The 55555-nt window shown below is 37.7% G+C and overlaps 3 protein-coding genes, 1 long non-coding RNA gene and 2 pseudogenes across 4 annotated transcripts; 4 read left to right on the forward strand and 2 right to left on the reverse strand.

The window, feature by feature from the left end:
- Positions 1–11863: 11863 nt before the first annotated feature.
- LOC125469384 lies at positions 11864–12549 on the forward strand. The gene is made up of 2 exons (XR_007251694.1): positions 11864–12225; positions 12295–12549. It is a non-coding gene; the product is annotated as an uncharacterized LOC125469384 (long non-coding RNA).
- A 4821-nt stretch (positions 12550–17370) lies between these two features.
- LOC125469383 lies at positions 17371–18374 on the forward strand. Its single transcript, XM_048566655.1, has one exon. The coding sequence runs from the start codon at positions 17420–17422 to the stop codon at positions 18140–18142; it is 723 nt and encodes a 240-aa protein (XP_048422612.1). The 5' UTR covers positions 17371–17419; the 3' UTR covers positions 18143–18374.
- Positions 18375–18439: 65 nt separating this feature from the next.
- Positions 18440–20035, reverse strand: LOC125469382 (annotated as a pseudogene).
- A 1243-nt stretch (positions 20036–21278) lies between these two features.
- On the forward strand, positions 21279–26890 carry LOC125469331 (annotated as a pseudogene).
- A 589-nt stretch (positions 26891–27479) lies between these two features.
- Positions 27480–28895, reverse strand: LOC125469330 (ethylene-responsive transcription factor ERF061-like). Its single transcript, XM_048566548.1, has one exon. It carries the CDS (start codon positions 28603–28605, stop codon positions 27640–27642), a length of 966 nt encoding a protein of 321 aa, XP_048422505.1. The 5' UTR covers positions 28606–28895; the 3' UTR covers positions 27480–27639.
- A 14573-nt stretch (positions 28896–43468) lies between these two features.
- Positions 43469–46679, forward strand: LOC125469399. The gene is made up of 6 exons (XM_048566713.1): positions 43469–43661; positions 43769–43938; positions 44052–44143; positions 44226–44688; positions 44991–45118; positions 45917–46679. The coding sequence occupies exons 2-6, from the start codon at positions 43908–43910 to the stop codon at positions 46379–46381; spliced, it is 1179 nt and encodes a 392-aa protein (XP_048422670.1). The 5' UTR covers positions 43469–43661; positions 43769–43907; the 3' UTR covers positions 46382–46679.
- The last annotated feature ends 8876 nt before the right edge of the window (positions 46680–55555 follow it).

Genomic DNA, 55555 nt, shown 5'->3' on the forward strand with positions numbered 1-55555 from the left:
CTTCCTTGCCTCTTCCTTATCTCTTCATTGACAACAAATTTGCTCTGCCAGGTTACTACTCATATCCCTTTGTTGACTCGCCAATTCTCGAGTCAAACTCGGTGACCTAGGAGAATCAATCAGTTCATCATTATTATCTTTTCCATCTTGATCTCCACCACCATCAAACTGCACTTGAGACACCATTCCAGAAGCCGTCATAACCCGGCCTCTTGTTCTCACGTCGTCTCATGCAATACTCATCGCATTCTTTTATCTCCTCAGACTATTACTTCCATCGTTCGACCCTACTACTCCACCGCCCTGAAATCCGGTTCTCAATGGATTTCCTCGAAGATCCATCACTGCATCCAATCCCCTAAACGATAGTTTATCTTCCCGATGCATAGAGTTCCTACCAACAACCCTATCATCAGTCGAACAATTCATACAGCTTCTCGTCGCATGTCCCATAAGACCACAGATTAGACAATATTTGGTTAGTGCCTCATATTTAAAATCTACCCAAAGCCTTCCATCATCAGGAAAATTCACAAACGTCTCTCGCATGAGAGGTTCACGTATGTTGAACCGAATCCTCACACGAAGGAATCTACCAATGCAATCACGACTTACCGATATATCCACCGTACACACAGTACCCATCAATCCCCAAATGGCTTCTGCAACCGCCGCAGTCATACTAAGCGACGGCACATTATGAATCTGCACCCAAAAGACATTGAGAGATAGTGTTGTCCATCGATTCAGGCCATTCCCAGTTCTGTCAGCGACCATCACCAAGTCGTCCTTGAACATCCACGGATGGTCCACGTCCACCACCCGTTGCAAGTCACGTTAGCCAACAAATCGTGCCAAGAACCTCCAACCTTCAATATCTCTAATGGAGACTCCATCTCTACCCCGCCAAAGCGACGTAAAACAATCAACAAATGCTTCTCCATGCACGTCCTTAGTAGTCAGAACTTCTGCAACCATAGTGTACTAAGACCCTAGCAAGACACCTTCGATCGCCTTCCATTCAATTGTAATCCCACTCCTCTCCTTATCCGACAACTGCAAATTGTCCCAAACCTGGAACCCAAATCCTCCACATCCAGTTGATCATGGTCTGCCACCATACCCGGAGCGAGAACTCCAATTCCAATAACACTCCTCGCCCCCACACTATCGACTTTCCAAATAGTGCTTTCCAGGAAAGAACAAGTCCTTGCGTTCAACGTAGCACCGTCTAATTACCCTTCGAATAATCCCTGACCCCAACCTGCACCGTCAAAACCCTTGCCACAAACCCTAACCCTAGCTTGCACCAAACTCCTCCTTTCGAGGAACCTCCCTAAAACAAAAAATAAAAATATAAAAATCACTCATGGCCCACTGCATTACCTCAAATTGTAAAGCACATAGGCCCCATGATTTCCATGCATTAGGACACCATGTCAAACCTAGGTACCATCTTTCCTTTAAGTTTTGTTTTATTAAGACTTGTATCTTTTGTGTTTATATTATCTTCTTAATTTCAGTTTTTTATTTAATAGCTAGTTGTTAGTCTTTTTATGAGTTTATTTTCATGTCTTTTGTTTATTTTTCCACACCTTGAGGATAATGTGTGTTTTAAGTTGGCGGTGGGAGATAAGAACTTTTAGGTTTTTAAATTTTTGAGTTAGTTTTAAAAAAAATTCATTCTTTTTAAGTTAGTATCCATAGATAATTTTAAACGTTAAAACAAATGGACATTGTAAAGGTTAATCCCATAATAAAGTCTTTTCTATTTATCGTTGCTTAGACATTAATTCATGAGTTATACTTTGACAATTTGAACATTCACATCAACATGGTTTGTGGGGAGTGAGATTGAAATACTTACTTTTAGTCTTAGTTCATTTTTAATTTTTGTTATAAATAAAGTAAAGTTTAGTTCTTGTTATAAATAAAGTAATAATTGTTCCACCCAAGACTTTGCTTAGTAATTGGACCAGTCCTACCTAATCAGCAGTGATTTTTGCGTCAAACGGTAGAGTTTTGGCATGGGGAAGGGTGGTTAGTTGGTTTTGTAGTCTTTTCAACTCGAGTTAGTAAGTCCTTAGGGGTGTTCTACACCTAGTGCCCTAAAGCCTTAGTAGTTTGGGAGTCATTGACTTAAAGCTTGATACATGGGTTGGATCAAAAGCTTAAGTGAACTAACATTGCACGACCACTACTATTACTAAAAAAAAATGAAAAAAGAAGAAAAAAAAAGGAGAAAAATAAAAAAAAAAAAAAAATAGTTACGTTTCAAGTTAGTATGTGTGAAGTATTGAATAAAAAGGACGAGAGGAAGGGTTTTAATCGAGCCTCCTTGGCTATGTTGGTTCACTTTACACCAAAGGACAAAGTTCATGAATTATTTTCTAATTGATTCTAAATGGCTTGGACTCTGTAGTGGGATTAGTTGGAACTTTTGAAAAGATGTTCTGATTTTTAACGTTTTCTATGGCTTGCAACTTAAGGTGAAAATTGTCTTAGTCAAGTTTTAGTTAAGTTTCTAGAAGTCAAAAAACGTGGCTTATTTGTGGCTTGACAGATTTCCCAAAGTTAGAATAGAAATGTATTTCCTAGTTATCATATTCTTTTATGTTTCTTCGTTTTTAGGAGACCGTTTCAAGTAAGGATTTTAATTATGTAGTAGTACAAATAAGGCTTTTTTGCCATTAGAGAGAAACTGGGGGAGAGAGGAGAAGAGTGCATAATATTTTGGAGAACTTTGCTAGGCTTTGATGATTTGTATTTCAAGATGTTTTCTATCCTTATTTTTAATAATATTTTTTTTATGATTGTTTGTAACTAATTTCCGCTTGCTAGGGCAAGGTCACGAGCCTTAGCAAAAATATGTAGTTTCCTTTCAATTTGCTTATGATATTATGCATGCAGGTTTTGAATTATTAATCAACGGTCTAAACTATCTAATTGCCTTAATGCTTAACTACCATTAGGATCTTTAGAAAAGTAATTTGATGCAATTTTGGTCAGAGGTCGGTCCCTGAAATTGATGAATGCTTCTTGTGGTTAATATGTGCAAGTTCACTTAGGATGAATACCACGTCTTAAGGGTTGTATTGTTTTTCAAAAGGTTTTGCAAAGCTTAATGAGTCATGCATGTTTAGATTTGATCTGAATACCATAGACGGGTTGCATGTTTGATATACACTCTATGTTGAGGGTCCAAGTAGGCATACTTTAGGAAAAATTAACCTTCAAAATATGCATGTGTAATTCATAAGTAATTGAAAGAACTACATAGGATTGTTAAGGTGACGGCGGAACCATATGCATGTGTACTCTTGCAAGTATTTAAAGTGTTTTTATCCCTCCTTTTGCATGTAGTAAAAATCCTATCATAAGCCTCGAGGAGCGACTGTGTGGATCCACGTCGCGATCTCCATCGGTTGGTCCATGTCCATAAACGTAGGGGTCCCGTTGGTTGTAGTTTCTGAATTTCCTACCATCGTAGTCGTGGATCTACAAACGAAGGAAGTTGAAAGCGAGAGTCTTCTTCAAATATTCGGATCAGAGCTCTTAATGAAAGCACTAATTTGTGGATGCAAATTTCCGTCTTCCTTTGATTGACGAATCTACACCTGAAAAATAATAACACCTAAGATTAAGGTCAAAAGCCTCAACCGTCCACGATGAATGGAGGTTTTGGCCGAAGAATCTCTGATGCCAAAATTAAAATTCTAAAAAGAATGTGTTTAAGTGTTTGTGGGTAGCAAAAAACCTCCTGAATTTTGGAGATAAAGGGTGTATTTATAGGAGAGGATGAGGAAGTGGGCTGACCCTTTAGGGTTTAGGGGTGGCCGACCCTATGTGGAATGTTTGGTGGGAATATTCCAAGATATTTGTGTAAATAAATATCTTGGAGTAATTTGGTAAATATCCTAAATAAATGGAATTATGATTACTTACTTGAAAGGGGTCTTCTCTTATTAGTAATGTATTTATGATAAGAATAAGGAATTATCCCATCATAAATACCTTTGACTTTTCTTACAAGTAAGGGTGCCTTGAGCAATTGTTGATCTCTACCTGCTCTACCTTAGCTGCGCGTAGTGAATGAGTTGCTTCCTGCTCATTTAATAGGGGCAGTCTTTGTCTTTCTTGGAAAATAATCCACGTGTCAGCTCCATGATTTTTAGGATTATTTTTAGCTGCATATACATAACTCATCACGTATGATTATGTCACAAAATTTATAAACTAAAGGGTGTAGATACTCAATAACATAATGGGTTCTCTCCCTTCTTTAAATTTGGAACTCTATATGACTAACCAAGACTGAACCTAATCCTATTCAACCTCAAACAAACTAGGGTTTTTTTTTTCCTATAAGACATTTAAGGTTCTTCTAGTAAAGTTTTACAAAAAGATTTTTGGATAACTCTTCCTTAAAACGAAAACGACAAAAAGAATTTTACATTTTTATGATTAAAGAATGTGTCTAGTAATTTATTCTATATTTTTTTACAAAGAGTAGAAAGTGTATCCGCTAACAATACCTAAAATGTCAAAAACATTAAGTTAGTGTTTGGTATTGTAAAAATAAATTTAAGATGGTAACATGGTAGTGAAGAAGGTGGTTGCAATGGGGGTGATACTAGTTGCAATGATGGTTGCATAGTAGTGGTAGTAGTGATGGTAGTGCCAGTGGTTACGAGATATGGGTGGTGGAAATAGCGTATCGGGCGGAGCAATGGTGGTGGGAGTTGTAGTGGCCCAAATTTTGATGGTAATAGTAAGTGGTTTAGAGGCAACGACGTTAATGGTGGAAGAGATGTTGGAGGTGGTGGTAAGGTGGTTGTAGTGGTAACAAGTTGTGGTGGTGGGGATGGCAGTGGTGGTAGCCTCAGTTATGATGACCATATAGGGTATGGTGGTGTACATGAATTTTTTTTTTTCTTTCTTAAAACTCTAATTTTGTTGTAGGCATATTTGATTGAACTATTCTAAGGGAATAGAGAGGGGAAGGTCGGCGGCAATAAGAGAGAAAAGAGAGAGATTTAATTTTGAGGTGTGTGTTGTATTACCCCATTGTGCCTTTATTTATAGTAGTATGATAGGTTAAATCCTTACCCTTTTAGGATTACAACTCTAATAGGATATTAACTACTAAAAGGAATATTCAAAGATATCCCTAGATACACTAGGATTTACACAATCACATTCCTATTTTAAATATGACTGCAACACTCCCCCTTGAGTGTGTAAATACTCAAACAAAACATTGCATTAGATCTTCAGTAGATAAGGAAGAACAGTTGATGAAGTCGGCAGCACAATGGGTGAATGCGAGTCTCAAATTTAAAAGAAAGTATGCATTGGTAGTAAAACTCACAAGGCCTCGTTATGGTAAAACCTAACACAGGTGAAAACCCATAGACTAAGAAGAAAAATGAGAAGTATGCATAATGTCTAAAACAAACGTCAAATAGGACGAAAGTAGTGAACTCAACGGAGTATGATCATCCCAAAATGGGTGCCTTATCAAAACCTCATTAGGTAGCAAAAACCCAGTGGGAAAAATGCTCCTAATTGTAGGGAAAATAGTACATTAAGATCAAGTGAGTATGCTTCAGGATACTTCCCCTGAGTTAGACATAACTTCCAAATTAGAGAACTACAAACAATTCAATTCAGATAATTTACGCATACCAATTCTTTGGACGAGCTTCTGAAAAGTAGACTTGGGCAATAACTTGGTAGAGAGATCGGCCAGGTTGTCTTGGGAACGGATTTGCTTGACTTCAATGTTCTGATGTTGTTGTTGTTGGTGAGAATAAAAGAACTTCGGCGCTATGTGCTTGGTGTTGTCTTCCTTGATGTATCCCTTCTTTAACCAATCAATACATGTTGCATTGTTTTCAAAGATTGTCTTAGGAAGGTCAACGACGGAAGTAAGACCACTAGTGCTTTGAATATATTCCATAGTTGCTCTCAATCAAAAGCACTTACACGATACTTTATGTAGGGCAAGGATCTCATCATGGTTGGAAAAAGTCGCAACTAGCGTTTGCTTGGTAGACCTCCAAGATATAGTGGTGTCTTCAGGGATAAAGATATAGCCCATTTAAGAACGTGCTCTATGTGGGTCAAACAGATATCTAGCATCTGTATAACCAACAAGGCGGGAATCAACTCAAGAATAGAGGGGGGCGGCAACTTCTCTCGAGGATTCGTGGGTGCAGAACAAGCTTAAATCCGATGTACCCTTGAGGTAGCGAAAAATGTTTTTAACACCATTCCAGTGTCTGCGTGTAAGCGCAATGCTGTATCTAGCCAAAAGATTAACAGCGAAGGAGATGTCAGGTCTAGTGCATTGAGCCAAGTACAATAAAGCCCTAATTGCACTTATGTATGGAACTTCAGGCTCTAAAATCTCTTCCTCATCCTCTTTTGGATGGAAGGGAACTCGTTTAGCATCTAAAGCCCGAACGACCATGGCAATACTCGAAGGCTTCGTTTTATCCTCATTAAAACATCGCAACACCTTTTGGGTGTAGTTTGATTGATGTACTAAGATTCCATCCAAACAATGCTTGATCTCTAAGCCAAGACAATATCGAGTTTTCCCAAAATCTTTCATCTCAAATTCCGATTTCAAGTGAACGGTAATTTCCTCAAGCTCTGCGGTAGTTCTGATGAGGTTCATGTCGTCGACATAAACCGCAACGATTGCAAATCCGAAATGTGACTTCTTTATGAACACGCATGGGCATAATTCATTGTTCACATAACCCTAACTTGTCAAATATTCACTCAGACGGTTATACCACATTCACCCTGAGTGATCTCCTCACTCTAATAGAGAGAGTGTTCCGTGGCCTAGAATTATTTGAACCAGTAAATGGAAGTCATTCTGGAACTTTCATATAAATTCCTGTATCTAGATCCCCATAGAGATACTCGGTTACCACGTCCATAAGCTGCATATTTAATTTTTCAGAAACTACCAAACTGATAAGGTATAAAACGTTATAATGTCCATTACGAGGGAATACGTCTCCTCGTAATCAATCACAGGGCGTTGAGATAAGCCTTGCACTACGAGGTGTGCTTTGTATCACAATATTTCATTTTTCTCATTACGCTTACTCACGAAAACCCACTTATAGCTCATAGGTTTCACATGTGGTGGAGTAGAAACTATAAGTCCAAACACCTTATGTTTTGTAAACGAATCGAGTTCGACCTGGATTGCTTGTTTCCAGCTTGACCAATCTATTCTACGTCGGCATTCATCAATGGAACGTGGTTCAATGTCATCGCTAAGCATGATGTCAGTAGCTACTGTGTATGCAAAGGCATTGTCAATGATCATCTCATTCCGATTCCAAACCTCATCCAATACTGTGTAATGGACTGAAATCTCACGATTCTCAAGAAGTCGGGTTGTCTCATCTAAGATATCACTGTAATCTAGAATAACCTTATGCGTTAAAACAGATAAGTGAACGATGGTCAGATTCAGACTAGGGTCACTAGTTTGTGTCGTTTTCCTCTTCCGGGGTTGTGAATCCTTTGAACCAATGGGTTTGCCATGCTTCAGGGTCGGAGTAGATGATTGGCTAGCCACCACTATATCGGACCGCATGCAAGATGCAACCTCCCCACCTTCGGGGACGATCCAGCCTTCCCAGTGATATTACGGCGTACTCGGGGTACGTCTATCCTTGCAGGTACGTTTGCAACAGGTATATGTGATCTTGTCACCTTTGCTAAATCAGTAAAAACATTCGGCATACTTTAAGTAATGGTCTGAAGATCTACAATTCGTCGCATCTCAGTTTCAAACTAGGTAGTACGGGGATCTAAATGAGACATAGTGGGAGAATACCACGACAATTCGTGGCGTTCTCCAAGAACGTTAGCATGCTTATCTCCCCCTAGCAACGGGAAGACTGTCTCATCAAAGTGATAATTCATAAAACATGCGATAAAGAGATCTTTTGTCAAGGGCTCTTAATAGCGAATAATTGATGGTAAATCATAACCGAAATAGCTTCCCATTTTTCTATGAGACCCACTTGGGTACATAGTGGTGGCGCTATTAGCATATAGACTGCGTACCCAAACACATGTAAATGTGAGACGTCAGGCTCGTATCCAGTAACCAACTGTAACGGTGAATGAGGTTGGGTAGCGGTGGGCCTCAGCTTAATAATTTGTGCTAGGAGTTCGCAAATTCAGTGTTGCGTGTGGACAATAAGCAAACATGTGACCATCGTGTCGATGCATCAACCAACACTATAAAGTATCTAAATAGTCTGCATGATGGTTGGATAGGTCCACAAATATCCCCTTGAATCCTCTGAAAAAACTTAGAAAAGCTGTGAATAATCTTTATAATTGAGGGTTGAGTATTAAACTTCCCCAAAGAACAAATTTTGCATGGCCAGAATCCATCGTAAGGAGGTCAATGACACTCATGTGATGATTTGAGGATACTGCGCATCATGGCACATCTAAAATGTCCCATACGGTCATGCTAAAGCAGCAAAGTGCTCTGGAACTCAGGCACAGGGCCGGCCACATGGTGGGTTTCTATGCCGCGAATGGTTGTGATGTACAACCCACTTAGGAGATATTCCAACTTCTCGTGAATACGCTTCTGGACATACTCGTAAGAAGTGATACAAAGAAATTTAGATCCATTATCTTCGGTGGTTTTAATATGATATTGATTATCTCGAATATCTCTAAAACTCAGGAATGTTCTTCCGGAACGTGGAGAATAGAGGGCCTCTTTAATGGTTAAGACAGTACCATTAAACAACATGATACGGGCTTTTCTGTATCCTTCAATCAGATTGGATGAGCCTGAGAGAGTTGTCAGAGATGTTTTCTTATGTACGAAGTTAGTAAAATAGTGTCACTCACGTAATATGGCTTGCGTGGTAGCACTATCAACCAGACAACTAACTTCCCCACTAGACATACCTAGAAATAAATTGATTGAATTGGTCACATACATAAATATAATTCCATTCATTCAATTAATCAATTTGAGAAATAATATCCATAAAATAATTATCCATAATTCAAAACAAACCAAAACCAAACAAATTATTCCAAATACTTAGAAAATTGTCCAAAAATTAAACCATAAACCTAGAAATCAGGGGGGGGGTCCAGCCACTCCTAGTAGGTTTGGCCACTAGAGGTAAAAACACCCTAAAAACATGTCTAGAAGAATAAAACTTATTCATCCTTAAAAGCTGATGCCTTCTGAAAATCGGAATCTCCATGGATGTAATAGCATCTTCAGGATGCTCCATATAGGCAAAGTTAAATTCACAATGAGAATAATACTTGGCAATAGCCTCAGGGTAGCTCTGCATATGTGTGACCAATGATCCTTTGATCCATAGCAGTAACACATGTCCATTTTAGTGGAAACCGATTAAACGATAAATTTTCCTTTGTTCTTAAAGTATGGGGCCTTAAGGGTAAGGGGTTGGCGCTTCTAGGTCAAATTTCCTCCCTTGGGTGGGCCTTGGCTCTTTTGACCTTGGGCCATGGTTAGGCTTGCCGCCTATTGCAAAGCCATGATGATTCTTTCATCGTTTGTAGCTGTTAGAATTGGTCGCATGCACTTCAGGCGCGACGTTCGAGCCAGTGGGTCGAGCTTGATGATTTTTCTTTAATAGCTGGTTCTACTTTTCAACGAGAAGTAAAACAGAGATCAAATCCAAGAATTTGGTGAACTTTTGTGCCCTATATTGTTGCTGCAGGACAATATTGGTGGCATGGAAGGTCGAATAGGTCTTCTTTAGGAGATTTGATTCAGTTAAGTCCAGTTTACAGAACTTAAGCAATGATCCGAATGAAGATCATTGCAGTAGCTTTCTGAGCTTTATCAACGGGTTTGTCGTTGGTAGTTGCCTTGATGGTGGCTCTAATACCTTTTGCTGTAAGATGGAACTTCACGTCTTGAACCTACTTCATGTAGTTTCTTCCAGAGACTTCCAGAGCGGTGAAATCGAGTTTGTTCAAGTTCAAGATGTCCCAAAAATGGAGGGTACAACAAAACATGGTTAGTCATATAGTAATCCATAGACATACATCGTAGAACATTCAGGTTCTATATATATATGTATTGGTTTAATTTAAGCATGAAAGCTACAGGTTTCATGTGCTAAGTTTTGAATGAAAACTTCGGGCTTCAAAGGAACTAAATATGAAACTATAAGTTTAATTTAGTTTTATGAACAATTAGTTCATAAAGGAGAGATTCCTATAAGAACATAGAATACAATATGTTGATTTAAGTATAGTGGATTTGAGTTGCTTTGAGAACTCAAGTGTGAGAGCTCTGGGATTACGAAAGGATGTCAACGGTTCAAAGTATAAAAAAAAATAATAATAATAATAATAATTATTGAATCGTTAATGTCTAAAAGTGATCTTCAGGTCAATAATTTTGGACTAATTATAAGATTAATGGACTGCAGGTCACTTTTAATTAATTCAACAGATCGGGACTAAACGAGGTCGATCGTGGAAGCAAAATAATGACAAACGAGTCATATTAGCTTTAGTTGGTGATAAACCAAGTGATAATTAAATTAGAATTAACTAGTATAAACCAAAGTACCCCAAAAAATTTTGGGCATGATTTATAATGCAGGGATGCCAAAAATTGGCATTAGGTCGAAAAATAACGTGGCCCAGCCAAAAGTGGGCTGGTAACAACGCTAGGATAAGCCATCCAGTTTGACTGTAGGCTATTGGGCCTCAGGGAGAGCTGTAAGCTTCAGGCCGTGTGGTCTGGGTGAGTCTAGCAGCAAAAGCTACTGGATGGGCCTAAAGACCATGCACGGGGCAAGCCCAGCCAAAGCTGGGTTTCGGGTCTTTAGTTTGGGGCACGTTAAGCCCAGCATCAAAAGTTGTGAACGAGTAGGCGGAAAGCTTGGTGCCTCTGTGCATGAGCAACAAAGTCCAAATGGTTGCTGTTGTGTGGCCTAAGGTGTCAAAACGACACCGTTCCATGATTCACTCCATACAGCTAGGCGGCAGGCCAGTGCAGCGGTTCAACGGTGGTGCCACAACGGTGCGGCTGCCATGCCACATAATCCCAGTTGTTTTTTCGATATCTTTAGGGTTTGAAAACCCCTAAATTGCTTCTAATTTATTTATATGCTCACAAATTACACATAGCAAAATAATTGCTTAATGCATGAAACATATATATATATATATATATATATTAACAAATATATGAATCATATACAATATATATATATATATATATATATATCGGAAGGAAAATATAAATATAGGGGGTTCATGCATCATGGGGAATGTTTTCATACTTCATGGTCATTTCAAATATCTTACTTTATTTTAAGTGTACTTAATTGGCAGAAAACAAATAAAAACCTTTCAATTTTGTAGAAAAGAGCCTCCTCTTACGATTCTTCAGTTCCTTAGTTTCTGGCAACAACATGCTGATAACGTGTTGTAGGCCTATTTGATTGAACTATTCTAAGGGAATAGAGAGGGGAAGGCTGACAGCAATAAAAGAGAAAAGAGAGATATTTAATTGTGAGGTGTGTGTTGTATCACCCTATTGTGCCTAGGGGTGGGTTCAAAAAATCAAAAATCAAAAATCAAAAATCGAACCGAAACCAAAAAAACCAAACCAAACAAAAAAACCGAACCGAACCACAGATTTGGTTCAGTTCGGTTTCTGGGGTTCAAAAACCGAACTGAACTGAAGTTTTGTTAAAACGACGTCGTTTTATATACATTACTAGAAACGACATGTCATTCAATATGAATGTTTGTATTCGTATTGGTCAACATCTTTCAGTTTGAAACCCTAAACATCCCAAACAGTCTCTCCCATTTTCCCAGTTCGTGCAGCAGCACAGCCTCTGAGCCTTCTCTCTCTCTCTCAGTCTTCAATCACACTCTCAAACTCTCTATCTCTCATTCCCATAGGCGACCTGCAACCCTTCTTAGTTCTCATTCTCAATCTCTCACACCTCGCCATCAATCTATCATCCTGTTCAACTGTAATTGTTATTTATTACTGCAAAATCCAGTTCAGCTGCAATTGACCATCACGCTCTACTAGACCACTACCCTTGATCGGCTGCGGCAGCAGTTCCAGCACCTAAAGTCGCTGAAGCTAAAAGGGAAGCCAAGGGCGGCGATGTTCAATCTGATTCCGGAAGACTGGAGAGGGTATGTGACACAGTGGGTGAGGAGATCGCCGACTCCTTTCACTGCTTGACATGTTTGCACTTTTGGCAGATGATTGTTAGTGATTCAGACTCGGAGTTGATGGCTGAAGCGCGCGGGCGCATGCTCCAGGTGCTTAAGCTCGACAAATGCTCAGGGTTTTCCACCGATGGGCTTTTCCACATCGACCACTCCTGCAGGTAGTAAAGTTCACAACTTTATGTGAAATTGTTTTACTTGCGGTGAATTTTGTTGTGGGTTCAATCAAAAACGTTTGATGCATTCATTATTTTGGTAAAAATTGAAGCACAAAGTTATATTGTTTCACTGCATAGTTTCACTACTTTTTTAGGTTTTCTTTTGAGTATTTCGAGTATCAGTTAAATAATTCTATGTTTGGTGGAGGGGCTTTTATTGCCTTGACTGCAGCAGTATGAATTACAATGCTGATTAAAAAATTTAGTTGCAGGGATTTTTTTGCTATTAAAGAAGAAGAAGAAGAAAACAAAAAAAAAAAAAACGAACCGGGTCGAAACCGAACCCAAAAAAAAAATGAACCGAACCAAACCGTTTCTAACCGAACCCAACCCTAATTGTGCCTTTATTTATAGTAGTAAGATAGGTTAAATCCTTACCCTTTTAGGATTACAGCTCTAATAGGATATTAACTACTAATGCACATATTCAAAGATATCCCTAGATACACTAGGGTTTATACAATCACATTCCTATTCTAAATATGACAAAAACAAATTTTGGTTTGTTACATATTTTGTGTTTTTTGTTTTATTTGCATTCTATTTATAAAAATAAAAAATAAATTAAAAAAAAAACACATGAAACATCATCAATTTGTTGTTTTATAAAACTTAGGCTTAATATTGTATTTTTTGTTTTTCAATTTTCAAGTTTGTTCTTTAGAAACAACATACGAAATGTATTTTATACTCGTTTTTATATAACAAAAAACTGTTTTGTATCAATAGGACCTTACAATTGCGAAAAAAAAAAAATTGGATGAATGGAAGTGAAATGAAAATGAAAGAAAAATACAATTTTGGTGTGTGAGAAATAAGACTACAAGTTTATCTAAACTACCTATTAATAGAACTCATTTTATTAACCAAAAGAAGGTAAAAAGACTATTTAGTCTTTTACCACACAAAAAAATGATGGACAGTAACGTAATTTCATAAAATCAAATTTTAATATTTTTTATTTGAGAATGAGGACAATATTCATTGAAGATTGAAATACGTACAACTTGAGGATAAGGTGCTTACAATGGACCTCAATAAAAATCTTGTCAAGGCTATCAACCCGATCGAAGGGAAAAAAAAGCATCCCACACCAAATAGAAATTACATCAGGAGGTTCTTCAAACCAAGAAACCGAGGTGATCAATAGTGAGACCAAACCTCGCAAGGCGATGAGCCACCTTATTCGTCTCTCTTCGACCAAAGGTGATTTTCCATTGCTTGAAGTCCTGCAAGAGCCCCCTAGTATCGTCGAACATATGTCCATAGTGACCACCATACGCTACACCTGCATTTTGAATTGCATAAATCACCAACAATGCATCCCCTTCCACCTGAACCTGCTCTGTGACCCATATGGCAAGAATAAAGCCGCTGCTCTAGCAGCAGCTGCCTCTGCCTAAAGTGCCAATCTCATATCTTCCTCCCTGCTCACTTGTGTTGCCAGAAACCCTTCATCCGAGTCTCTCATTACTAGCCCACAGCCTCTAATCGACCCATGCTCATCCCATGATGCATCAAATTACATTTTATCCAACTAAAAGTCGAAGACTGCCATTTATTTGTTCTTGTTGAGGAGTTATGTGGTGCCGCATCATTCCATTTTTTAAATTCAGCTAACCATGTTTGTGCTTTGATTTGGGTATCCAACGAAGAAACCTCAACACCATTCTAAATGAAATCATTACAACCTTCCAAATACTCCAAACAAGGACGAGTAGTAGCTCAAAGCTTTCCTTTGACACATTTTGTGCCATATACTCCAACTAACATCCAAATCTTTCCTCACTTAAATGAAATGAACGGATTCCCAACGGACTTCCAAACCATACCACTACCATTCTAGGACATATTAGTAGCACATGTTCTACTATCTCTACCTGTTTATCACAAAAGCCACAAGTATCCTCCATAATTGCCCGTATGTTCTTCAAGTTCACTTTGGAAGGCATTCATATACCCATGCCAGACACAAATTTTCACTTTCCCTAAGACCTTAGCTTGCCACAATGCTTTCCACAGGAATTTTGTGTCAACATTAATAACCGATCCCATAGGCTCATCACCACTCATTCCCAGATAGGATTGAGCCACAAAGTACACACTCTTAGTAGTAAACAAACCTTTAGGTTCCTTTGCCCAAATCAAAGAATCAGCGAGGTAAAATAAACTCAATGGTATGCTCAGAATCAAATCTGCTTCCTCCTCCAAGAACCAACTACGAACTACATTAAAGTTCCACCGAACCCCATCATCCTCCACCATCAATGATCTCACCGTAAGCTCTAGGTGCACCCTTACCAGTCTGGGGCTAAGAACTTTGTAGAAATTCTCCAGTGGCAGCCAGCTATCCCCCCAAATATGAATTCATAAACTATCCCCCACCTTCCATCGTACACCTCGACAAATAATAGACCTAGATGACACCACACTACGCCAACAGTAAGATGAATTAAGTTTAACTATAGCCTGTAAGAACTCAGAGGTAGGGTAATATCGGGCTTTAAAAATTCATGGATTAAAATTATTAAAATATAAATTATAATCTCCAATATATTGTGTGTGTATAGATATATATGTATGTATATAAACATGGGTACATTCATCAAAATTAACAAAAAAATTATTGTACCAAAATATGGGTACATTCTTCAAAACCACACAAAAAAATAATAGATATTAGGCTTAATAATATTAGTAAATTTCTTTGATTAGACTCGGCATGGATACATTCTCAAATCAAGAAAAAGAATGTACTCATATAAGTTTAAAAATGGATTAGAAAACAATTGAATATATTTTATATATAAAAAAATAAGGTACATTTTACATACAACAAATTGGTATATTTAAGAATTGGTACATTTTAAGATTAGAAAATTGAAAAATTACATAAATGGGTACATATAAGATTAAAAAACTTGGAAACCTTTTTATAAAAAATTAAGGGGTACAAACTTATTCTAATTTTTTTTTTTTAATTTTGGAAATGTTTTGAATTGAAGATTAATTAGGAGTTCAATAAAGGTGTGAGATTAAAATCCTAAATCAATTATTAATTTTTATTTTAAAAACTAAGTAACTCACATGTAAATTTAGTATTGCATTAATGCTAGGAACTTTGATCAAAATCTAAAAACTAATGAGGCTTCAGTCAATGAACATTAGTTTTCCTAGTTCTAATATTGACAATTAGAGATCTATATTCTTTTTTTTTTATTTTGAACAATCGATATTATCTACACTAAGGGGAGGGGGTAAGTTCAGCCTCACAATGGGTTAACAATAATGTGGTTCAAATTCGCCTTTTGCGAGAATCGAACCTAAAACCTCTCACTTTCTAGTGAAGAGGAATATCATTAGACCGTAGTACTAAATGGCTAGAGATCTATATTCTTATAATGCTTATTTTTAGCTACACTCATTGGAATTCGATTTTAATCATATTTTGCTCTTTGTAAGTCAAAAGTCGCCACTTTATTCCTTGATACTCAAAGTTCGCTCCACTTTGCTATTTGGAACTCGATTTTGATTTCTTTTGGCCCCCACAAACTCGAAAGTTGTCTCTATAAAACTCAAATTTCGCTCTACATTGACTTAGATTTGTTAATTTCTTATGTGAGTTTGATTTGGGTGCGCTAGGCTAATCAATTTTTTATTTTTATTTTTTCATCTCTGCAACTTCTTTTAAACTAAATATTCTCTGAGTATTGCATAATGAAGATTTATAGCCAAATTTATTGCACATGTTACATAATCTTATTGGGTGTTGAGTCCCACATGTTTTAGGAGGTGGCCCATAAGTTTTAGGAAGAAAAGAGAGTCCACAAGTCAAGGTGAGACGAATTTGGGTTTCATGAAATAAAATAGTATCTTTTGAGTTACATGTAGCAAATTCAAATCAAAATTGATAGCCTTCTATAATTTAGGGACCGTTTGATAACATTTCGTTTTCTGTTTTTTTTTTTTTCACTTTTTTTTTTCAAATCTGAAAACTAGAATCCTATATGGTAACCATTACTCTTTCCTGAGTTTTCACTGTTTTTGTTTTCATTTTTTTAAAGAATTACCAAAGAAGATTGTAGTTTTCAAAAATACAAGCTAAAAAAGCAAAAACTAAAAACTAAAAATTGAAAACAAAAACCAAAAGCATGCAAGCAATTCAAATTGTATTTAGGCGTTTCTTCTATAGTTTGGTGCTTGAAGTATTTTTCATTAACATAGCAAATGCCCACACATATTGTGTGTGAACAATTTTATTCCATTTTGGTTTTTATTATGTAGTGTGCTTAGTTTTTAAAATTCTAAAACAAATCAATTATGAAAGTTGGGACAGCGATGGCCAGTTTCTTTTAATGTGGGCATGTTCTTTATTTTTTTATCTTATTTTTATTTTAATTTTTAAATATGGCATGATATGCTCATTTGACTCTAGATTGGTGTAAAAAATAACAAATTTATATTCATGTAATATTACTAAATTGCCCATGTCTTTTATTTTTGTTCAGTTTTGATGAGGGAGTTAGAATGGTAATTTTATATAGTTTTAGTTAACAACTTGGAGTTTTTTTTTTTTTTTTTTTTTTTTGATAGAAACGATATGAACTTGGATTTTATTAGTAAAGTAGTTTAGGTTAATACCTAGAAGCCTCTTGTAAATTGTTGTACTAGGGGCGGGTGGAATTTGAACTGCGTCAGTCATGCTCGCATTTTCCAAGTCAACCGAGTCGAATCACCATCCCTCCACGCCAACGTAAACTTACCGGCAACCTCCTCCCTCCAATCACGTGACCCAATAGCCCGTTGCCCGACTTTCACTCCTTTCCCTGACTCAAATAGTCAACTTCCCACCTGCCCCATCTGCCCCAAATACTGCAACTTCCAAATATATGTACACCACCAACCGCTCGTTTTCCTCCATTCACACAACATCTTCGAAAATGGCCAAGCTCCTCCTCAGCCTCGCCGCTCTCTTCCTCCTCTTTTCCTTCTCCCACGCTCGCACCTCCTCCGATCTACCCGCCAACGAAATCAAAGCCCGCGATCCAGCCGACGCCAAGTTACCCGAATCCAATCCCAAGCCCAAAACCCCCACCACCGTCACCATCCGCTTGCCTAGCGAGAAACCCGACACCGAGTCCGCAACCGGCCCCACCATCTTAGCAAAGGAAGAGTCGACCATCGAGACCGTCCCGTTGACCGTCTTCAGCTTCCGCCCCGTCAACCGCCACTTCCCCAGGCGCCCCTTCCCGTTGTCTTTCCGTCACGGCCGCCCATGCCGCCACGGCCGCCGCCCCTGGACCCCGCGCTTTCACGGAGGTGAGCGCGAGCATCGCGAGGTTGAGTCTGTTTCGTACGGCAACGATATGATCATGGCGTCTGGGGACAACATGGGATTCGATCCGGCGTTTCACGGCGGAGAGCGACAGATCCCCTCTAGGTGGGTCAATTTCCATCACGGTGGGCCTAGGTTCCCGTTCAGGCATGAGGAAGAAATGGAATTGGAGAGGCCGCATCACCATCACCACCACCGCCACCACCATGACCACGACCAAGACCGCCGCGAAGGATTCGAAGGAATGGAGAAGCCGTTTAGAGAGCACAAGCATGAGCATGAGGGCGGTTTGATGAGGAAGTTCCGCAAGTTCTTGAACCACTTTTGAGCTTTGAAGCCATTGATTGATCCCACATATCAATCTAATCTATCTTTTTATGCTTGCTTCTAGTTTATGTAAAGAACTTCGCATCCATGAGAGATGTAGAATCGTATTTATGTTCGTATACTCATAATCGTATGTTTATATGTATGTGTTTGTATTTGTATTGAGTATGAGTAGATTGTGTTTATGTATTTCTACTTGATGAATTTGAATTTTGTTTGAGATTATTGGTTCACTAAGTATGTCGGAAAATTGGTTCAAACGATCGTCTTGCAAATTCAAAATCAAATCCTGATGACATAACGACTGAATACTGAAAAGTGATCATTTTAGCGAGCCCAAATATAAGAAATAGAATTGTCCTTTCTCTATATAGTTGGATATCGAAAAAGAAAGAAAATTACGGAGCTGAGTTCTTGTAGCTTTAGGAGTAGTTGGAACATGAAGCTGTTTTCTGGGCACCGCTCAATTCCGAGCATTGCAAAGGGCTTACCAGATGTGCAGCCCCGCTAACCATAAGGCATTTCTTGATCCCGTCACACCGTGGAGGTTGATCTTGCAGAGGCAGATTCCGGTAAAAGGGGAGTTCTTCTGGCCCAGGAGTAAACCGGCCAGCTGAACCTGCACGCACCAGATGTCCTTCAACGTGATGCCCTTCACGATTGGGAGAGCGTTTTGGTTGCATTTGTCATCCCGACGGTCTCCAACATCTCCTGCTAGTGCTATCTTTACTCCCTTTCCTACTTTTTCTATGTACGTGTCTGACACGGTGATGCTTCTTATAAACCCTCCACTACCGAAGTTTGTTTTTATATTGATGCCAACTCCCATGTTGTAACGGTTTATGTGTTCCGCCAGGACATTCTCCACTCCACCAGAGGTTTTACTTCCGACTGCAATTCCAGCAAACTGGGATGATCCTCTAATCCGGCTGATGATAATGTCAAAACTTGGGCGACCGTAAGCGATCCCATACTCATCCCATCCACTCTTTACAGCCACGAGATCCTCTCCAGTGGATATCTAGGAGTCCTCTATGCAGACATTAGAGCTTGAATCTGCACAAACGAATACTAACATATATATCATGAACACAAAGGCTTCCCACTTTAAATAGAGGAAGATAGACCGTTTGTGATTTCCACAACTAATCCTGTCATGACATTATCTACAGAATTTATAGATAATTCGAATAGAGAAGTAATGACGCATGCCAATTCATGCAAGTTAATATACTAAATTTTCAACATTATGCGACCTCTCTTTAATCTAGCAGCAGTTATCTTTTTTCCCAGAGAAGATGTGGCTTAGTTAGAAAATTCGCATGTACCAGGATCTACTCCATCGGTGTTGGGAGAGTCCGATGGAGCCAATATTGTGACATACCGGACAACAACGTTGCTGCAGAGGAGAAAGAATGCATCAGCCGAAAGTTAGAGCTCAACAACTTTACAATCCTTGCAGAAGGTGCATTAGGTCAGTAACAAGCGGCACTATACGAGAAGTTAAGGAAAACAAGATGCAGAAGAGTTGAGTTTGAATTAAGACTTAGCTAGTTGGTGCAAACGTGGAATAAAAACATACACAAGACCAATCTTTAGGTGTAAAAATGCAAAACCAAATTCTATGTTTGGCTGTTACGTGCAATACTCGGGTAAATGTTCCGAATGGGAGAGTTCTAAAAAATCACTTGGAAATGATAATGTTATTGGAGTTCATGAATTCGATCAGAAGTGCTCTTTGCCTCCACATGTTCCACCATACATCCCCTTGGCCATCAATCGTTCCATTCTCACCTGAAAAGGAACAAAGCAGTAGATAAATGGTATCTATAAAATGAGAATTAGAAGCTGAGTCAACTCCCACGAAATCCATCTCCATGGATAAAGCTTATATACCTTCCTCCAGGGAGCTCCCTCCCTCTTCCATAAGATGGCAATGGAGCAATCAACGGCCAATTCCTAGTATCCTAAAGCATCAATACATGAAGAGAGTTAATAAGACTAAAATACAGCTGCCTCACTAAGGCCATCTCTAACCAAAGGGGTCTAGAGGACCAAAGGGCCGAAAATAGCCCAAAAACCATCTCCAATTGAGGGCTAGGCCGAAGGGCTCATGAGCCCCATTGGACAAAAAAGGATCAAAGGGCCAACTGGTTGGCCCAAAGCAACCAGCCAACCATCCACAGGCCAAGTCAGAATTTTCATTATTCCTGTCGGTTATATCCGACAACATTGGTAAGCCAAAATTTCAAATACAACGGTAAGTTACCGTTGGATTCAATATTTTTTTTTTGGGCCCCTTTTTTTTATGAATTTAATTTATAATTTTTAAATTTAATTTGTAATTTTTAGATATAAGTTGTAGTTTTTTAATTTAAGTTGTTGTAATTTTTAAATTTAAATAATAAATTATGTTTGACCCTATGGCCCTTTGACCCTCGGTTGAAGACGATTTTTTATAACAGAGCTAAAACGAGTCATATGGCCCTTTGGGCCTCTGTTGGAGATGGAGGCAAATATGGCCCTATACCATTTATTAAAATATTAATATCTTGGAGGGTCAAAGGACTAAAACGAGCTCTCTGGCCAACATTTGGTTGGAGATGGGCTAAGATTGTTCTCACACCAAATAGGACCAATGTGAGTCAGATAGGATCAAAATACATTAGCCGTTCTACGCTTTTTTAAGAGGTGCACTGTGAATGTCATGGTCCGTCACTGAATTATACCCTAGATTTCAAACTAAAAGTAAAAACCCCGAATTTACTCTGTTTACAAGATCCAACGGCTAAAAAAACAATGTCGTTGAATCTTGTAAGATTTGGACAGTGGATCGACATTCACTATGAAGAAGTTCCGGAGGTTACCTTCGAGCAGAGTTCCCTATGAAATGAGGTATGAAGTGGAGCCTCTACAAAGAAGTTCCGGGGGTTACAACTTACAAGGAAACTTCGAGCGGACTTTGGGGCTTATATAAATTTTGGACTTTTGGGCGATAACTTATCTTCTTTCCCGCCAAGTTTCCCCTTCCCCTAGTGCCACTTCCTATCCCCCTCCCCCAACCCCACCCAACCCACACCACCGCCCCCCTCCCCCGCCACTTCCCCCCCCCCCCCCCGACACCCCCCCCCCCCCCCCCCCCCTCCCCCACCACCCCCACCACCCCCCCCCCTTCCCCCGCCATCCCTCACTTGGCTCTCTCCAAGGTATGTGCAGCTTTCATTTAATTTCAATTATGTTTTTAATTCGACTTTTTGTTTGGTTGCCGAGAAACTCGATTAAAATTCAGTCTCGACGAACATCTTTGTGATACTTACTGTCAACTATAATGTGAATTTTGTTTCTTTATAATCCTGGGTTTTTAAATTTGAGCCCTTTTTTCGTTCTTGTTGAAATGTTAATTTTGTTTAATTGCATTGTTGGGGTTAGGGAATTAGGGGAATCGATTATTTCACCGGCTTATATTTGAATTGTAGTTTCCCTGAATTTTGAGAAATCGTCCCTAGACATTTTCTTGACAACCAAACAGAGAATTAGGGTTTCCATCTAGTAGCTTTGAAGCAATTACGTGTTGTTAGAATTTCGATCCAATTAACCCAGAAATGGAGAAATTTGAACTCATCCAATACGTGACACTTAAATTTATGATTTTATATACTAGTTATGCTTTATGGTGTGTCACTAAAATGCTATAAATTTGTACAATTTTCCAGTCCTATCAGGTTAGGGTTTAGTAGTTACATGCTTAAATCTATGAATTTGGGAAAATTGACAATGTTAATTGGGCATGGAACGCAGGTAAATCTACTCAAACATGACCGGAGACCAAGTTTCCAAAGGCAGTGACGACATGATGATTGTAGAATATGAACAGAAGCAAGTCAATGTTGTTCCTGATGGATTTAATTCACGTTATCTCAAAGTTTACTATGGTAAACCTTGTTTTAATTTTATTATTCTATTCAAATGTTTTTAGGATTACCACTTCAGCTTGTTGAATCAGTTTGATTGATGGTTATAATTTTAAGTCACCAACGAGTTAGAACTTAGAACTAGATATTAGCATCTGATTTCTTTAATGTGTGTAACAAGATATCAGTAATCTTCCCCTCAAAAAAAGTGTTATTTGTGGCAGGAAAACTCTTTCCATACGCGGATATTTTTAAATGGATGTCCTATAGAAATGGTAAGCCATATATCTTAATCAACCAGGTCCCTGATCTACACACTGAACATTGTCCCTACTGTGAATGTGTAATCTGACTGCTGATTTGCGGATGCGAAGCATCCTGCGTGTGACTAGTCTTACTTTGGCCGCAGAGAGTTCTCCTTCACACTGGATAATGATGTCTATCTGCGGTTCCAGTCCTTCAACTCTGTGTCTGAGCTTGGAAGTTCTGTCAAAGAAAAGTGTCCAGTCAAAATAGATATTGGACATGTGTACAGTGTTGATGTAAGTTTTCTTGTTTCTAAACCAAATGTGATAATGCCGCTCTTCCCACCCAACTATTTCATAATGGCAATATTGACTCAAATTATTCATTGAATCATGCAAATATAAAAAAGGAAAAAATGTAGAAATGTGATCAAACAGTGCATAATTATAGATCGGAGACAATTTCAATCCATGGTTTCTTTGTTGATTTTAATTTACCTATGATTGGGTGTGTGATTACCTTGTACCACCATATCTCTCATTTCAGTTCTAATCTTTTGTATTTGCAGCCTGCAAAGAGGCACGCATATGCTCAGAGTGGCGATAATGTTTTCACCCCACTGGAGAGGGAACTGATTTTTGATATAGTAAGTTAATCAACCACTTAAACTTTGAAAATTGTCAATATCACAATCTAACTGAACTTTATACTGTTACTGTTGTATGACATGTTTGACTGGGTTTTCTCCACCAGGATATGTCTGACTACGATGATGTGAGGTACTGCTGTTCAGGAGCTGATGTTTGCTTGGAGTGCTGGCTACTTATGACAATTGCTATTAAAGTGATTGATACAGCCCTTAGAGGTAGGAACTTTGTTAATTGTCATCTGATGTATGTGTGGTTTCAATTTTGTAAATCTATTTTCTGCAGATGACTTTGGTTTCAGTCACATTCTCTGGGTATATAGTGGCAGATGTGGAGTTCATTGCTGGGTTTGTGATGGGAAAGCAAGAAGGTAATTCTCTGAACAGCTGTAATCTATACTTCCAATTCTTAGGTTCGTAAGACATGGTCATGAAACTCCAATTATGATCATTTTTCTGCAGGCTCACAAATGAACAGAGAGCAGCTATTGCTGACTATTTTCAGTGTCTATAGGTGGATCACTGTTTAAGGTACATTTGGCTTTTGAGAGATCTTATACGGTATACATTTTTGTGAAAGGTTTTGAGTCTATATTATTGTTCAGGGAATGAAAACAGTCAGAAAAAGGTTTCTTTTCCCGGTCTTTCTCTCCATCCGTTCCTTGCGTAAGTTGTCTCATGCATTATTGACCTTCTAATACTGGACCATTTGTTGCTTCCACTAAGACCTATTCATTCCTGCAGGAGATCTTATACTGAAGTTCTTACAGAGTTCTTTAAGAAATTGCTTTTGAGTCAAAAGATATTTTCAACTGAGAGAGATATGAAAAGATCTTAGATATGATTCCCAATCCTGAACAATGCACACGATGTTTCTTTTCATCGCGTATGCAATCTCTATGCCCTATCCTGGAATGATGGTCGAGTTATAGTACTTTATTTATCCTTGCAGCTATTACTTCTGAGCTTCGTGGAAGGTGGCAGGAGAAGAGACAAACCTCCGGTTCAAAAGAAGACATTAATGTTGTTAGATGGGAGCAGCTAAAAACTATGTTGCAATCTGGAAAACCTAAGGTACAAAGTAGCAGATGTTTGTGAGTTTAAGTCCCAAAGTACATTGTCCTGTGGCAATAGTTCTAGTCTTTTTTTATAGGATTTTGATGTTTTAAATTGTAGTTTAACCTCTTCTGTACTTAATTTCTCTTGATATCATTTATTGTTTAAGGTGCAAGGACTGCGTAGGTGCGTTGAAGAGATTGTGTTCTCTCTTACCTACCCTAGGCTTGACATGCAGGTTTGCACAACATCCCCACTTTCTTTTACTGCCTCCTTTTATTCAATAACTAGTGACTAGTTTTTAGTTTACATCCTTCTCTGATTCTACACTGGATACCATGTAATGAGTATAAACCAACTACTTCCGAAATATATGCTGAAAGATTCTTTCTTGCAATGTATCTGTATATGGCAGGTTTCAAAACACATGAACCATTTGTTAAAGGCACCTTTCTGTGTACACCCAAAAACAGGTTAGTCCCGGGCCACTCTTTCATATTTTGGGTGGTATCGGATATGATTAGTCGTATTTCTTGAAACTTTTCAGGCACTCAACCACTTTTTATGCTTCCCCCAATTAATAATTACTATGCATCTGGATATTCTTAATGATGCTCTATTTTATTATTTTGTTTCAGGTCGTGTTTGTGTTCCAATTGATCCAAATCATTGTGAGGACTTTGATCCTACTGCAGTACCAACCCTTTCCACTGTAAGTATCTGCTACATGTACAGTTTCCTTCTTCTCTGCATACATATTTTCCTGTGGCCATATGTTCTTGTGGGAGATTCTGTTCTTTTTATTTTTTTTGTCGAACTTTTCACAAAAATTCAACATGTAACATAGTAGATTTGAAATAATGTCAATACTTTCAAACATCTGCATTTCTAGGTTGTTGTACGTGGTCAAAACCTCTTTAAACAATTTTCCCCTTATAATATGTTCAATTGATACCAGTTCTCCGTTTTATGAATGCATACATTTCTAATTGTATCTTTTGTTTGTACTATCACTGAAGTATCTTTACATCTGCAATCCAGCTATTTTCATCCTATGGACATGTTGCATATAACATTGTTGGTCTAATCATTTCGGCAACACCCTCTTTGCTATTTCAATCTTCATGAATGAATGATCCAGATATTGAAAAATAGCCTGTTTTAGGGAGTTGGGAAATATGAGTTAGTTCAATTTTAATCTTAATTGAGCAACGAATTTTTGGCTATCTAACATTCCTTACTCATAAAATTATGATTTCTGTTCTACTGCACGATCCATTAGCTAGCTGCCTTCTTTATGCATACTTGCTAAGGCTGTCCGGTTAATGTGCAACATTTGAAATCATCCAAAAAGATGTTGTACATGCCTTTTATTTTGTAAATGCCATATGAGCTGCTTTTTTATTGCTATGCAATTCATTGTCTTTTAGTTTTTGGGTTCTTACATGATTATTTTGAATGCAGCTTTTAGAACAACTCAACATTGGCGGTTTGAGAGCAGAAGGTGATGCGTCAAGTAACACCGCTTATCTTTCATTTTATTTGACATCGCATCTGATTTAGCATAGGGGTTCATAGCCTCTCGGAAACATTGTGCAGTTGGGTGATTGCATTATGTATGATTAGTGAGTAGGAAAATGTTCACTGCACGTGAACCTGCACTAAAATGGAAAATGTTTTTTTTTTATGATTGATGATGGTATCATATATCTTTTCCTTGATCACAGAATGGGACAGAACGTCACTCGGGAAATCAATCAGGTTTTTCAGACCATCGTTTTTGCAGCCTCTGCTAAAATCTTGCAAGGTACATAACATTATATTAGAGTTCTCCTTTTATTGAAAAAAAATTGACCTATAAACCAGAATCACCTTCTCATTGCTGCCGTTTTCTTTGCTTTTTTGGGAATTAGTTTGAACTGTACCTCTGTCAAGCGAAACTGGCGTTATTCCCATTTCTTTACTTGATGAGCTACTTCTCTAGAGTAGAACACAGAATTCAACCAAGTTGTAAAGTTTAATTTTTCGGCATTAGTTTTAATGTGTGTATGAATATGCTTTTTTTATTGCAGGAGGAGATGGAAAGTTCATATAACGCGAAACTGCAGCAGTCGAAGAACTCCTTTAATTGGTAAAACTTTTTGCTGCTATCAATTCATGTTGTGAATATCCAACTTTCATGGATCTAGTTGATGTTAAAATTATAATTTCAAAAGACAATTAGGATTTTAACAAAGAATCGACATCTTTTAGCATTCACTAATTATTAACTTTTGGAGCACTACTCAGCATCAATTTCGTGTTTATAAGTTGTCGATAACATTTCATTTTAATCAATATAGATATCGGCGTTATCAATACAAGATCCGTTCTATGACATGACGATTTATGATTTCAACTACCATTTGTATAATTTTGAAGCAAACAGTATTGGTACTGGGTAAAATGAATTATGACGCCGCAGGGAAGTGGTATGTGTCGTCTCGTTCTTGAACGAATGATGAGTGAATGGAAGAGACAACGTGCACATGGTTTCTTTTATTCTTCAATAGCAAGCAATGGGCACAAGCACACAAGGAGGAGGACGACTAGGACCACAACCAAAACGAAGGAATTAGAGATAAGGCTTTGCTCCTTTCACCTACGTGCTCACCATCCATCACCTCTAAATAAGAATTTTGACTACTAAGGTAAATAATATCATCATCTAACAGTTATATGCTTATTGGATATCATTACAGCATAGATGATCGTCAATGATATAATAGCACTCAATACTTGTAGTACTGTAATAAATTGTGCAAGAAACTTTGAAATCCAAATATTTTGACGGTTCAAAATCTGACATGTAAATAGAATATTGAAGAGTTATTATTATTTAGATGTCAAATTGTAATTGTGGGAGTGATTGTTTTTGGGTAATAAGGAGCCAAGCAGTGATCCTCGTGTTTATGCATAGAGAGTTACACTAGTAGCAAATGATGTTTAAAATTCATTAATCGTCTTATTGATAAGTAACGTACATAATTAACAACTCAAGGTCCCTTAGGCCCGTTCAGTCTCTCATCCCGATCCTGTATGACGCCCAGACTCCGGTTACACAACAGAACCTCTCCAAATATAGCCCCAAAAGAACCCATAAGGATAACCACCTCTAGGCTCTAGTTTAAAACAAGAAAAACATACTCAGATAGCTCATCTTGTAGTAAACTACCAATTTACCCTTTCAAACTCTAAATACTAAAGCCACACAAAAGCAAGACATATAAGTACTACTGCTTATACACCTATAAAAGGGTCAAATGGTTCCTTAATGTAGATACTATCAAATGTATTAAAGTTTTACCTTTTTTTTTAAGATAATTTTTCACTGTTTTTAATTTGATTTACATGCCACCATAAGATTGGTTGGAAGGAGGCCATACATGTGCCATGTAAGCAAACTAGCACAGTATTTAATGAAAACTAATGACACCACATTGATGAGTGAATTTATTGATAGAGGATGATGAGTTTTAAACATAAGGGACCAAACTGATGACTTGATAAACATAAGAGACGGGTTATGACAAAAATCCGTTGATAAAATTAAGGGAAGATTAATATAAAATCCAGATTTCCCAAATCAAAATCCTCTTTCTAAATAGCAAGAACTTCCCAAATCAACTCTGGATCAAATGAAGGCATTTTGGCAAGTGAACACCCCTCAAATTCCGACTTCTCTCCCATTCCCAACTCCGCCATCCCCATTTGAAACTCTGTTGAAACAGACGGCGGCGAGTTCTCACTCCTCCAAACCCCGTCCTCAGACACGGTGGGCGTGGGCGTTAATGACACCATTTCGTGACCAAAACCTTCGCCATCGACCAAAGGCGACGGCGAGGATACCATCTTCACAACCTTCCCGTTCTCAGGGAAACTCCCATCACCACCAACTGAAGAGCTGCTCTTCTTCACTTTCTTCTTTGCTCTTTCTCTCTTCACCTTCTGGCAAATAGCTTGGATTTTCGCATCCACGGTGTTTTTCACAGCGTTCAGTCTAGAGCCGTGGCCAAAACCCAAATTGTTCGGGTCCTTGAGATTGGGGAAATTCAACTTCGCGTACTCTCCGCGGAGCTTGTAGGCCGCCCGGTCGTAAGCGTAGGCGGCGGCTTCCGCGGTGTCGTAGGTACCGAGCCAGACTCTCATTCTGTTCTGAGGGAGTCTGATCTCGGCGACCCATTTGCCCCAATGCCTCTGCCGTACTCCCCTGTAGAGCTTCTTCTTGCATGGAGCCATGTAAGTAGTTGAAGAACAAGCCGAACTCTGAAATGGGTTCCTCGCAAAAGAGCGCGAGGCCGTGGTGTTTACGTTTGCTCGGCTTTCGTCGCAGAACTTCTGGAGGAGGTCTCTCTGGCGGAGGTAAACTGATGAGCCCAGCGGCTCAGATACAGAACTGCCGCTGGTGGTGGTTGTCACGGTGGTGGCGAGTGTTTGGGGGCAGTGAGAGAAAATCGAGTCCAGGGTGTTTGTGGAGCTTGTTAGTATGAGATTTGAGAGAGAAGATGGGATGTCAATGGCGTCTGTGAACCCAAAAGCAAGGTTGTTTTCATGCATTATGTCCATGATATTCTGGGATAATAAACAAAATTGAAACAGAGTGTTCTGAAATATTATCAATGTGTAGGAAACAGGGAACTGCAAATAAGTCCCCTTCCTAAAAATTCAGAACAAAAAACGAAATTTTTGAGATGGAGAACAAGGAAAATGATCGGAGAAAAATATATGGATCAGAAAATATCAAAGATGAGAGCTCAAAGGGAGAAGCTTTTGGGTCTGTGAGAGAGGAGGAGTGAGATTTGTTTTGTTGGTGGAGTTTGGGGCAAGACTCGTGAATTTACTATGCTGAAAGGACGAATGGTGTTGCTATTTATAGCTGCAGTGTGTAATGTATTGATAGGATTTTTAACAGGAAATTTCGTCCACAGAATTGATAAGGAGACTCAAAAATAGACTTTCGTACACTCTTTGTAACCTCATATTTTTTACATAATATTGTATAATATTAACTTATAAATTAATGTTAAATTATGAGATGATAAAGAATTTATGAAGCACTTTGAGAGAGTATCCTAATCGCTCCTCTGTCCAATTTTACTCTCAACACATTTATTGAATATGACTATATTGCCCTTTTGCGTGGAAAGTGAGCCAAATTTCTGTTAAGAAATTTTTGTTCTTTCTTTACTTTTGGTTTAAGTCATTTGTTGAGAGATGAAGAATAATATTTTTTTAATAATAAGGATGGAGTGATAGTTGAAGAATATTTGTTGAGTTGAAGAAGAAGAGCTTCTTTGTATATTTTCTTACTTTCATTTCCCTATACAATCACAAAATTATGTATTGAATACTAATTATTGTTGATTTGATATACATTATTAGCTCATTAATTAACAATTTAAATTCTTTTAGCAATGGTCTAACATTGTATCAATGTGTACGTAAAAAATGAGACTACAAATATGCACGATGAAAGTGTTTAAGTTAATATCGTCACTTAAAAGCTTTAAAAGCTTGATAGTAGTGAGTACATGAGGCCAAAAATGGCTTTTGAACCGGCATAGTTTCTCCTCATTACCTTTCTCCAGTGGTTTAGTTCATTTGCTCGGTTAAAGAATAAGAGTTCCCTTACTTGTTTGGTTGTTTTCACTTTCGTGTGCATTCCCAAATTTCTCTTTTGAGCATGTTTAGCTTAAAATACAGTTGGCTTGGACCTTAACATATTAAGCTTTTGGGATTCAAAAACCGTTAAAATTTTAAATTTACTTGTTGACCAGAGGCAGCACAAAATTTGTCTAGACACCTATTCATATATTAAAAAGTTGTTAATACGAAATATGAGGTTATTAGCTTACTCGTGCAGAATTGTGATAACTTGATTCACATCGTTTTAGTATAATTCTCACAATGGTGAGTCATAACCCATGATCATTGAGTTTTATTTGTATTGAATTTGCTTAGGAAGGAATGAAAATTGAAGATTGAAAAGACAAACGAAAGGCTATCAAACACACAAGTGCAAAAATTAGGGCAAAGGAGAAGGGATAAAGGGTGATATTGTAATTGCAAGCAGGATCTAGAACTCCCAAAAGGAGTAATTGAACTGTATCTGCAAATGCAACGTTGTGGGGAAGTGAGTTAGTTGTTTGGTACCGTCGGTGGTTTCACACTCACTCACTCACTCACTTGGTTTGGTCCCCTCTTGCTCTTCAAAAGCTACTTTATCGATTTATTATTATACACAGTTCAGACAGTCAGCTCTTCTGTTAAAGTCCACACCTTCAATAACTTTTTTCTGCCACGCGTCTTCTGTCTTCTCCCTCCCAATCCCAATCCAACTGCACAAAAATTTCGCCTTTCCATCATCAGTGCTAAATATATTGCTGATTGATGATCATACCTTTTCATATAAAGCTTAATCATATCTGTCAATATTCACAGCTGGATCGGCTAACCAGGTAACCATTCCCTTCAAACGAGTTGTGCGTACCAGGAAGGACTTACTACATTTTAAAATATCATTACTGTAATAATTTTAAATCATTGATACGACGTTCTATATGTGAGAAAGTTTGATTCATTTTCTAAGCTTTCTAACGTTAACTATAAGAATTTGGAGCTTGATCCACTCGATCATCACTTCAAATGAATGTGTATGTGAAGATTGATGAATGACTTACACCTCGTGATACCATTTGACGTTTTGGATTAATAGTAGGATAATGTCAAGTAGGGAAGTTTGATCCAATTCCTAAGCTAATACTAAGCAATAATTAGGGTTTGGAATTGATCCTTTCACTTCGAACAAGTTGTGCATGTGGAGAAGTCTCTCTCGTGCATGTGTGCCCTGCTTAGCTAATAGCTAGGTTTGAAACAGAACAAATATATATATATATATATATATATTAGTTTTACAAATGTCTATGTTAATATAGTTATCAACTGTTGATGTATGTAAATTTACAGTAAAGTTTACATGTATCGAATTATTGGTGTTATTAGTACACACGTTAACAACTTTAGAATCTCTCATCAAGAATATCCGAACGTCATCCTAGTTATCTATTTTTTATCAAATATTAGACAATATGGGTATAAGGAGTAAAGTCTACTTCATTACGTTTTTTACATGATAAGCTCAATCAGTCGTCTTCAATCTTTGCTTTTTCCTTCTCACAAGATTAGTTTAATCTAACCTGATGTGGATTCCTAACTAAATTCTCTGACATGAAGGTTTCGTGCTCTAAGAAAATTATACTTATCCTAATTTCGAAAAGGTATGTTTGCAAAGAGCTTCTCAATAGCACCCAAAAAACCCACTTAGATAGAATTATTACACAATTTCTAGAGAATGTCAGTTAATATTCAATAGTATTATATATAGTAGGCTTTTCAGCTAAAATGGTCTTTGAGATTGACATAACTTCTAACTTTGGTCTCTGAGATTGACATAACTCCTAACTTTGGTTCCTAAGATTTGAATCGATAGAAGTGGTCCATGAATTTGTCTATCATTAATCATTTTAGTCTTTCCGTAAAAAAAAATCTTCAGTAAATAAGGATTTAGTGGCAAAGATACTCTCAATTTTTATCAAATCATTTTAGCCCCTTTGTTTAGCAAATTGAGGTATTTTGTCATTTTGATTCTTATTTAACAAAATTGTCATGGAATGACCAAAATAATTGATGGTAGACAAACTCAGGGACCACTTTTATTGATATCAAATCTCAGGGACCAAAGTAAGAGTTATGCAAATCTCATGGACCATTTTAACTAAAAAAACCTATATATAGTATGATCATTAGGGCATGAAATAATAAGAATGTAAAGTACCATAAAATTGTGAACTTGAATAATGGTTGGACCTTTTTATTTTAATTGCCAACATTGATACTTTCAATGTCTTAATCAACAAAATTAGGTTCAGATTTTGTTGATCCTTAAAAGTTGTTACATAAATTGAGGTTTACAGAATTTGAGGGGTAATAAGAAGCAAAGGGGGTAAAAAATAAATGTTGGAAGGTAGGTATAGATTTTACGGAACTTTAACGAAAAACCACATTTTTACATTAAAAAGTCAATCCTGATACTATTTACTTTATCCTTTATTTTGTCCTTATCGTTAAAACTTAAAATTTTCAAGCTCTTTTCCTTATCATTAAAATTCAAATCTTGTGGTGCAGCTGAAAGTTTGCAAAATCCACTCAGAGATTGGGTTGTCTTGTAAGTAAACCTAACATTTCCATATACCTTTTCAATTTACTGTATTCTCAATCAACCCTAATGGGAATCTATATGTGTCATTGCAAATTGAATTGATTTATGCATATGACTATACCTTTGTTTCACAAATTTGTACAAACAAACTTTTTGAATGTGTAGCCCTTAGGAGTTGGGAACTACACATGGAAGATGATAACTCATTTTCTTTTCTCCATGTCTACCCATAGCAAATAAAAGGGAAACAGAGTTGGTCATATGTCTATTAATTGACTTAATGACTAGAAGTACAAAGAACAATGGGTTTCCTTATCAATGAATTTCACTTTCAAAGTATATGTGGTTATCAAAATTCCATCATATAAGAGTCACAACAAGTTTTATATGCATAAACGGGTGATAATTACCTAAAGACGGAATTTTTCCTTAAAATTGAGACGAAAAAAAAAAAAAGTGGTGACGTCGTTTGATCTAGTGACAGCTAGTTAGAAACATTCTAAGTTTCCCTTTTATAAATCAATTGTTGTAAATTAAGAATTAAAAATTGATTGTAAATTCAAGAAAGAAAAGTATTAAAAAATAGTGATTGTGTTTGGGCCTGAAATAACAGTGTGGGCCGAGAATGGCCTAACCTGAGTTAAAAAGCCATAATCCTTGACAGTAATAATTATGCAGGCCAGTGGACTTTCAAACCAAGAGAAGAGTGATTCGACCGAGTCCTTATAGGATTAGGAATGTGAAAAGATTAAGTTTAAGCGTGGCTCGGTCAAGTCCTCAGTAAAAAATTGCCATAGATCAGAATAGGCTTTGGCTAGGTGCGAATTATTTTAAGAATCAGAATTCATCTTGATCAGATAAAGATGAATTAATTACATAAAGGGACTAGATTCAGAATCCTGATTTGAATCAAAGATGCTAAGACTAGATAAAGGTGAGTTTATGCTAAGGAAGGGATTAAAGAGGTAAAGAGAGAATATTCAGGTAAACACCGATGCACAAACAATCCTATCAGGAGTCTACCTCCACATACATGTTTACTATGAGGTCCCTCCTATAAATAGAAGAGGTTTTGCAACATGGAAAGCCCATTTAACTTAACATACAACTCAAATGCTTTATGCGAAACCCTTCTCACACCCTGAGAAAAACATTAATTATCCTAACTCTCCTGTCAACACAGCTTCAGTTTGGATAAGTAAACAGCACTGTGTTGAACCAACGACACCTTCAGTTTGGATAAGTAAACAACACTTGAGCCATAGAATCAAGCATCATATGAGCACCTTTAGTTTGGACAAGTAAACAACAATGCTTCTAGGTTGGTTGATTATCTATCCAAATCTCGGCAGGTGAATAATTCTTAATTTTTTTGCCCAAAGATGTCACTTCATTGACTTCCCAGCAAAGTGAAGTGTTCTATAACTGGTTAATCTCAGGTGCATTTTGTAGTTCGGCATTCAAACGGCTGAGTCATGTTCGCCATGAGGACGGACACTCATCTCCTTTGTGTACCTTTGCTCTTACACCCTGATACCGATTCGTCGCACCCATATTCTCACAAATTTAGTCGAGTCAACCAAACCTGGTGCAAGAGATCCTGAAGTTCGCAGTGAATTAGGCAACCTTGTCTTTAGGTGCCAAAATCTAATAAGGTCGATACGCGTTCTTTCCTCGGCTGTAGTCGCTTAAGTGCAGAAGTCACCAGCACACTCAACATAACCATTACCACATCTATTCTACTCGCTCGAACGAGCTCGGTTGAGAGTTGGTATGTCCGCATTTACAAAGCTAACATGGTTAACTTATAGTTAATTGGCATGCGCGCCACTTAAGTTTTGTGATTGCTAGAGTCAACAAATATAAAGGCAACTTGTATAAGCATGTAATATTACTGCCACAAACCAAAGCCTAATGAGTCATCTTCTTCCAATAACATTAACGAGAGAGAGATTTTTATGTTCCAAAGGGAGGCAAAGCCCATGACAAATAACAATCAACGACTGACTGAATGATTTCTTAGACCAATTCTTCAAAATTTCATATGGACATTTTGGAATAATAAGAAAAGGTAGGTACATCATTACGGGTTGTGTAGGTACATCATTACGGGTTGTGTTGTTCACACATATATATATATATATATATTATTTTATTTTTTAAACTTTTAACACACTTCATATTAATTTTTATCATTTAATTTTTTTAAATTTATTTGATTCAACGATCGGAATAAGATAAATACGTGGAACGTAAAACGGTAAAAGAGAAAGTATGGATACACCTCCCCATCGTCACCTCATAAAGGGACCCAATATGGTAGCATTAAAAACGTAAAGGTACTATTGAAAAGGTAATGGAGGGTTGTCCTTTTGAAGGTAAAAGCTCGTGAAACGACACCAGCTCCCATCTTCTTCAATGGCCCCAAAGTTGAAAAGGAAGAAAAGAAAGGGCCAAAAAAAAAAAAAAAAGCTTATCTATTTGCATGTGAACCAAAATCTAACTAATCCTCACTAGTCAAATCCCAAATAGTACTTCTACTTATTCGATTTCAAATTGTAATATAAAGACTAACGTGCCATGTTACCTTTTTATTTACCTTAAAATAAAGTTTGTCATTCCAATGAATTAAGTAAATCAAATAGGCAAAATTAGTTATTTTCCTCCGCATAAAATATTTTACATAAAAGAAATGTGAAGTCCGGTTTGCCTACTCATCGCATGTAGGCAACATTGACTATTTTGAGAGCATAAGCAAATTTTGCAAACTCAATCGTTTATAAGATTGGAGCTAATTTTTACCCAAGTGACTCATCAAAATAAATTTACCTACTCTATTACCTATGTTATTCAAAATGCTCTAAGGAGATCTTTCTCTTCCTCTTTCACATTTTTAACTATCATTTTTAGGTTCCCCCTCCAACACCAAAAAGTTTACCTATTTTTTTTGTGTGTTATTAACCAAATGAAGATGTGTTACACATGTGGGGAAAACCTAACATGCATATAGTGATAATTATCTTTCAACTCATTCGATTGTACGGTTTGAAATTTGTGATCACAATTGATTGAGTTTTCAAATTTTGTTCTTTCTTTTCATTCCAAATCTTTTAAATAATATCTTTATTGCAAAATGTGGTTTAGTTAAGTTAAGTAAGTAATGTGCTATTTTCTTTGCATACAAATTTGAATCTTTCATCTTTGTAGTTCAGATAAATTTAGGGCATGAAATAATTTCACAAGGATTCTCTTAAAACTTAATACTTAGGCCAACATTGTTGTAAACATGACTAAATCACGGAGTATAGTGTTATGCTACCGAACGTAAGCTCGTAGACAGATTAATGTATTTGAGTCGTGTGAAAGTCACATGCATCAACGGTTGACAGTCACTCACGCGCTACGTAAATAACAGAGTATAACGCTTGTATACATTAACCAAAGAATGAATAGAAGGATTGACGAGTGACATGAATCAGAAGAAGGATTTCATTAGAACCCTGCGGAATTAAGTGATTATTTTCGTAATGTAAAAGTCTAGATTGAACATCAACTCAGAGGTCAATTTGGTCGACTGCGTTTTGACTTTGCTCACAAGAGGGGCCTAAGAAAGTGATTCACCGACAACACCAGGGGCAATTGTAGAACTCGGACGTCAAAAAGTTGTATTTTGGCAGTATGCGGACTTGGTCGTAAAGCAATCAGGCGACGCCGACTATATCCCAACTGGTTCCCTGTCTCCTGAGACCGACACGTCACACCGACGGCCCCACAATTCATTGTCACTGCTTTACGTGTCAGACTACCATTTCTCTGCCGGAAAATAGAAGAAGCAGAAGAAGACGTCCTCAAAGTCTCGTGAATTCATAAGCGCAGCAACCACGACGACGACGTCGTTTCCTTCCTGCCTATTCACATACTTGCGTCAAACCTTCGATACTTTTGAGATATCGTGACGTCATATGAAGATGATTGGTTCAGAGCACCGTTATTTTTGTGTATTAATTTCATGTAAATCCTTCTACTTGTGGACCTTGTATGATTGGGGTTTTAAGCTTCAGATTGAAACACACATGTTGTCTTAAGTGCAATTTATGGCTAATTTGTACTTTCTTAATCTTATTATCCAATTGTTCCACTTGTAATTTGGGAAAGAAAACCGTTAGTTAGGGTCACGTATCGAAGAAGAATTGATGATGAGTTAAAATTAAAATAAATTTTAAATTTAATTTTATTCCATGTAGCTGAAAAGAAAAATAAAATCTCTAAAGAGAAGCATTATATGACAATGAGAGATGCTACTATAAAGTATAAAGTGCATCAGCAGACCTAATATTTTCTATTTAAATATGAGGTTTGAAATACAATGGAAGATACATACATACATACATACATACATACATACATACATACATATATATATAGATAGATAAATACTTATTGTTATCACTCCATTTTATAGGCCTACCATGATGGCATTAATTCAAATTGGGATAATGGTTTCACAAGAACTGGTTTTTTTTTTTTTTTTTTTTTAATTTCTCATACACAGAAGCACCAATGAATTGCTCAATATATTATGCCAATATTGTGTCATTCGAAGAAGATGGAATATACTAAGTTATCTTACAAGTTACGAACACCTTGGGCATCAATGGCTTGCATGGGCCCTAAATTGCTCCACATCTTTGACATATTCTAGAGATAAATGATCACATGTTATGGCCAAATTAATGAGAGTACAAATAAAAATAGTTCTTTAACTTCTGCACTGTTTCACTGTTAACATACACTTTGATTGCCTCCTAATTTCACTTTCTTTGATTCCTTGAATAATTCTAGCAATCGTTGTGTTAGCAATAGTCGCTCGCGCTCAACCGTTGATGTTTTGCATGATTCACTTATATTAACAACTCACCATGATTCATGCGCTCTTAAACGACTATTGTTATCAGGAGCATAATTAGATGCTCGCGCTCTCAACCCTTGTATTGTATGATCCACTTTCATTAACAACTGGCAGTCATCTATGTGCACGTAAACGGCTGTTGTGAGAAACATATAATTAGGTGCTAGTGCTCAATTGTTGACGCAATGTACGTATGACCAGCTTAATTACATTAGCAGCTGATGGTCATTATCATCCACATGCGCATGTAAACGACTGTCATTAACATTATAATCAGTTGTTGCTAGCTAGCTAACCTCATCTAGATGAACGAAAATTGAGTCAAAGATCTTCACGTTAGACGACATCTGATATTGTATGATTCACTAGTGAGAACAAACCAGTGTCTTGTCAGGTTCCAACCTTCATAGGATGAGCTGGCCTGGATTGTCGGTTTGGTAATCCACACAATTATTTGTTTCTATTTTTTTTTCAATTTTATTTCTATGATCGTATGTTGTGGACCTGGTCGGTTTGACAATTGCTATTTCTAAAATGTTTTAAGATGAGTATTCAGAGCCCCCACCCAACCTCCCAGAAAAGGAAAAACAACTATGAACATTTAAATGTGCCTGCAATCAGACCTATCTGGATGCCGAAGCAGTGGACTTTTAGGGCTTCTCAATTATTTAGCACTTGAATGATTTGGAGAGATAACAACAATATTCCAAGATTCTGGACCTTAATCCATTCTCCTGTTTTAGTGTTTACACATTAAAGAGCTCAAATTGCTACATGTTGTAATCATATTAAACCCCTCAAATTAGGGAAACTAAGTTGACTAATATAAAAGACCATTAGTGTGGCCTACTTCGCCGCTGTAATCTTGAAAAAGGCCAAGTCATTTTCTTCGAGAGCATCAACAAGAAGCATGCTGCATTCATCCTACAACCATATTGTAGACCAAAGTCAAATTAAGCTAACTTGGATTCAACCCTCCACCACACAGAGATCAAGTCAAAAGCTAAATTGGGTTTAGAAGTGTTTAAGCTAGAGTTGGGACGTGGCCCAAGTTTTTGGTACTTTCATCCTCTCAAAGAATATCTTAATCTCGTACAACCATTCAAGAAAGTCTTCCGTGTGCAAGTGTTTGGACCCAAAATATTGGGTTGGGGCCGAATATAGATGTGGGCTTGACACAATGCCGAGATCTTCAGCCCATGTCACGTTTCTCAAACTTTTTAGTTTAGTCCAAGGTAGGATGGTCAAATCCTAATAGGTGAAGGACTCTTAGGGAGTCAGGTTGGAATGGTTTGGCTAAGTTCTAATGTGAGTGAAACTGTTTGAAGGATCAGGATGAACATTGATAGGTTTCGTAATATTCCAAGAATCAAGGTTCATGGTTGATCAAGATCATGAGTGAATCGGATACAAAAAAGGGACTAGATTTAGAGTCCTAGATCCAGTTGGAGTGGCCAAGTCTTGAGGATGGTTTGATATTGGATCAAGGAAAGCCGAAAAGGTACAATCCATGTGGGACTCTACTTCGGCATGAAGTGATTAGCACGAAAAATCACTCCTATAAATAAAAGAGGTTTTGCAACATTCAACGGACCTTCAACTCAACACACAAAACTATCCTGCGCAAATTCTCGCTCTATGCGAAATGCTCTCAAACCTTTGAGAAAACACTAACTTCTCTAACTTCATCAACACACTTTCAATTTGGATTAACAACACTGTGTTGACAATCGACAACATCTTTAGTTTGGATTAATAGCATTGGAGCCGTAGAGTCAGGCGACGAAGAAGCACCTTCAGTTCCTTCAGTTTATAGTAATAGCACTGCTTCAAGTTCAACTGGCTATATATCCAAGTCTCTACCGACAAGGAGTCCTTGAGTCCTTGTTGAAAGAGGTCATCTCGTTAGCCTTCTTGGCGAAGTGAGGTGTTCCTAGTTACTCAGTGTTCAACACATTGAAAGCCGAACCTTATTTGAACTTCATAGTGACTGGCAGCTTTGTCTTCAGACTCTATAACTCAGAGGCGGAGACGTATTCCTTCTTTGGCCGTGATCACTTATATATAGAAGTTAACAGCACATTCGACACCATCACTTCATTCTACTCATCAACCAAGCTCGGTCAACGAGTTGGCATACATGCATTCAGTAAAGGACGCAGTTAACTCATTAGCTATTCGGCATATGCGCTATGTAGGCTAATTAGTTTTTAAGGTCAACAATAAGTCACTACTGGAATAGGGGCATGTCGAAAAAGTGCTCATCAATGTTGTTACGATTGTTACTGTTATTTTGGTTGTTTGATTGAACTCGTTCAGGCTCTGCAAATTCCTCCTTCGAATCTCCTTCACTACCCTCTTGAACATGCCTAGGCTCGGGTGCTCCATGTGCCACGGACTGGCTAGTCATCATAATGACGATATGAATGTAAACCATCAACTAGGTTGTCAACGTTTAGGCAAGTTGAGAAACCTGAGCAACAAGAGCATTGAAATCTGATTGGGTAACATGTTCAACCTTACGGCCATCGTCGGTAGGGTTCTAATCACAACCACCATTATTGGCTATTGAGAATATTGCTCTGATACCACTTGACACGTTGTGACAGAAGATTATTCAACGATAATCTTAAATAAGAAAACTAGATCCTTCCAGAAAGTATGACAAAACCTCAAAGCTTATTGAAGGATTGATAAGATAACAAACATAATGCCTAAAGGAGTCCAACCAGAAAGTATTCATAGTCAAACCCTAGGAGTCCAAAAGGATTAAAGTTAATCAAATAACAAAATATTGAAACATCCTTAAAACTTAAAACCGTAATAAAAACACTATAAACAATGGATATTAGCTGAAAATTCTCATACATCGTGAAAACTTGGTAAGTTCGATACACATCGCCATTCTCTTTGAAATAACGAGTAATCGACCCAAATCAATCATTGGAGCCTAAGTCTATAAAGCTTTATTTTTGTTGTCCGATTTGCACTTTTTAACTTGATTTTCAATTCATTCTACTATTTGATCTACGTAAAAAAATAGAATTAAGATGATGAAGGCTAATATTTAGGTTTAAGTCTTTTGATGTTAGTTCAAGTGATGATGACAAGTGAGTTAAATAAAATAAACCAAGTCAAAATTCGATTCCGTTTTAATGTAACATAAAAAAATAAAAAAAATAAAGTTGTTAGGGTTCAGGGTTCCACCCGAAGATCGAACTTCATATTAAAAGTTAAACTATATGTATATATGAAGAATTTTTTGGATGAAATAAATTATTGGACACTCGTATCTTCTTCAACTCCATATGAATTTGACGCCGCTGCTTTTTTGGAGCATTTTTATTGGCCCGTATCTCGGCGAGGGCAGCAACCATCATTTGGGGGACCCGAAAAATGTTGTGAACTCCCCAAATCCAAAAAAAGTTGGTGATAATTAAGTAATGAGAGGACGATTTTCGTGTGGTAGTAATTGAGATCCCATTCAATTTTCGAAGAATTCGCTCATATTCCAGCGGCTGAGCAGTCTCAAGCACCACCCCGTTACTCTTTCTAAAAAACTTAGGACGACAATCCAACGAAAATGGTGTGACATAAGTTCCTCACGTTGAGGGCGAGATGGAAAACTAAGGGATTGTATCTTTCAATTCTTTGTCACGTTGTAGCGCATGCATGATCCTTCATCGAAAAAAATTTCACTCACTTACGGGAGAGTTGTTACTTGCATTCAAAGTCAAGAAGAATTAGTATATGAGTTAATAATAATAAATTTGTAAACAGAAACAAGATGTGTTACTAGTAGAGCACATATGCAAATTGTCTTGCTCCTTCCCCAACAATGAGGTTAATAAGCATGTTGTTTTGTGAGAATCTAAGATTGTATTTAAAGAGCACCTTACTATTCCTCTGTACAAAGAAAACAAATTTAAAATTTAGATTTTGAGTTTATATACACTAGTTTCTTTGTTTAAATTTCTAAACGAAAAAAACCTAAATGTTCATAGGGAAAGACATTAATTAGAATTTGGTGCTTACGCTCTCATAATTTCAGAATTTCACAGTAATCTTAAACCTTCTACGTATTTCTTATCATGTTGCATCAACTCTTCCTCATTCACTCTTACTCTAGATGTATTTCTCATCTATGACGAACATAAATAATAGAATAATTCTATTCATACTAAATTATACCGTATGATGTAACAAGTGATTATCATGACCATATTAATTAGTGTTTTTTTTTTCCAACTGCCATATCAATTAGTGTTTTATTGAAGTTCTCTCATTGAATATTGAAGTTTTCCTCTTGAATACATCATATATCACATCATATGGCGTAAAAAGTCAATAAAAAATCTTTAATTAGCCATTTATCAATAATAAATTTTTTTTTTGAACATAATCAATGAAATATGTATAATAATGCATAGATCAATAAAACATGCTACATAGGTTTAGACTAGTTAGAAAATAACTATTTTACTCTTTTCTCTTCGCTCCATTCTTTTCCTTATCTCCTCACCTTTCTTGTCCTTGTTTACTCTCTTCTAACATGGCTTTTTCTACATTCTCTCTTCATTCTCTCCCATTCTTCTCTCCTCCCTTCTCTCTGCCGTTCTCTATAAAATATGTCCTCCATCATATTATTATCACTTCTTCTGCAACCTAAATCTTCGTAGAATTAATTAAGCAAATTAGCAACATCACTAGCGGCTGCTACTTTCTCGGTTTTATCTGCAAATCTTGGAGCCATGTGGGAACTCTTGCCTTTGAGAGTTCCAATGTCGTTGCTTTATGACTCAATAAACCTTCATGTAACTAGATTTAAACTGCTTCGACAATCTTCAAAAGAGATGTCATCCTAAGTTGAATGTCATACAATTAAATTTGAAGGTAGAAAGAAGTTTCAACCAATATGCCAATTCTATGTGGATTGACATATAAATTTTCTACTGCCAAATTTGACATATGAGAAAATATGTTGTCAAATAATTTTTAATTATTTTATTGTGTTTATCCCCTTAATGTACCAATTATAGATCTTGAAATTTTGTTTTAAATGATTTCTCTTTAAAAATGCATCTTACAAATATCATTTAGAGGTATTTGTTGATTTACCTCCCGAACTTGTAAAAATTGGCTAATTTTCCCCTACAATTTAATTTTGGCCAATATTCCCCTTTAGCTCTCATAATTAGTCGATTTCCATCCCGTTGTAAAATTTTCTTAATTTCCATCCATTATTCCTATTCATATGTCACGCGCTATCCACGTGATCACAAAAGAAAATTATTTTCTCCCTACCTTCTCCTTCCTTTTCTCCACCCACGTGCGATCCACAAATTCAACACCTCGTTTGAGTTTAAGAAATGGATATCGAAATTGAAAGAAAAAGATTGGATTTTTGTGAAGAAAATCACAAAAGTGGGAAACTTGACAACCTCTAAAAGGCCCCAAATGAAGAATGGAAGAGCTAAAGAGACAGAAGGGATTAAAGAAGACGTCTTGACGGAAGAGGTCCCGGATATCGATTCGGCCCGACTCATCTCCGCAACCAGGTAAAACTCCTACCTGAATGGGGCTATGGTTGCGTCGTCACGGTCATGGTCGTCAACTAAACATCCCCCACCCCATCAACACAGACAACTCTGGCGGCAAGCTCGTTCTTCTCTCTACTCCGCCTCCTGCGGCAACTAGAACTTCAACATGCCGACCCTATCCACGCCTTTGACTGAAGAACATAAACTGAATTATGGGTTTGGAAATGGGATGAGAAACATAGAGAAATACTTTTGAAGGGTCAAACAAAGAAGAAACATACAAAAATGCTGGTTTGAGAGGTCAATTGGTTAAACGGAGAAGAAAACTTGGGTGTGGAGAAAAGGAAGAAGAATGTATGGAGAAATTCACATTATTGCCCTTTGAAAGGTTATCATGTGAATAGCTCGTGGAATGCTTAACGAAAAATTGGATAAGAATTTTGAAAACTAACGGCACGGTGGAAATTGATTAATTATGAGTGCTTATGGGAGAAATCGGCCACAAAAATTAAAGTTGATAAGACAATTGGCCAATCATTTAAAACAAAAAAATATATAAGGCAGAGGAACAGAAAATTTGACATTACCACGCCAGCAATCAAATTAAGATTTGACATTGCCATTAAAAATGTTCTTAACAGATACAATAGTTAAGCAAACATAATTAGTGTAGAATTACTTCACGTAAAATTAAAAAATAAATAAAATTAAAATGGTTATCAAATAGTTTTCACCGTTCAAACTTTGTAGTCTCCGCTCTGATTACCTTCGTTGACGTCAAGCATTTCACCGTTCAAACTTTAAACCCATTTTTTATTCTCAAAGAAAAATATGTTCATCTTTGATGCAAGCTCAACCATTGCTCAATGAGAAGCCGTAGAGCTTGTGCAACCATTCCTTCAATCAAGCTTATGCAAGACAATCACAGAGAACCTCCATATTCTTCTTCTTCTGGGTAAGCAAGTTCAATTGGTTTGGGAAAAGAGCTTAGTGTTGGAACTCTATAAGGTTTCATAATTCTTTATGGTTTGTATAGTTTAAATCCTGGTCTAATTCTGATAGGGAATAGTCGGAGGAATACTATATATAAAGCTTAAACCACTGCTCTTGCAATCACTGGCTTATTTTGTTCCACGACCTATTGATTGGAAGAGCTATTATTATTGCAAAAGAGGAGAAGGTTTTGAGCACAAAAGCTGCAATGGCTTCATCATCAGGATCGAATAATGCAGGTTTGTTTTAAAGATTTTGTTCTTGAGTGTGTTTAATTTAAGGCTTATAAGTTGTGATTCAATTGGATGAATTCATGTTCCTCGGATAAGAAGTTACAAACTTGTTCTTACAGGTTTGTCTCAGATTATGGAGAAGAATTTTGTTCTGTTGGTTGGGATTTTATTGTTGCAGATTGTAGTTCATTGCTCTGGTGCTGATTCGAAGGTAAATAATGAGAACTTATATTGTTGGAGTGAATTTAATTGTTTTGTGGTCTATATTTATTGGTTAGAGGTTTTGAATGTAGGTAGAATCCAGTGTGAAAACTGATTTGGACCGCAGAAGTTCGTTAACATCGGATAATTCAAATGGTTCCATTGATAACACTGTTGGGTCTAATTCGGTTTCGAATGCTAACGATGTTCAAAAAGTGAAGAAAGAAGGAGATCAGGTGGTTGGATCAAAGGAGGGTATTGGGGATAAGAGGAGCAATCCAAGTAAGGAAGTGGGTGTGAAAGAATCTGATAATGTGGCAAGGAGTGGTGGAGGGTCGAGCGAGGGATCCAAATTAGAGGGCGAGGACAAGAAACAGAAGCAGAGTGATGGGTTGGAATCAAGGGAAGTGCCTAAGGAGGTGGATAATGGTGCAAATACGGTCTCTGTGAACCCCACAAGGAAGGAGGGGACGCGGAGTGAGGAATGTGATACATCTAATATGTGTACTGATGAGGGCAACCAGTTGGTTGCGTGTATGAAAGTTCCCGGAAATGGTATGTTTTACATTTTGTATTCATGGCAGTTCTATGCATATTTCTTGTTTATACCATCCATCCTCGGTGTTTTCCTTATTTCTTGGACTAATGGATTGTTCTCATTCAGCTGAAGTATCAGTCTGGTTAAGAATTCTGTCATGCAATAAATATTCGGATATTAGAGTTTGTTCTTTATGTGTTTTCAGATCATTATTCATTTAGCATACTGAAATATAGTTTTTTAATTGTATTTTTTATAGTTAAGTTTGTTATGTTTTGCATTGATCATACTTGACTTATTGTGGGTCATCATTTTTCAGATTCTCACCATCTTTCACTTTTAATTAAGAACATGGCCAAAGGCCCTCTCTTGGTTGCCATTGTAGCTCCTGATTTTGTGCGACTGGACGAAACAAAAATTCAACTTGAAGTGAAAGAAAACAGAAAAGTAAGTGTAAAGAACACTAAAGAGTTGTTCGATCACAAAATATGTTTTTTTATTTTTATTTTTTTTTATGATTTCTTAATCGAAGCTAGTATATTTATACTGTGATGCAAATTCTTCATATCATCCTGTTTTACTTTAGACTATGATGTCTAATACTTATATAAATAAATTGTGCGATTGCTTTTGCAAAATGGCTGAAAGGGGATCCCTAGGGCTATAGAGAATCAGTTTCTTGTTTCCTCTAACAAAAATGCAGCCTAAAGTTAATATTCATCATCACATCACACCTGGTTGATAATGCTTCCCTGCTTGAAGGACTTGATGGAAGATTCAGCTTGTCCTTGTATTCTAATTGGCAAATGAGATTTTTTTTTTTACCGCCGGGACAGTTGGTTCCTTTGAAACATAGAGTGTCATAAGTTCTCAAATTTTCCAGATGCGTACAGCTACTATGAATTGGCTGAATCTTTACACCTATACCCCACGTGGGTAGTATGTCTATCCAAAAAGTACCTTGTAGTAACGAAATCCCATGCAATATTAGTACTGCGGATTCACCGAGTAAGCAATACTTCAATAAGAATCCCACTACACAATAGATTAGTTGATTCAAAAGCCTGTTTCTTATATTGATAGCAAGAGTCCTCGCCAAGTTGGCTTGAACACATGACTGGCATTATGTAAGTCGTTTTGTTTTTGCATTGAAAAAATCTAGGCGGTTTTCTATGGATGTTATAAGCGTAATGCTTGTCACCATGCTAAAAGTGGATTTTGATCTATATAATTTGGGTTCTGCAGGTTTTGGTTTCTGTTGGAAACGGAGGGGCTGGCAGTTCAATTGTCCTAAAAGCTGGAAATGGTCGATGCAACCTTGATTTGAAGGACCTAATCACAAACAGTTCCAGGAAGGAGCCTGAGAATTCTTCAAACTTTGCCTACACAAACTTCCCAAAACAAAAACCTACGATTGCAATTCTGTTCTTTGCTTCAGCAATGATATTGGCATCGGCTTGGATGTGCATCAGCTTTAGAAATAGGCGCGTCTCTGGCAGTGGGTTGAAATATCAGAAACTAGATAAGGACCTGCCAATTTCCAATGTAAAAAACCGGGTGTTGCATGTTAACGATGGATGGGATAATAACTGGGACGACAATTGGGATGATGAGGAGGCACCCCACACACTCTCGATGCCGATTACTCCTATTCTCTCTGGCAAGGGCCTCGCCTCACGACGGTTGAACAAGGAAGCGTGGAAAGATTAGTCAGTTAGGTTGAGAAAGAGACTGTAGATGCATGTTCCTATTTTTGTTGATTTGTTTGTTATTGACAGACAATTATCTGATTTTTCATTTTCCAAGCAGGTGTAAAAACAGGAAAAAGGTTTTTCCCACTTATTTACAGGAGGTTATGTGCTGACTTGTACGCCAAAAGCTTTTTGGGTGTTTTTGGTGAAGTTTTGCTTTCTAGGGCAGATGTGGGTTGCCTGTTGGCTAGGGTACGTCTCTCTTGTACTCAAGTTTGAATTTCCTTTTCCTTAAATTAAAGTAGTTTTGAATATCACTTTGGCTTGTCTCTGACCTCACTCACACAAACCTCATTTTTCTGTTAATTCGGTCTAACTCCTACCATCTCGATCATGTGACACTCCTATCGAAGATTTACTCATGGATTTACTCCTATCAAATCATTGTTATATTTTTTTTTTTAATTTTTTCTCTTTTTGGTAATTAACCTTGTTATGAACTGCTCATCTTGTATTGGACTTGATTAAGATCTTGAATGGGACTGTTGGGCTAATCTATGACCTCTTGTTCAACCTCAGAGTTTGTTGGGTTGGGCTAGGAAATTCCCTTATGTAATCTCAATAGGCAGCCCAATAAGGTGAAGAAATAAATATGTGGACTATACAAAAGAAATACTTGTAATAAGATGCCAAATTTCTTCTTCACATTGCAGTTTGTGTTGTAGGGTATGCTAGATGGAACTTGTTTGCTTCTCCTTTATTTTCCTTCATACTTATGTATTAAGAACACTATTTTTCTTTCACTTTCCAATAAAATGTAGATAATTTTTTTCTTCTTTTTACAAACGATGTCAAAATAAATTAAGGCCCCGTTTGGTATTGGTATTCTTTTCACTAGAAATTGCTTCACTATAAAGTTAAGCAATGAAAAGTATGTTAAAACTAAATATTTTGCTCATTTTAAAAGCAATAACCTCGAGACACTAAATCTGAAAAACAACTTGGAGGTTCGTTTACATGACCACCACTAGCCTTACAACACTACTAACATGACCACCACCATCATTGCCACTAATGCCGCCGCCACCATCACCACAATCGCCACCACTGTTACCTTTACACCTCAACCATTACACCATACTACTGACACCACCATCATACCGCTACCATTGTTGCTACTGTTACCACCACTACTACCGCCACCACTATGTCAACACCACCCACACTCGCAGTACTATATCCATTTTTGTCATTATTAATAATCATATCACTTACCTTAAAATTCACCAAACGTTTTTACACTACTTTTCATACTTACAACACTTTTAAAAGTACAGTTTATCTAAAACTCAACTGCTTTATTTTACAACTGATTATTCTTAAAGCACATTAGAAGAGGTTTTTAAAAGACATAACAATCCCAAACTGGCCTTAAGTCATTAAGATTGACTCAAAAAGTGCCTTAAGTTATTAAGATTGACTCAAATAGTGCCAATGGTTGGAAAATGAGTTAGGATGAGACTAGCTCAACAAATCAGTTTCTTTCTATTGTAAAAAGAAAAAGAAGACTAGTATTGACATAAATGCACATCTAAAAGAAATAGGAGCATGCATCTTACTTAACCACCATGTCTACCTTCTATACCTCCTTATTATTTTTGTTCTTTAATCATCTTCAATTCATTCAATTTGAGGGTTAAAATTTAAAAGGATTATGTGAAAAGTAAAAATAATGTATGAATAGCAACACCCTAGGTAAAACGAGTCAATACAATTGAAATATCATATTCTTTTTGTCGTTTTCAAAGGAACTGAATTAGAGATTTTTTTTTTTTTTTTTTTTTTTTTGTCCCACATAAACTATATTGTCTATATCAAATTTTGACAAAAATAAAATTTGAACTCGAGAATAATAAAACAGTCACATTACCATGACGAACCAATAATAAACTATATCACATTTTTTATGCAACGATGTCAACCCAAATATTCCTTGTGAATTAGTTGACACCTTGTGATTGTTGGGACAAAAGTAATTGATGGAGATTTGATCAAAACTATATTCATTACATGTGAAAATCCCGTGCCCTCTTTTGTCCTTCAATCATAAATGAAATTTTTTAATTTAGTTAAAAAATAACCTAAGAAAATGTGGTCCATTAGTAAGGGTGTGGACTGCGGCTTCTCAATAAACAAAGAAAATGTGGGAGGTCCCATCAAGGGTCCAAGCTGGAGAGTTTGCTTGATGGAGTCACGGGCATGGTGAAATTCCCCATAGTCTCTTCGGACTCGACAGGGGTGAATAAATGTTACTTGCCACCAGTTGTCCCCATTTTGAGAAAGGAAAAAAAATAAACACTCAGTTATACATTTATAAAAAAAAATAAACATAATTGTCATAAACTTTGTATTTAAGTGTGATTGTGTAAATCCTAGATTATATTTGATACTAGTTATTCTTCCCTATTAGGACTTGTATTCCTTGGAGGAAAATGATTCTCCATTCCCTTATTACTATAAATAAAGGCACTGCATAGGTGAATAACATATCCTTTACACAACCCTACGAACACATCTCTCTCTATATTTTCTTTGTGCCGTTCCCTCTCCCTATCAGTTAAATATAGATCACAACATGTTATCAGCACACTCCTACCGCTGCATTGAGGAATCTAACATGGAAGTTTTGTGCATCAAACCAGTTCATCAATATCATCACGCAATCAGGTTTTTCCCAAACAACAACTTTTATCTTGATATTTTTGCAGCCCTGATAGCACGAACATTCACCATAATGCATGACCCAACTTTACGTTTTTCAAATTTTAGATTCTACATAAATTGTGTATGCGTTATATCCATAATTGTTGAATTATGTGAATTGATATTGCCATGAATTGCATCAAATATCTGCTCATGCATTAAAATATATGTTGAATATGCATTGAATTAATCTGGAAATCAGAAGAAGAAAAATATATATATATATATATATTATTAGGGTTTCGTGAAACCGTAACATAGTCGGCTTCATGCTGCGCCGCCGTGCAAGCTGCTAGCACCAAACCAATAACCTATGTCGGCTTTGCGAGCCTAGCCCAACCATGAGTCACAAGGCTGCAAGCCCAGAGAACCAAATGGTGCGTTTAGGCACCATCGTCCCTAACCTAAACCCTTGGTTTGAAGCCAAGGTCTTCCCCGTCGAGTTTTTCGACGAAACCACGATCGGCAATCGTGTGATTAGGACGAAGCTCATCATTTTCACCAACGATCTTTGAAATTCCAAAAGAATTTCGCAAGGTTTTTGTGGGATTCACTCGAATCCTTTAGGTTTTCATACCCATGAAGTTGAGGCTTTACCTCTGTTGCTAAAATCTTGGTTCTCTGATGAACCAAGGATTACCTCGACCACGGAAAACCGCTTGAAGCGGTGCTGTTGACTATCTTCAGTGGATCTCCACACCCACTGCCACTAGGGTGGCCTGAAAATCCAACACTAGCCCTAACGGACCTCGGTTTCCTTTGGTCCATATCGCATAACACCCTTCTATTGGGTTATTTGTGCTTATAGCCTTGACCCATATCACCAACCCGAGAATTAGTTGAGCACTTCTGGGCTCCTGCCTTCTCATATGCACTGCGTCATATATGATCACAGCCTACTAAGGTTATGACGTTCCCATGTGCTGCGACACACTAGATCACGTTACCCAGAGCACCTGCGCTGCGAAGCAGTGGATCTATGCCCTATACGGGCCTTCTTGGATCTAGCCCAGAAAATTGGGCCTGCTTCTTCAATCCCTTCTCTAGTCTTGGGCCTACAGTCAAGCCGAGCCCAACTCGGCCCAATTTTTGGGCCTGGGCCACACAGTCTCTGTTTTCTCAGCACATACGTGGGCTTTGGTCCATGTTTTTGGGCCCCCGATGTGACATCCCACATCGCCCAGGGGACTGATCCTTAAATGTATATTCCCATCCTACCTAGCACGAGGCCTTTTGGGAGCTCACTGGCTTCGAGTTCCGTAGGAACTCCGAAGTTAAGCGAGAAGAGGGCTAGAGCACTCCCAGGATGGGTGACCCTCTGGGAAGTTGCTCGTGAGTTCCCAAAAACAAAACCGTGAGGGAATGGTAAGCCCAAAGCGGACAATATCGTGCTACGGTGGTAGAGGGAAGTTGCTCGTGAGTTCCCAAAAACAAAACCGTGAGGGAATGGTAAGCCCAAAGTGGACAATATCGTGCTACGGTAGTGGAAGCGGGCCCGAGAAGTGATCCGCCCCGGGCCCGGATGTGACAATTTGGTATCAGAGCCTTACCCTGGCCGCGTGTGTGCCGACGAGGACGTCGGGCCCCTAAGGGGGGTGGATTGTGACATCCCACATCGCCCAGGGGGCTGATCCTTAAATTTATATTCCCATCCTACCTAGCACGAGGCATTTTGGGAGCTCACTGGCTTCGAGTTCCGTAGGAACTCCGAAGTTAAGTGAGAAGAGGGCTAGAGCACTCCCAGGATGGGTGACCCTCTGGGAAGTTGCTCGTGAGTTCCCAAAAACAAAACCGTGAGGGAATGGTAAGCCCAAAGCGGACAATATCGTGCTACGATAGTGGAAGCGGGCCCGGGAAGTGATCCGCCCCGGGCCCGGATGTGACACCCGAGCTTAATTGTTTATTTTTTTTTTATCCAATTTAGGTTTTATAATTTTTCACCCACACTTTAATTTTGGGTCCAAAGTCCAAATAATTAATTCAATTATAATTCTAGACCTAAAGATCTATTTACATATTTTCTTGTTGCATATTTGTGTGTGTGTGTATATATATATATTTGTGTTTGTCTGCAGGAACATATGAACCCCTGAAGTTCATATTTTTTCGAAACCTGAAGTTTCTAAGAAACATGCCTTATTTGAAAACCTGAAGCTTTTCCTTAAAAACATCACCCATGAAAACCCAAAAATTTTTTTTCATGAAAATTTAAACCAATACATATCTATTAGAACCTGAATGTTATACTCCTATGTGAATGGATTGATTTTTCTCCATTGCACTAGCCACATCTTGTCCATTTATTTTATGATAGAAACATGTCAAATTTGAACAAACTCGACTTCACCATTTTAGAGATCCCTGGAAGGAACTACCTTAAGTGGGTCTATGATGTGAAGTTCCACCTCACAACAAAGAATTTGTGTCCCGCCATTGAAAAAGAGACGGACAACCCAGTTGGCGAAGCTGAGAAAGCCACTGCCATGATCTTCTTCTGAAGATACATTCATGATGCATTGCAAACCGAGTACCTTGCTAAGAAAGATCCACAAGCACTTTGGGTCATTTTGGCTGATCATTTTGATCACCAAAAGAACATCTTCTTACCTGAAGCAAGACATGACTGGCAACATTTGCGCTTCCAAGACTTTAAGTTTATGAACGAATATAATTCTGAAGTTTGTCGAATCCGATCACTTCTCAAGTTCTGTAATGAGACCTTGACCGCAGAGGATCTCTTGGAGAATACCTATTCGACCTTCTCTGCTACTAATATTGTCATGTAGCAACAATATAAGGCTCAGAAATTCACTAAGTTTTCAGATTTGATCTCTATTTTACTTCTCGCTAAAAAGCAGAATTCGCTGTTGATGAAAAATCATCAATCTAAACCAATTGGGGCGACTGTTGTGCCTGAATCACATTATAGCACAAACCAACGCCCAAAAAAGCCAACATAGGCATGGTAAGGGCGGCCAGAAGTCGCCCCGTCAAGGTCAACATAGCTAAGGCCTATCTAAGGGAGGCAATCGAGCCTATAAGCGCCCTAAACTCACTCTCAAGGCCCCAAACTTTAATAATAAGGGCAAAGCACTTGAAACCATGGATGCAAACATGTGCTATCATTGTGGTTCAAAGGACCATTGGTCCCGTGTTTTCCGTGCTCCCCAGAAGGTTGTAGCTGAATATCATTCCCGTCGTTTGAATCAGACTTTATGCAAGTGGATGAACCAGAAAGTACCTAGATGGAGGTTTCCAACTTTTAGGAGGCTATTACATCTATAGAAGACTAGACTCTTAGACACAAACTATTTTCTAGTTGAAATTTAGAATAATGGGGCCGAATTCCACACAGTGGTTGAACCCTCCTTGTTTTTTGGTTTAAGCTTGAACAACTTTTCTTTATGTTTGGATTATTTGTTGGTGATTTGTTTTTTGGATATTAATTTTTTTAATTACCATCATTGAATGCTTAAATTATTTTGAATGGATATTTGTTTTTAGAACTTTTATGCATTTGACCGATTCAAATTAATTTTTATTTCTAGGTATGACTAGTGGAAAAGTTAGTTGTCTGGCATATAGTGCAACCACGCACACTGTTTTGCATGAACTCATCTATTTCACTAACTTCATACCTAAGAATGCACCTCTGACAACCCTCTCAGACCTATCCAACCTGATCGAAGGATATGGTAAGGCATGTATAATGTTGTCTAATGATATAATCTTAACCATTGATGAGACACTTTATTCTTCACATTCCGGAAGAATGTTATTGAGTTTTAAGAACATTAGAGATAATAATTACCATGATGAAACCTATGTAGAAAACAGAGCTGAATTTTTGTGCATAACTTCCTACGAATATGGCCAGAAGCGTATTCTAAAGAATATGAAGCGTATCCCAAGTGGTCTGTATACTTCAACCATACGCCCTATAGAAAGCCACTATATGGCCGGCCCTACCTCTAAGACCACACACGAAATTACACTTTGGCATGATCATTTGGGACACCCTAGACGAACAGTGATGCGTCGTATCCTTAAATCATCACACAGACATCCACTAACCAGAAGTTTAGGTTCGATTCAAGGAATCGCATGTTAAACCTGCTCCATGGGAAAGCTTATTATTAAGCCTTCTTATGATAAGATTCGTTCGAATCCTCCTATTTTTCTATGAAGGATTCAGGGGGACATTTGTAGATCGATTCACCCTACATGCGGACCATTTAGATATTTTATGGTTTTGGTTAACACTTCTACACATTGGTCATATGTGTGCTTGTTGTCCACAAAGAACGTTGATTCTCCAAACTATTGGCTTAGGTTATCAAGCTTAGGTTCACCACCCTAATTATCCGATTAAATCTATTCGATTGAATAATGCTGGAGAATTCACATCTAAAACTTTTGATGACTATTGCATGTCAATTGAGGTTGAAGTTGAACATCCAGTACCCTATGGTCATACCCAGAACAGCCTTGTAGAGACATTCATTAAGCGCTTACAAATGATTGCTCGATTGTTAGTCATACGTACCAATCTACCAATCGCTGCTTGGGAACATGCAATATTGCACGCAACCATGTTGGTTCACCTAAGGCCTGTTGCGACCAAACCATATAACACCCTTAATTGGTTACCAAATATAAACCCAACATATCGCATCTGCGCGTTTCTTGTTGTGTGGTCTATGTGCCGATTTCGCTGCCCTTACGTACGAAAATTGAGCCTCAACGAAGATTGTGAATTTATGTCAAATGTGAATCTATATCGGATATGATTCTCCTTCGATCATTCATTAGTTAGAACCTTTGACAGGTGATCTGTTTACATCTCGTTTCGCAGATTGTGACTTATATGAGACTATTCCTTAAGAACAATGCAAATTATCGTGCATGACTCCCACTTTGTCTCATTTAGATCCCCGCAATGCTCAGTCTGAAACTGAAGTGCATTGCATAATAGATCTCCAAAGCGTAGTTCAAAGCATGCCAGATGCTTTCACGGCATGAGTGACAAGATCACATATTTCAGTTGCAAATGTGCCTGCAAAGATGAATGTACCAAATGTATAATGAACTTCCCTTTTGAAAGCCCGGGACGCCACTTTGGCTGATCTATGTACATTAGTGGCTAGCCAATCTTCTACCTCTACACAAAAGCATGGCAGACCATTTGGTTCAAAGGATTCACACCCCCGGAAAAGGAAACCCACGACACAGGCTCATCTTAAGCCTACCGTGAATCCGACTATCGCCTGCTCATTCGAAAGCGTAATGAGAAGAACAAAATTGTGCGTTACAAAGCTCATTTTGTTGCGCAAGGCTTTTCACAACACCCCGAGATTGACTATGACAAAACTTATTCACCTGTTATGGATGTGATTACTTTTCGTTACCTTATCAGTTTGGTAGTTTCCGAAAAACTGAGTATGCAGCTGATAGAGGTAGTAATTGCGTATCTATATGGGGATCTTGATACACAAATCTATATGAAAGTTCCTGAATGACTTACATTGACTGGAACAAATATTTCCCAACCTCGAAACACACTCTCAATTCGGCTGAGGCATTCACTTTACGGTTTGAAGCAATTTGGAAGAATGTGGTATAACCGTCTGAGTGAGTATTTGACTAGTCAGGGATATGTGAACAACGAACTATGCCCTTGTGTGTTCATTAAGAAGTCACCTTCCGGTTTTGCGATTGTTGTAGATGAAAGATCTAGGAAAGACTCAATATTTTCTCGGTCTCAAAATAAAGCATCATTCGGATGGAATCTTAATACATCAATCAAACTACACTTATAAGGGCGTGTTGCGCCGCTTTAACGAGGATAAAGCGAAGCCTTCGAGTACTACTATGGTCGTTTGATCGCTAGATCGCTAGATGCAAAACGAGATCCATTCTGTCTGAAGGAGGATGATGAAGGGATTTTAGAGCTTGAAGTTCCTTATCTAAGTGTGATAGGCGCTTTATTGTACTTAACTCAATGCACTAAACCCAACATCTCATTCGTTGTTAATCTTTTGGCAAGATACAGTAACGTACCAACACGCAAACACTGGAATGGTGTTAAAGACATATTCTATTACCTTAAGGGTACTACGGATCAGGGCTTGTTCTATCCCTACAGATCCTCGAGTGATGTCGCACCCTCTTTATCTCAAGTCAATTCTCGCCTTGTTGGTTATGCATACGTACGATACTTATTTGATCCGCACAAGGCTCATTTTCAAACGAGTTATGTCTTTACCGTTGGAGGCACCACAATCTCTTGGAGGTCAACTAAACAAACCTTAGTGTGCACTTTGTCTAACCATGCTGAAATTCTCGCCTTACATAAAGCAACTTGGGAATGCTTTTGGTTAAGAGCAGTTGTGGGCTACATTCAAAGCTCTCACAATCTTTATCCTGTCGT

The sequence above is a fragment of a genome, unplaced genomic scaffold, assembly GCF_019419815.1.
Source record: "Pyrus x bretschneideri cultivar Hongxiangsu unplaced genomic scaffold, Pyrus_bretschneideri_v1 Contig42, whole genome shotgun sequence".
Classification (NCBI taxonomy): Eukaryota; Viridiplantae; Streptophyta; class Magnoliopsida; order Rosales; family Rosaceae; genus Pyrus; species Pyrus x bretschneideri.

Bases quoted from the DNA above. Each gene is read 5' to 3' on its own strand.
- LOC125469383 (XM_048566655.1), top strand. From the start codon at position 17,420: ATGGCCAAGCTCCTCCTCAGCCTCGCCGCTCTCTTCCTCCTCTTTTCC.
- LOC125469330 (XM_048566548.1), bottom strand. From the start codon at position 28,605: ATGGACATAATGCATGAAAACAACCTTGCTTTTGGGTTCACAGACGCC.
- LOC125469399 (XM_048566713.1), top strand. From the start codon at position 43,908: ATGGCTTCATCATCAGGATCGAATAATGCAG. The intron at 44,144-44,225 runs GTAAATAATGAG...TTTTGAATGTAG, and splicing joins GCTCTGGTGCTGATTCGAAG to GTAGAATCCAGTGTGAAAAC. The intron at 45,119-45,916 runs GTAAGTGTAAAG...TGGGTTCTGCAG, and splicing joins AAGTGAAAGAAAACAGAAAA to GTTTTGGTTTCTGTTGGAAA.